The sequence below is a fragment of the Nycticebus coucang genome, unplaced genomic scaffold (assembly GCF_027406575.1).
Source record: "Nycticebus coucang isolate mNycCou1 unplaced genomic scaffold, mNycCou1.pri scaffold_60, whole genome shotgun sequence".
NCBI classification, from domain to species: Eukaryota; Metazoa; Chordata; class Mammalia; order Primates; family Lorisidae; genus Nycticebus; species Nycticebus coucang.
This window is the reverse complement of record NW_026515587.1, coordinates 843,052-909,712: the sequence shown is the minus strand read 5'-3', so window position 1 is coordinate 909,712 and position 66,661 is coordinate 843,052. Positions and strand designations below refer to the sequence as shown.

The following is a 66,661-nucleotide window of genomic DNA, read 5'->3' as shown; positions in this document are numbered from 1 at the left end:
AAAAACGAATACCCTTCATGAAATACTTCCCTGAAACTAGCTCAATATGTTGAAGCTTAGGTAAATCTTGCAACATTTAGATACTCTCAACCACAACCCACCAAAACCTTTCTGATGAAATTAAACAGTAATTAATTTAATTGTTCCTTTATTTTTAACTGGCAACACAGAAATGCTGTCTCTAGGTGAAGAACCAAATCCCAGCTGTAAAGACCACCCGGTCCATTCTGAGAGTTCATTGTCTGCTCCACCATCTTCTGTGTTGATTTTGTTCCAAATATTGCCTCATACCTTTTTTTTTTTTTTTTTTTTTTTTTTTTGAGGAAGAGCCTCACTATGTCACCCTGGGTAGAGTGTTGCAGTATCAGTTGTCAGTTGTCACAGCAACCTCAAACTCTTGGGCTCAAGGTGTACTCTCTTGCTCAGCCCTTTAAGCAGCTGGGACTACAGCCACCTGCCACAATGCCCAGCATTTTTTCTTTTCTTTGGCAGGTGTTTCGCCATTGTTTAGCTGGCCCAAGCCGTGTTCAAACCTGGATCTTTCAGTGCGTGTGTCCGGCGCCATAACCACTTGTGCAACAGGACGCCGAGCCAAATCTTACCTCCTTTCTATCACTTTTTACATATGTGTCACGTTTTCATTACTTTCTTTTCTACTATTCTCATTTGGTAATTGCTAAAAGATTCTTTTTTTCTTTTCTTTTTCTCTCTCTTTTTATCTCTTAACATTTTTTTTATTAAATCATAACTGGGTACATTAATGCGTTTATGGATAGAATGTGCTGATTTTGTGTAAAATTTGGAATGCTTACATTAAACTGGTTAACATAACTTTCACCTCACTTTCTCAATGATAGTGTTAGACATTTATACTCTACTCTTAATTGATTGACATGTACCCTTGCAATATACACCCTAGGTGAAGTACACCAGTTACCCACCTCCACAAGTCCTCTTCCCTTCCTTCTCTCACTCTCCTCTTCCCTCTTTCAATTCTGGGCTACAGTTGTGTTTTACCTGATTATTTACCAAAATAATGTATTACTCCTACTCAGAAAACATGGACAAGCTGATATTTATGATTGTTGCTTTTTTATAAAAGAATCTGCAACCTGAGGAAAACAAGCTGGTCTGATTCCTGTTGTACAAATCACAGAAAAGACTTTCTTCAGCATAATAGTCTGAATAGAAGTATAATTCCTCTGATGAGGAATTATGCAGGACTTTCAAATGGACCAAAAGATTACTGGGTGTATTCTATATAAAATAAGGCATTAGTAAACGCTTTGGGGATACAATGGGATCCTTAAGCCTTTTCACAACCAGGACTGTTTATATCTCTGTCATTTGAAGATAACTGTTAGCAGTGTACATAAAACATGGCAAAAGAATTGAAAACTCTGTCTGGTAGAGAGTCAACAGATTTCTCTGAACCCTTGCTCTGGTAGAAAGGGGATATTTTGCATCATTTTGTAAATTTATTTCAGTATTTCTGGCTCCATTTGGTTCAAATACGTAAGGTTTCATAATGTGCAATCTATAAAGATGGCTACACTATCTTACTGATTTCCTTATTATTAATTTAACCAGAAGCATTGATATGCATTTATTTCATATTTTCATGAGAGACATAATATTTTATTTTATCTCACTTTCTTTTATTTGTGTATGTATGTATTTATTTATTTATTTTGAGACAGAGTCTCACTATGTCGCCCTTAGTAGAGTGCTGTGACATCACAGCTCACAGCAACTGCACAGCCTTGATCTTAAGCAATTCTCTTGCCTCAGGCTCCCAAGAAGCTCTCAGCACTCAACACAATGCTGGGCTATTTTTGTTGTTGTTGCTGTTATTGTTGTTTGGGACAGGCAGGTTTCAACTTGCCAGTCCCGGTGTATGTGGCCATCATTCTGGCCTCTGAGCTACAGGGTCTGAGCCAACATAGCCTTTTAAAAAATATTTATCTTTTAATGGTACATAGGATAATACATATATGAATGATATGTGTATTATAAATATAGATAATGATATTGTGAACAATGACCAAACAAATATGTAGAATTTGATGCTATCTAAATGGCTTACACCAAATCCTAATGGAAGTGGAGTTATGATTATGCCACATGGCTTAGTTTCTGGTATCTTCAATATCTGTACTATGTTCCAACAATCCCCAAAAGTATGCATATAATTCATATTTAAAAGATGTTCAGGAAAAATATCTATACTAACCAATAACATGCACGAAAATGATAATGAGTGTCCTGAATTTTCACAGAACGCACACTCTTTAGTCAGAGTAAATAAACATTTCTTTTCTATCTCTTATCATGTAGGATATATCCAAGAAAGAACTATTGAATTGGTCCCAAAATTTCCCTGGCATGAGAAGAAACAATTTACTTTTTGTGATCATACTGGACACTGTACAACTCCCTTTTTTTACTGACATGTCTCAAGAAGCTGAGCTGAGTGATTCTCTGCTTTGTTCCCACAATATTCTCTAAATATCTCTTTTATAGGACAGATATACTGCACTGACAGTAATTTCTTGGTTTATCTATCTTCCCAAACTGAATTCTTGAGAAGAGGAAATAAGTCATTTTCTCTCTATGACTTCAGTTCATTAATTAATAGAGTTGTTTAATTACTTTGATATTTACCAAAATTAACATCATAAATTGTAGCCTGTGTTATGCTGCATTAATTCACTTCCAAAACCAGAGTTGACTCCCTTTCTGACTCTTCCATGCAAGTTTCAATTTGCAAGTCTTATTGGGTTTCTGGCAGGGTTCCATTTGATTCTGTCTGTAGAGATTTTACATTTCTTCATTTTTGTGTCTCTCAAAAATTTCAATAGTGACCCAAATAACAGCTAGTGAATTAATTAATAATAGCTCTTTTTATTCATTAAAAGTCAGGTACAACAGAAGGGGCACAATGTTCAAGCATTCCATGCTTATAGGATTAGTGAGAAAACAATGACAGTGACAAGCTAATAGAAGCCAACTTTTAACCTGGTGCCCATGAATATAACTTTGACTTTTAGTAGACAAATTATAAAATGTAAGGTATAAAATTAATTTTTGAGACATAAATGTTTAAAATAATTACCTTTTAATTTTTTCAATTTTCTGTCTGTCGCTGCTTTTCTCCATTACGGACAGCCACTCATGGTAGAGCCTTGATAAAAAAAATGCTTTCCGGAATGTTTTTTAGAAAATCCTTACACAGAGGAAAAGCAAATGTGTTAAGGCATTATTCTCATATCAAGTATATGCTAGAGAAGTCAGAAAGAATACAACTTGTTTCAAAGTTTAGTGAAGTCCTCCCTTCCATGACCTACACAGAATTCTGTGCCAATTCACCATTGACTTTTCAACAAAGAAATGAATGCTTTGATTTTTTTTTTTTCCAAATAAACTCGTAGGAATAACTAAAGTCAGAATAACTGTGGGAAAGCTAAAGGACTCTCTATTTGGGTGGAACCTCCTCTGTGTACACATTTTAGCAGACTTGTACGACATCCTATGTTCTGGTGTTAAGGTGGTCTTCATGCCATCAGTATATGATATGGGAATGTTAAAAGAGCAAGTTTGACTCCACTTTACTGTTTATTGTTTTTCTGTTATGTTCCATTACCTTCAAAACCGGTTCCTCTTCTGTGTCCCTCCATTGTATAACTATGAATGCACTCCTCTAAAATTGTTAGTGATGTAAGTTACTAACTACACTGGTGATTATATCCTTGGTGATTATCCCTTTTTCTGATCATGTTGTTTCTGACCCTCACCTGCGAGTCCCCCTCCCTACATTACCTTAGGAGATTGTAGATTGTATTTTTTTGTGAAAATAAATTACTAAGTGCTCTTGTGATCAAAGCCTAATAAACTGACTAACACACCTCACTCTCTGTTGCTTTCGCTTCTGGAATTATGCATGCTTGACCCCTAGAAAAGTTTTGCCTTCTAAAATTCAGAGCCTCACTCAATTCAGGGTTGCACTCAGAAACTTCATTTTAAGACCCTGGGGCAGTTGCCAGCCGGCTCTTCAATAAAAGTTCTCCTCTTTAATTTGACTTGTCTGGTGGTGTGGTCTTTGAGGGGACTCCTGGACATAACATAATAGAGATTCCAGGGAGGTTCTCCAGACACTGACACTGCCGCTACTTAGGCGGCCTGCAGGGTGAGCTTTCGTTAGAAGCTCCCTGGAAACTTTCCAGGGAACCTATAATACCCAGTGCAATCAGGAGAAAAGCTGACAATCACTCATAAATTCTGCCAAAGTCCACCCCCGGAGGGAAGAAATTTAAACACCTGTATCTGCCAAGTGTCTGCAAACATGAGTATAACAACTTGTTGTGTACATTTCTTCTTGTGCTTATTTGTTCTTGTAGACCACTGTGAAAATATATAACTGTTTGTTGTATTTGTTTGTTGTGAGTTGTGTAGAGCCTTTAGGAACCTCTGAGGAAAAGCCAAAGGGGATGGAGCTGTGGACAGGAACCCCAGGTTGCTGGGCTATTGGCCTGTCAGAGACTGTCAGAAGCGTGTGTCAGTAGAGCATCCCACCCCTGAAAATGCTGGAAGAAAAACCAATGGTGAGTTTTAGCCCAGCCAGAGACAGCAAGACATTTCTGCTGCTGAGACATCGTTGCTGTGGCCTCAGTCCACAGGGAAATTGGGGTTCAGAGGGCAGGTGAAAAGGGACTTTGATTTCTATCCTCAAGAATGATGCCTGAGGTTGGTCATGTAAACCTGTGAGACAGTAACCTCATACTCCTGGGCTTTGGGCCTGTCAGAAGCAGTAACCCTGGGTTACTGAGCTATTGGCCCATTGGGGGCTCCCACAGAACACTGGGATGCTGATGGGGACCCCTAACCACAGTTACACAAAATTACATATTTTAGTTCATTCCTGTTCCATTTATGTCTTATGCATTTAGTTAATATATTTTAGTTTGTACTTTTGCTTTTTTACAACATATTGTTTTCATCACCAAAACCAGACTCACCCCTGATCTGTCTTTTCAAACATTTGAAGGATATTTTTCCACAGAGAGAGTTCTCCCAGGAACACCTTAGGACCCTTTCTGAACTTGAGTGATGAGCTTTTCATGTGGGATGCCCCCCTATCCATTCACAGGTGCTTTTGAGCCTTTTCTCTAACAGTTTAGAAAACAGCCTCAGAGAATCTAGTCAAGATGATTGGTGGAGATGGATGAGACCACCTTGGGAGGGAGAGTTCAGATGCACCTGGTGGTTTCTGCTAATCCTCCAGGTCCCCTTGATGAGTCTTCAGGGAGTCAAACACAGGGAGGAACTGGCATGCAGGAACAGGCACCTATACAGGCAAACGTCTAAGACAAGATAAGATCCATCTGGGGTTCCCACAATTTGGGTGGAAGTGGGGGGTCTGATCAACCTCTGAGTCTGTTGAGTGGTGTACGAGTGTGTGTATTGGTTCTGAGCGTACAGAAATGTGAGAGTAAGTGTGGACTAATAGACATAGTTCATGTCAGGTCCTTGTCTGTCTTGTTGTTTTATGTCATTTGTTCGGGTTCATGGGAAAATTGGTCTCGGCCTGAAACAAACAGTCTTGGAGACATTTGTGAGTGGATTGCAGATCTTTTCATTCAAGGGATCCTTCAAGACTTTGCTCCTTCTGAGATCTCCTTCTTTACCTACTTGCTCTTATGTGTCCTACAACGCTCACCACTTGGTGTGCCTTTGACCTGGCAATCGCTGGTCTCTTCATCCGTATTATTGCTATTTGGCTTGGTAGTGCTGCCCCTCCAGAGTAGTCCTCCAAATGGTGTGTGGCTCTGACTACTTGTTTTATCTCTTTGTGGCGACCTTGTTCATACTTCTGTCCCCACCCAGTGTATTTTTCCCAGCTAGTTCTAATTCTTCTCCATCTCCCTAGCTCGTTGATGCCTCATCCTCACCAGACTTTGGGTCCCTCTTTTTTCCATCACCTGGGGAAGACTCTTCCATCATAGCAGTAGCTCTCGACATGAGGCCCTCTCTTTTTCCTAGTCTAGGGAGGTCTCTATTGCAGGAAGTGATGACACTCTTGAACTACATAAAGACCCTGGAGACTTGTCTGTTCCATTCTCCCACTATTAGAGTTGTTACTCAGAGTGTCTTTCCTTCCAGGATTCTCACTCTTAGCATTTGCCCCATTGTGGTACTCTTGGTTCCCATGAGTCAAGAGAGGAATTGTGTAGTTTTTATAATATTATCATCCCCTGTTGGCTCCAAAATTTCCATCCTGTTGACTTGTTAGTACATGTATTTTGTCAGCCTATCACATTTCCTGTAAGCCTCCATTCTTATGCAGGCAACAGGGTTGTTGCCGGAATGGCAATGATGACTGGTTAGAAATTCAGACGTATTAAAAGGAGTTCTGATTCCTTTCACTGCCTATAAAGACTAGCCCACTCCTTTTAATTGACACCTGCTATTAAAGGTGCCATTAAAGGACAAGAGAACGCCACTCAACCTCAAGTGAGAATCTAAGGTATTTCAAAAAACATCAATGTCCTCATGTCACTCTAGTATTATACTTTTATTCTTGTCAGAGATGTAATAAGAAAAAAAATAGATCGATTCCAAGGCATTGCCTGTTCTATCGTATCTTCTACTAGACATGTGCCTGGATGATTGTGATTCAGGCTTATTGTCACAAAAGCTAACCATTTGGGGGTTAGGCTATTGAGTTTTCTAATTCCAAACTAATTTGAACTATTGCACCCATTTTAAAAGTCAGATAGAGAAGAGGAAAATTTGTGATTTCAAAATAGGGCAATTCTTTTAAAAACCTCCATAGAGAACATACTCATGATTGCTCTTGAAGAACAACATTAAATCTTACAACTACCCTTGAATGAAAATAACTTGGAACCATCTTAACTAACTCTGCCACAGTTGGAATAACAACTTAGGAGAGGTTTTGAATTGCAGTCATGAACCCCCAGCACATGACCAAACATCTCTTGTCTTTCAAAGCAGAACCTAGGCCTCAGAAGAATTTGACAATTCATTTGAGCTGAGATTTCACAGGACTAAAGAGGAATGTCTCCTGAAAAGTCAGATGTATCCAAGTTAGCAAATCTCAAACAATTTTTGTCCAATCACACTGGGAAGACTTTTACTTCTATTTCAGTAAAACCAGAAGACTATGTTAATTAGTCGCATGTAAGCACTCCAATTTCTACAGATAATCAAGACATTGAATCCCATCATGACAAAATTGTATTCATGATTTGTGTACAAATGACTTAATGAAAAAAAAGAACATGAGTGAAAAATTAAAAGAATACTTAAGTACCATTTCAAAACAGACTTAAAAATAAGAAAACAGAAGTTTACAAAGTTGTGGTGAAAAAATGTCCCTTTTCACAACCACTTAGAGAAAATGGGTGTAAAACGCAGTTGTACAATAAAACTTCAATTACCCAAAATCCATTTAACCAGATTCTTCAATCATTATGATTCTTTTTTGGTTGCCCCTTTAAAAAAAATAATATTCTTGTCATTCGAATCACAATTTAACACTTAAAATACCATTGTTCTTTGCAATAGCCTCAGCAATTTAGTACATTTTAAGAAGTGTATTTTTATGAAAAACAGCATGCTGAGAAGATAGTTTGAGACAACATGATTTTCTTAAAAAAAGAGATGGAAGAAAACCTGATTTCATGAAAAACATTTATTATGCCAATGTACATGCACAATATTCATATCCTTGGCATATATAATTTGCTTAAAGGACCATGTATGTCTGTATTATATTCCAGGATGGAAGAATAAGTACAAACCCTTTGCAAAACTGAATACATGACAATAAATCAAGTTCTCCATTTTTTTGAGTGATATTTATTTGAAAATGTCTGAATCAGGATTTGTTGAAGAAGAGACATGGCCCATGTATGAAGAAATGTGATTGATCGTAAAGTCATGAAGTAAGATTGTCTAACAAGAGGGCCACTCTGCTGAACTAGAGGTAGGCAAGATTCATTGTCATCATGTTTCCCTGAGATTCAGGCTAAGGGATGGTCTCTACCACTGGCTCTGGTTGATTCCAATCCTTTGGGAGATGAAGGCCTAAGGAAGTCCTGTAGAAGCTATTGCCAGGGACAGAAACTGTGCTAAAAGCTGATTTTAGGTCTAGGTTTTCAAAAAATAAATACATAATCGACTTTTAATCTTCTAAAACAAACTTTCAATGCCAAATCCGATATCCAGGTAAACTGGGTTTCATTTATGATGGTTAAAATAAATACTTTAATGACATTCACATGTTGAAGAAATTTGGAATAACCAAACCAGCTCTTCAGGATATTCCCAGAGCTATCCTCCATAATGATAAGCCCAATCCTGTACCACAAAAGTAAACTCATTCAGAAACTTTTGATCAAACTCCAACTTCCACAGTGGTGAAAGGATTAAAAATGTCTACTGGACTTTTGAAAAACTCAATACCCAAAATTTTACCAGACTTATCAATATTCTCCATTAATGTGAATGGCTTAAACTGTCCTCTAACAGGCAAAGTTGGCTGACTGGATACAAAAACTCAGGCCAGATATTTTCTGCATACAAGAATCACATCTTACCTTAAAAGATAAATATAGACTCAGGGTGAAAGGATGGTCGTCCATATTTCAGGCAAATGGTAATCAGAAAAAAGCAGACGTTGCAAATCTATTAGCAGATACAATAGGCATTAAACCAACAAATGTAAGGAAGGATAAGAATGGTCACTTCATATTTGTTAAGGGTAATACTCAATATGATGAGATTTCAATTATTAATATTCTACAACTTAGTTGCGTTGTAAGATCCTTCTTGGTCCAGAATTTTGAGGTCAACACTTTTAAGGAAAGGTATTTCTTCCTCCACATCTCAAATCAATGTCTGGTGATTATAATTCTATGATTATTTAAAAATTAAATTTGGTGGGCTTTCTTAGAAAGAGTCAATTAAATGTATTTTTTATTATGTAAGTAATACACATTATACTCTTAATATATAAAAACAAAATAACAGGTATAATGGAAACCCTCCTTGTGCCCTGATGCCTGGTCCCTGAGGTAACCACTACTCCTAAGTTTGGTGTATATCCTTCCAGACCTTTTCCCAAGTATTTGCCTACATACATATTTACATATAGCAAAAGAAATTTTTTGTGTGGCCTTAACGTTTTTTGTTTTATAGAAATGGTAACATCTTACAACTTGATTCTTTCACTTCATGATACATGTTAGATTTTTCTTTCACAGCACTTAGAGGGTTACCCTATTCATTTAAACTCTTGCATCATTCCATATTATGGATTCCATACTATGGATGTGGCATGAATTATTTAATAATTCCCCTATGGATGGATGTTTAGATTATGTCCAGTTTTCTTTTCTTTTTTTTTTTTTTAGAGACAGTCTTACTGTGTCACCCTCGGTAGAGTGCCCTGACATCACAGCTCACAGCAAGCTCCAACTCCTGGGCTTAGGCAATTCTCTTGCCTCAGCCTCCTGAATAGCTGGGACTATAGGCGCCCACCACAATGCCCAGCTATATTTTGTTGCAGTTTGTTGGGGGCCAGGCTCGAACCTGTCACCCTCGGTATATGGGGCTGGCACCCTACTCACTGAGCCACAGGCGACACCCTCCTATGTCCAGTTTTCTTGTTAGGTGCATTGCTGCTTCTTTGTGAAATTGGGCAAATATTTCTGTAGAACAGATATCTAGAAATGGAATGGTTGATATGAAGACAATGTAGGTATTAAATTTTAATTGTCCTCAAAAAGTTGTGCCAACTTATACTATAGTCAACAGAATATGACAGCATTTTACCACTGATTATTCTCCAACTCTTTGCTGATATGATGGGTGAACAAAAAGGGTCCTGTCTGAATTTGAATTTTTCTGATTACTCTTGAATTTAAATACCTTTATTTGTTAAAAGTTGGTGAACATTTGTGTTTCTTCTGAGTTTTCTGTCCTTTATCCATTTTCCTTTTGAATTGTTTTTATCATTTTCTTATTAATTTATTAAAGCAGTCAATTTAGATACATAAGTTATTTTGGAAAAATACAGTAGTAGTTTGTGTGTCATCAGTTCAACTTGTATAGGTGATCTCTGAGTTTTCATTTTTGAAAATAGAGATGTCGTTTTATTTTCCATTAAAGTTTGTCCCCTTGTAATATGATTCCATTTATATAAAGTTCAGGAAGAGGCAAAACTAAAGTATGTTGTGTATGACTGACATATAACAGGTAAAACTATATTTTGAAAACAAGGAAATTACTATAAAAGTTAATATAGTGGTTATCTTCAGAGGTAAGAGAGAGGGTTGTGATTGGAAAGGGCCTCACGAGCTTCTGGATGCTCATGGTACTCTTTCTTGACATGATGATATTACATGGGTACCTGCTTTACAATTATTTAAACGGAACATTTAAGTTATATGCATTTTATGCACATTGTATTTCTCGAAAAAAAAAACACATTTTTTAAATGGGAGGAAAAGCCTACTGACTTCACTTGTAACCTGACATAGGTCCATGTGGTGCTTTAATAATAACATTGTGGGGCTCCGTGCCTGTAGCTCAAGCGGCTAAGGCGCCAGACACATACACCAGAGCTGGCAGGTTCAAATCTAGCCTGGGCCTGCCAAACAACGATGACAACTACAACCAAAAAATAACTGGGAGTTGTGGCGGGCACCTGTAGTCCCAGCTACTTGGGAGACTGAGGAAAGAGAATCTCTTAAGCCCAGGAGTTGGAGGTTGCTGTGAGCTGTGACGCCACAGCACTCTACCCAGGATGACAGCTTGAGGCTCTGTCTCAAAAAAAGCAACAACAACAAAAAAAAAAAATTGGGGGGAAAGAGATGAGGAAATGGCAGTTCTGCTGGTCTTGATTAGAACCAGTGTTAGGTTCTAACAGGGATTTTGTGATCTAGGGAGTAGGCATTAAATATACAATTTGGTGGGAATAGTGGGTAGGGGTGTGTGTGTGTGTGTAGAGATTTGGACACAAAAAGGAAAATGTGAAGAAAGGTTTGAATGAAAACAAAGCAGATGTTGCCACCTTGAAATTAAATAAGAATTAGTGTATTCAGTTGGCACCATTACCCAGGTTTCCTCCACAGATAGGAGTTAGTCCTATATGGCAAATAGTTTGCATTTTTATTTAGAAATAACCTCTTCCTTTACACTGTTGGTGGGACTGCAAACTAATTCTACCTCTTTGGAAAGAAGTATGGAGAATCCTCAAAGAACTCAAATTAGATCTCCCATTTGATTCCTCAATCCCACTATTAGTCATGTATCCAGAAGAAAAAAAAATCATTCTATCATAAAGACATTTGTACTACGTTGTTTATCGCAGCTCAATTTACAATTGGCAAAATGTGGAAACAACCTAAATGCCACCAACCCAGGAATGGATATACCAAACTGTGGCATATGTATACCATGGAATACTATTCAGCCATTAAAAAAGATGGGGACATTACATCTTTTGTATTAATCTGGATGGAATTGAAACACATTCTTCTTAGTAAAGTATCACAGAGTGGAGAAGCAAGAATCCAATGTACTCAATACTAACATGAGGCCAGTAGATAACTTGATACATTCCCACATAAGAGAAAAACTCAAATCAATTCAAGGTCTGGGATGGGGAAAGAGGGAGCAGGGAGAGGGGAAGGAGGAGGATGGAGGTGCTCCCACTCAATGGGCCCAATGTTCGAGTGTATGGCACACTTCTTGGGGGCAGTACACAATTATAAGAGGAACTCTACCTAACTAATGCAAACATTGTAACCTATTTCTTTGTGCCCTCAGATTAACCCGAAACAATAATAAAATCTTAAAAAAGAAATAACAAATAACCTTATCCTTTTTCAGAATTCTCAGTGAAAATCATTTGACCGAATTACATAAAGATTCATTTGAAGGCCTGCTATCCCTCCAGTATTTGTAAGTTAGTTAGTTAATCATATTTATTTATGAGCTTTTAGTGATATGATCTGTAAAGTGAATAAGGGGTTCAAATTAGATAATCTCTAAAACTTCTTTCATCAATAAAATGCTGCAGTTCTCTAAATCCGTGTAGAGTTTTAGCCTGTCTCTAGCCCATCTCTGTGCATTTTTAGTTTTAAAAATCATATAGATAAAATACGGATAGAAAAAAACTTTGCTTATAAGGAAAAAGTGGTAATAACATCTGAGCAATTATTGACACCCATTGAACCTTGTTTTATAAGTTTTATATATCATCTGCTTATATTTATATTTAGTCTACACCCCATAGAGCAAATCTAATCCACAGTGTGTTTTTATTTACAGCCTGTAAGTTAAGAATGCTTTTTACATTTTGAAAGGGTCTGTAAAAGAAAAAGAAAGACAAGAATATGCAACAGAGACCATATGTGACCTACAAAGCCTGAAATATTACTATTTAGCCTTCAGGAAAAGGCTACATTTGGGTGGCGCCTGTGGCTCAAAGGAGTAGAGTGCCAGCCCTAGGTGCTGGAGGTGGTGGGTTCAAACCCAGCCCCGGAGAAAAAAATGCAAAAAAAAAGAAAAAGAAAGAAAGGAAAAGGATTTGAAAAAGTTGGTTTAGTAGCATGAGAAGAATTAAACTTTAAGTTGTTGCTCAAAGGAAAGGAAAGGAAAATATAGACCATCTACACTAGTTTGAATGCCATTAATCCAGAATTTTTTGATAATTTAATCTGAATTAAATTAACATTTAACTATTAAATAAGCAGATGAATTATAAAGAATAAATATATTTAAAAATATAAAATATTAAAGAATATTAAATATTTAATATAAGAACATTATATTAAAATCATATAGATATGATTTAATTTAATCATATAGTAAATATATATATTTAAGAGAATAGGCTGGCAGTGAGGATTTCATAGCAGAAATTACTATATTCTTATTGAAAATAGTTGTTTAAGGACAGGTGCAGTGGCTCCCACCTGTAATCCTAGCACTCTGGGAGTCCAGGGTAGGAGGATCCCTTGAGCTCATGTGTTCGAGTGCAGCCTAATTGAGAGTGAGACCCTGTATCTACTAAAACATAGAAAAATTATCCAAACATTATGGTGGGTGCTCATAGTCCCAGCTACTCGGGAGGCTGAGGTAGGAGGACAGCTTGGAGCTCAGGTGTCTGAGGTTGCTGTGAGCTAGGCTGACACCATGGCACTCTGGCCTGATGCAACAGAATGAGACTTTGCCTCAAAAAGAAAAAAAAAGTTGTTTAAATTATGGTTAAATGGTATAACTAGAAATGTTTACAATGAATAAGCATATTACCAATGCTCCTAATTCTTCCCAAATTACAAAATGAAAATTTCTCCTGCCTTATTGCCAAGGAGGGAATACTTGCATAGTATTTATTTCTAAAGATTAATGATGTACACACTAATTTTTTTTTTTGTTTGTTTGTAGAGACAGAGTCTCACTGTACCGCCCTCAGGTGGAGTGCCGTGGCGTCACACGGCTCAAAGCAACCTCTAACTCTTGGGATTACGCGTTTCTCTTGCCTGAGCCTCCCGAGCAGCTGGGACTACAGGTGCCCTCCACAACACCCGGCTATTTTTTCTTTTTGTTGCAGTTTGGCCGGGGCCAGGTTTGAACCCGCCAATAAATACTTGCATAGTATGTATTTCTAAGAAGATACTATATCCCTTGCCATGAAAGTCTGAGTTTTATCCTTTGCCCACGGCAAAGAACTGTGGTCAAGAAGTGTGTACATCGGGCGGCGCCTGTGGCTCAGTGAGTAGGGCGCCGGCCCCATATGCCAAGGGTGGAGGGTTCAAACCTGGCCCCGGCCAAACTGCAACAAAAAGAAAAAATAGCCGGGCGCTGTGGCGGGCGCCTGTAGTCCCAGCTGCTCGGGAGGCTGAGGCAAGAGAATCGCGTAAGCCCAAGAGTTAGAGGTTGCTTTGAGCCGTGTAACGCCACGGCACTCCACCCGAGGGCTGTACAGTGAGACTCTGTCTCTACAAAAAAGAAAAAAAAAATTAGTGTGTACATCATTAATCTTTATTAAGCTCACTAATGTTGCTCTTTAGTAAATAGATTCTTCTTTCAAATGTAGAAGACTTAAGGGAAGTAGGTACATGACACTAAAAATAGTCCTTTGAATGATCTAACCTTCTAGGCCTTAAAGGCATGACCACTTTGGTACTGGTCTTCTTAGGCACCTCTGCCACATTTCGGAAAAAAGTAAATGACGTAATTGCTCAATGGAGTAGGCCCTTCCTTACTTCCACAATGAAATATGCATATTTTGTAAGCTAATCTTTCATGTTAGGATATATTCTCATTCATTTAAAAAATGCCAACCAATTAAAAAAACAAAGAGAATATGCCAACCACTTTGCCTAATATTAGAGTCAGAGAGATGAGTAAGACAGGATTCCTACCCTTCTAAGAACTTAACATTTCACAGGGGAAACAAACATGTAAGCATCAACCATAACGCCACAAGCACTAAGAGGATGACAAAGGGCTGGTTGCAAAGGCTCAGAAGAAGGATACAAAATAATAAAATTGCATTTCTTTTAAAATAGTTTTTTTTCTTCTTCTCCTCGTTCTCAGCTTTTCACTCATTTTATAAATACAGTAGAACCTCCATGGTTGACCACCTCCATAATTTTACCTCATTTTCACAGACCAGACATGCGCCACATGTGCTCAGTGGAAGTTCCTTATGCCGACCACCACTGTATGTTGCCTGGTTTGTTATAGTCCAGTAAGTGATCAGCTTAGAGAGGTTCTACTGTATTCTCATGTGTCAATTTTAAACACAGTGGGCTTGCAGATGAGCAAGACCTAATCCCTGCTTTCAAGGAGTTTATACTTAAAAGAAATGGGAGCAAAAATAACTACATTGAAAAGAAGACATAGCTATGGGCACTAAGAGGGACAAACTGCTTCTGGAGCACAGAAGGAGGAGAAAAGACTTGAGTTTGGATCAGAGAAGATGTTCCTAGAGCAATGCTGCTAGAACAGGATCTATCAGAAGGCCATCAGATATCCTTAGACAGATTTCCTGGGACAGATTTGGGGGGAAATAGTCTAAACTTCGGAAATGGGAGAAAGGCAAAATACAGCAAAGTATTTGAGGAATGCTTTGAGTACCTGTAGAGTGCAAGGAGAGAGAGTAGGAGACTGGAGCCAGACTTTCTAGGGCTTTGAATGCCAAGCAAAAGCCATCGCAGGAAACCATGCTATACCACCATGCTTTACGCCCATCTTAAGTCTGCACCACAAGCACTTGGAGGTCTTGTTAGGCCTTGGTTATGGACTACAACTCCACAGCTACTGATTCAGTCAGTTTAGAGTAAGGCCAAGGATTTGCATCTTTCATAAATTCCTATATGCTGGTCTTTGAGAATCACTTCTGGAGAGTTCATCTGGTCAACTGTGTGCAGGATAGTATAGAACAATGGTTCTCAACCTTCCTCATGCCGCGGCCCTTTAATACACAGTTCCTGTGGGTCGCGACCCACAGGTTGAAAACTATTGGTTTAGAAGGAAGAGATACCAGTCAGAACAGAGTGACAACAGCCAGGTGAAGAGCGAGGGATAAACTGGAGTCAAGAGAAATAGTCAACTATAGTTAAGGGGTGTTTTCAAATAAAAATCCAGTTCCGTGTTGCCTTTGGTACGTCCCATCACTGTACCACCGAAAAAACTGCTTTCATGGAATATTAAGGCAATATAAAACCAAAATGAATTTCTATTAATATGGTATAATTCTGAATTAGTTCAAAGTTATGTATTAATTAGAAGGGTAACTTCCTTTCAAAGGATGTGAAGGGATAGCTTTTATCTCTTTTGGTATTGAACTAGCTTAGAAAAACAGAATTAAACCAGAAAGGTGTAAAATGTGAGGTTATTCCTTTTCATATTAGAAATTATATAGAAAAATAAAAACTTGGGTGACGCCTGTGGCTCAGCGGGTAGGGCGCCGGTCCCATATGCCGGAGGTTGCGGGTTCAAACCCAGCCCCGGCCAAATTAAAAAAAAAAAAAAGAAAGAAAAATAAAAACTTGAAGCTTCTAATCTAGAATTTGATGAGGCTACAAAAGGTTGTTTAATCAAGTCTCCTGCTGCCCAGGGAAAGATTACATCCAAAATCTTTTAAGATATACAGTTGCATATTTTATTGGTGAAAATCATGAAATACAGGGAGCATTAGGAGGCTATGGAAAGTTCAAATACAAGTCCAAAAGTTTAGAATGTAGACAAAAGCTACATATTCATTATTATCTTTCTAAACTCTACTAGTTGTTCCTACTAATGGTATCGAATCAAGGCAATGTCTTCCTTTCACTTTTTCTAGAGATTTATCCTGCAATAAAATCCAATTTATTGAAAGACGTACCTTTGAATCACTACCATTTCTGCAGTATGTGTAAGTTACAAATAGAACTTCATTACATTTGGAACTTTTATTAAGCTTATAAACCCTCTGCTATTCATTTTGAAATATGATTAAAATTTTACTAGTAGAAAGTTACTAAAATTATATAGCAAATTCATTTAATCTCTAGCAAAGATTAGTGTGAGAATTATTACACAGATCAGAGGGGATCATAATAGAACAATGGTCTCAACTAGTGGGATTTTGTACCCAGACGACATTTGGCAATGCCTGGAGACATTTTCAGTTGTCACAACTGTGGGTATGTTACTGACACCTGGTGGGCAGAAGCCAGGAATGTTGTTGACCTACAATGTACAGGACAAATCCCCCAAAGAATTATACAGCTAATATATCAATAGCACTGAAGTTGCAAAACTCTGTCGTAGAGAAATAAAGATCTCTTAACACAAGTATTGGCTGAGCATTCACTGGTTTGTATCTACACATTGCATGTATAGTAAATATGAAAGTATAAATCATGAGCCAATATCTTCTACAGCAAAATTTCCATCATGTACGGAGAAAGTACTGAGGTTATGTTTTGTCATATAGAAGTTAGAATCACTGCCAAATGATAAATGCTCTGAAAGAATATCTTTTCTTCTTCTTTATCGGCTTATGTCTTTCCTTTTTCTTGTTGTTTTTTGTAGAAATCTTGGTTGCAATTTAATCACTGAACTGAGCTTCAGAACGTTTCAGGCGTGGCATGGAATGCAATTTTTACACAAGGTGTAAGTTAAATAGATGAACACATAAAAAGCTTTGTGTAAAAGAATCATTCAGTTATCAGTTAACTAGGTATAAGCTCATTATGAACTCTGAATAGCATATCTTAAGATCTATCCAATTTTTCTGTTTTAATTTTTTTTAAAGTTATATTTATATTTCAGAGAAAGGATCCATCCATTTTTTTCAGGTGAGGAAACTAAGGGACAAAGGGGCCAGGAGACTTGTGTAACTTTCATATGACATGCTCTGCTTTCCCTAGAAATGATCTTTGGTATGGGTGATAAAAGATGTCAAGCAAGTAATGCTCAAATTAGCATTGTCTTGGGAGCCCTAGCAATGCTGCTTTGATATGTGAATTGTCCTTGAAATCCTACGTTTGAATATAACTTTGATTCCTACTCATGTACGGTTTCTAACCGCTGAAATGTATACAGCATACAGCCACAAAGAAGGAAGCGTAACACAAAGTCCTCCAGGGTGCAAAAGGGGAAGGATGTTTTCTCGGCGTCAGTTTCTTTAACTTTTCTATTTATTTATTTATTTATTTTTTGGTAGAGACAGAATCTTACTTTATTGCCCTCGGTAGAGTGCTGTGGCGTCACACTGCTCACAGCAACCTCCAACTCCTGAGTTTAGGTGATTGTCTTGCCTCAGCCTCCCAAGTACCTGAGACGACAGGCCCACGCCACAACGCCTGGCTCTTTATTTTTGTTGCGGTTTGGCCTGGGCTGGGTTTGAACCCGCCACCCTTGGTGTATGGGGCCCGTGCCTTACGCACTGAGCCACTGGTGCCACCCAGAGTCAGTTTCTTTTAAATGGAAAACCAGGCTGGCGCCTGTGGCTCAAAGGAGTAGGGCGCCGGCCCCATATGCTGGAGGTGGCGGGTTCAAACCCAGCCCCCGGCCAAAAAAAAACTAATAATAATAATAAATAAATGGTAAAGCAGAAAGAATTCCAGAAAATCTGCCATAGGGCACTTCTCTCCCTGTCACACCAAACCTTATTTTTTCTTAAAAATACATACCTATGAAGAATGATCTGTGGGCATCTTTGCACTGTGGGGGAAAATGGTGTTCATGTTAAGCTATAGTGCAAAAAATGTTCAGAAAGAAAATACATTACTTTAGCCTAATTCCATATACTTGCTTTCCTGACAACCCTTCAACAAGTAATGTAGAGGGGCCAGGCACAGTAGCTCACAACTGTAGTCCTCGCACTCTAGGAGGCTGAGGCAGGTGGATTTCTTGAGCTCAGGAGTCCGAGACTAGCTAGCTTGAGCAAGAATGAGACCCTCTCTCCAAAAAAGAAAAAAATAGCAAGGTGTTGTGGTGGACACCTGTAGTCCCAGCTACTTGGGAGGCTGAGGAAAGAGGATCACTTGAGACCAAGTATTTGAGGTTGCTATGAGCTGTCTTGCTATGGCACTCTACAAAGGGCAACAAAGCAAGACTTTGTCTCAAAAAAAAAAAAAAAAGCTATGTAGGTTTTATTTTCTTTCAGCTCAAAATTCAATAATTTCTCTGTGACACAAGCAGATCATGGTAGGTATATATGATCTATGGCCTGAAGGAAATTTTAGACTCAAGGTGAAGATCCTCTTCTAAACTTGACTTTGGGAAAGACTGTCCACCTGTCTTGAGGTTTGGAAGTCTAATTTCACGCCATTCGTTTTGGGTTAGAGGGAGGGGTTTAGGGTGTGTGTGGAACTGATTAACAGTTTCTACAGAGGCTGGTCTTATAGGGACCTCTTCTCTTCCCTTGTTAATTTACTGATGCCTTGCATAGAGGAAGAACACAAGGGTCTGTTTTTCTTTTGCCCTCACACCAAAGAACCAGATTCATTAGATCCCTCCACCAGGAGATTGAGTTGCATCAGTACGAATGTCTTGAACTCAGCACCTTCACTGAACATTGTCAACAGAAGAGAAGGCAAACTCTGTAAAATAATTTGAAGAGGTCTATTCTAAGAACTGAATTTGAGGACCATGGCCTGGACCCATGCCCAAGAAACCTTGAGCAAGTGGACTCATTGTGACTGGATTAGTTTGCTTCTATTCAATTCAGGGAGACAGGAATTGCATGTAAAGTCATAAATCAATACAAGGCAGGGTGTAAGTTGGTTTGGCCTAAAAAGGTGGGACATCTGAAAATGGAGGTTTACAGGTTATAGGTGGGTTTTAAAACTCTTTGATTTGTAATTGGTTAAAGAAATGAAGCTTTGTCTAAAGCAGGCGTCCTCAAACTTTTTAAACAGGAGGCCAATTCACTGTCCCTCAGACCGTTGGAGGGCCAGACTATAGTTCAAAAAAAAAAGAAAAACTATGAACAAATTCCTATGCACACTGCACAAATTTTAATTTGAAGTAAAAATACAAAACAGGAACAAATACAATCACATGGCCTCATGTGGCCCGTGGGCCGCAGTTTGAGGACCCCGGGGCTAAAGGCTTGGGCTCCTTTAAGTTAAGGACATCTGTTAATTAGAGACAACACATCTGACAGATACCTAGACTCCAGTGAACTGTTAAGCAAGCAGAGGACCTACAGTTTTGTCCTCTATAGCCTCAGGCCTGTTAATGAGTCTCCCAGAAGTGAGGGGGCTTGATGAGGCATTTCTGACTTCTGCTCTTAGGGCTAGCAACTCAGCCCTTTGGCCAAGAGGGGGGTCCAATTAGTCAGCTGGAGGGGGGAGCCTTAAGATTTTATTTTTAGTTATTATTATTTTTTTTTTTGAGACAGAATCTTACTTTGTCGCCCCTTGGTAGAGTGCTGTGGTGTCATCTCATCTCCGCTTACTCCTTTCACTGGCAACGAATAGAACAAAGTAAGAGTTTGACCATCGATGCTGCCTCTGGCGGATCTTGGCCAAAAGGGGAGTTGTGAACTAAAATAAAACCTTACAAACCACAGCTCCTTAGAAGGCCTCACCTGCCGCAGCCGAGCCGGGCACGCGGGTTCCGGATGAACGGAGCTCCCGGAAGCCCCGCCCCCGCCGCCGGCCCGCGCGCGCCCCCCACCTCCGCCCCGCGCGCTGCTGCGCTCGGCCCTCCCCTCCCTCTCCCGCCCTCCGCCTTTGTCGCACCTGAGGTTGCGGGTCAGCAAGAGCCTTCAGCGTGAGCGTGCGGCTGCAGCCCCGGCCACCCAGCCCTCTCCCCCTCTTTTCTGCCTGTCTGCCTCTCCTCCCTGTCGCCGTCTCTTCCTCCCGCGTTCTCGGTCTGTGAATCTCGACCTTAATTTCTTCCACCCCGCCCTGCCCGGTCCCTCGCGTGCCCAGTCACCAGGCGGCGTGGGCCCTGCAACGCCTCCTCCCCTCCACCAAACGCCACCCCCTCCCCGCAGGCGACACGGGCCGCAGCTGGGCCTCCTTGGCCTGGAGCCCGTCTCAGCGCCGACACTTCTCCACTCCAGCGAGCCTCCGACCCGCCGAGCAAAATGGGAAATGAGGCAAGTCATCCTTTGGAAATGTGCTCAAACTTTGGTGCAGATGAAATTAAAACGTTAGGAAAAAGATTTAAGAAGCTTGATTTGGACAGTTTTGGTTCTTTGAGTGTGGAAGAGTTCATGTCTCTGCCTGAGTTACAACAGAATTCTTTAGTACAGCGAGTAATAGATAGATTCGACACAGATGGGAATGGAGAAGTAGATTTCAAAGAATTTATCGAGGGAGTCTCTCAGTTCAGTGTCAAAGGAGATAAGGAGCAGAAGTTAAGGTTTGCTTTTCCTATCTATGACATGGATAAGGATGGCTAGATTTCCAATGGGGAACTCTTCCAGGTGTTGAAGATGATGGTGGGGAACAATCTGAAAGATACACAGTTACAGCAAATCGTAGACAAAACCATAATAAATGCAGATAAGGATGGAGATGGAAGAATATCCTTTGAAGAATTCTGTGCTGTTGTAGGTGGCCTAGACATCCACAAAAAGATGGTGGTAGATGTGTGGCTCTTTTTAAAGAGTACCACCCAACACTTCTGCTTTCTTATCCATCTCTGAAGATCTGCTCAAGATGCCCAGCAATGCTTTCTGTGTATTCAAATGGAAGCATTTTTCTCTCTGAAGCCACGTTTTCCAACATGAGCCTCATGAAGCCAACCAAGTGTTATTGAACTCTTACTCTCTGAATAACTCAGTGTAGCACTTTAAAGTCTGAAGAACAGCAACATGAAAAGAGCATATCAGTGTGGTGGAGAAAGGGAAAGGGTTGGGTTTTTAATTTATTTTTCTTCATGTTTTATAACAAGAAAGTATATATACATATGTAAATATTTATATGTGATATATGTAGCTTTCTATGTATGTAGTAGGTTGGCTTTAATATACTTTGATTCAGAAACAAAATAGAGTAAAAGTGTCAAGCAGAACATAAAACATCCTTACTTTTATTTCACACAGTTTATTTTTGTTTGTTTGTTTATGTTTTTATTTCACACAGTTTTATATATAGATAGGAGATTGTACAATTTGAGCCCGGTGTTAGGCCAGCTGTTTTCCTTTTCCTGTGCTTTCTCCTTTGAGAGATTGACAAAGCATTTGTTAATGTCTTATTATTTACCTTAATTACATTTTTGTAACAAAGGAGTCTGTAACTTTATTTATACTTAAGAATATGTTTCCAGGGACTACGTCTCACTGCTGAGCAGCTTTTAATATGCCTCTCCTTGAGGAGAAAGTATAGTTCAGCGCTACTGCCAAGAGCTAGTTCTTCTGTGCACGTGATAACTGCACAGTGCTTATGGCTGCTTCATTCTGTTACTTTACAACTAGGAGCCATTGCATTTATTGAATGTCCCTGAGTAAGTGTAAGTTACCAGTTGTGATTTTATACATAAAGGCCAGAAGCTAGCTTAGGCAGTCATGATTTATTATATGCATTACTTACTGAAGAATACCTGAAATAATCGTGTAACTGCTTTGGATATCCATCTGTTTCAGTAAATGGATAATTTGTCATTAAACTTGTGTTTGAACCATGAATTTCCCTTATGTTTCAAAAGACTTGCAGCAAATAAAAACTGGGAACATTTAATGTGCATATATGTACTAAACACCCATATATATTTGTGATTAAAATGGGAGAAATCTTGCTAATTATATGTCACAGAAGAGCAAAATTCTATTCAAATTTGTACCTCTCTTTACTGTAAGGCATAGAGAATGCATAATGGTTTTCCTTGATTTGCCCATATAATTGGTAATGGGTAATAACTTAATAGATGTGTGTGATATAAAAGTAGTATATCCTGTTCTACCACTTGATGTTATCCCTTCCCTTTTCTGCAAAGGTACTATTGGCTGAAAGAAAAACATTTTGGTTAGCTTTGTATGACAGTATTTCCTGATATAGTTATTCTATAAAAATTGGTTTTATAATCATGAGTGGAAAAGGGCAGGTTGAACGAGTTGACTGAATCTTTTTTTTTTTTTTTTGGTAGAGATAGAGTCTCACTTTATCACCCTGGTAGAGTGCCGTGGCGTCAAAAAGCTCACAGCAACCTCCAACTCCTGGGCTTAAGCGATTCTTTTGCCTCAGCCTCCCAAGTAGCTGGGACTATAGGCACCCAACACAATGCCTGGCTATTTTTTTTGCTATTGCATTTTGGCCCAGTTTGGCTGGGGCCAGGTTTGAACCCTCCACCCTCGCCATATGGGGCGGGCGCCCTACCAGCTGAGGCACAGGCGCCGCCCAGAGGTGACTGAATCTTAAGCTGAGTGCACCTCCTGCCTTGGCTGTTCCTTCAACTGAGTGCTGCACATCATGGGCTCTGCCTGTGAGAGAAAAATCCCGGTGCTTGGTGTCCCTGCATGACATGGAATTTTGCATGTAGATCAATTTAAAATGTACCTCTTGTATACATAATTTGCATAATTTTAAAAGACAATGTTGCCAAACTTTGGAAATGTTAATATTCAAACTGAAAATCTCCACTTCATGTAACATCTTCCTCTGCTTTATAATCCCAGCCAGTGGTTTAATCTGTTCCAGTGTCAACTGCCATGTGCTCTGCTTCAAGGGGGAACCTAGTCTTTTGTGAATTTTTTGTACGTTAGTATTTGTTACAAATATTTTAGCAAATGCTTTCTATTTCTCTTGCTTGTGCATATCTTGGCTGGCGTTACAGAAAAATAGTGCAGACATTATTTCCTTACTGGGGAATGGGTTTGTTTCCTTTTCTTTCTTTCTTTTTTTAGTTTGTGTGTGGGTTGGGTAGGGGAGGGGTGGTTTATGTTGAATGTTTAGTTTTTCTTCTGCATGGTACATCATGTTGTGGGATCTTTAGAAAAGTTCATACTGTATGAATAGGAAAACAAAATATTTGAAACTTGAAAAAAAAAATCTTAAGCCACCACGCCTGGTTTAAGTATTTTATTTTGGTTCACAATTTCTCCATTTGGCCAAGATCTGTGCCCCCAACCCCACCCCCCGGCTTAAGATTTTATTTTGGTTCACAATTCTTCCCTTTTGGCCAAGATCCACCAGAGGCACCATTGATGGCCAGACTCTGAGAGCAAGACTGGATGTTTGGGCCAGGTTTGTTAGAAGGGAAGGGTGACTCACCTGGGCAGGGCAAAAGTCTATGCTCAGGGGCATTTAGAGAACTCTTTCAAATACAGGGGTGTAGGGTAGCTGGTAAGCAAATTCTACAGCTTGCCAAGAATGTTAGGGTCCTTTGGTGTGAATTTCTGAGGGGGTGTGGGTAACTAGACCCTTTGTGTCTTTGTCTTAGGAGGAAAGGAGGAGGAGGAGGGTGAAGGGTTTGTGTGTGGCTATGTTAGGCTCCAACAGCTGGGATGGTATGGCCCCTGCCCTGGTTCCATCTAGGCCCTTGGTGGGACCCTCATGGCCAAGAGAACTGAAGAGCCAAAAGGACTTACATCCATGAAGTGTTTTAGGCCAGATGGGACTGGAGGTGGACAGGTACTCATGGAGGCTTTTAATCCTTCTAGACAACATGAAGGTAAAAATCAAAATGATAAAGGCAAGGCTACAAAATTAATTGATCTGTGTTGTGCTACTATATTTTGAGGTTTAGTTGCAGGCTTGTAACAAAAAGGCCAAGGAATTTAGAAACTTAATCACTTAAGCTAAGGAATTTAGAGACTTTTGTTGTGTCACCTTATTTTAGTCTCTTTAGTGATTTGTCCTAAGGTGGCTAATAAATTTCCTGTTACATCTCTTTTTGTATAAACCCCATCCTGAGGACAATTATGCTCAGGATGGATGTTTGGACCACATGGCCCAAAAAGGCAAAGTTTCTCATTTAGTATTTGTTTAGGCTTCTGTGTACCTATCCTTGATCTTGATCTACTTTAATCTATAGAACTAAACGTTTTCCCTATGTCTTTGAACATATTTCAAATAGTTGAATTAAATTCTTGTCTAGTAAGCCCAATATCTTGACTTCCTCAGGAACAGTATCTACTGATTGCCAACCCCCACACCCACCCCTGTGCATGGTTTCTTTGTGTCCCTTATAAATTGTGTTGAAAATTGGATATTTTAAATAATACTACGTATAATGTAACAATTCTAGAAATCAGGTCCCTGCCCCCAGGGTTTGGTGTGTACTGCTGCTTATTATAGTAGTTGTTAATTTATTTCATAACTTTTTGGAACTAATTTGGTAAAGGCTTGTATTTGTTGTCATGTGTGGCCACTGAAATCTCTACTAGGTTAGGTTAGTCTGCTGATGAATGAACAGAGATTTCCTTAAAAGTCTAGAACCAGTAAGTCTCCGAGATTTTCCCAAGGGGCTTGTGTGCGTGTTAGGGCGTACCTTCAGCATTCAGCAAGATGGTTTTATAGCTCTGCCTTAGCTTTCATTTCCTGCTTTGTGCAGAACCTCAGAATCAGACATGGATGAGAGGTTAGGGACTTCTCTGATGTTTCCTGACCATGCTCACAGTCCTAAATATGTATATGACCTTCCAGATTTCAAGGAATATGACTCATTTTCTTCCAGTTTAACAAGGAAATGTTGGAGTATTTCAGAGTTCCTATGGATATCTCATTCCTAGGCCTTTTCTATTAAGTTTTGTTAGTTAGTTTGTTTGTTTTTGAGGCAGAGCCTCAAGATGTCACCCTGGGTAGAGTGCTGTGGCATCACAGCTCACAGCAACCTCCAACTGCTGGGCCCAAGCGATTCTCTTGCCTCAGCCTCCCAAGTAGCTGGGACTACAGGCGCCCGCCACAACGCCCAGCTATTTTTTGGTTGTAGTTGTCATTCTCGTTTAGCAGGCCCGGGCTGGATTTGAACCCGCCAGCTCTGGTGTATGTGGCTGGTGCCTTAGCCGCTTGAGCTGCAGGTGCCAAGCCATCTATTGGTAAAAGGTGCCAACTTTTACCCATCGCCTCATGTAGCTGCCATGTTAAGACACTTCTTATAATTGTCTTCCACAAACACCCTTTTAGGTCAAATAGAAGCAAGCCTTTCCAGGAAGGTCTTCCATGTAACAAACAGGTCAAATAATGACAGTTCATTGGAATTGTGGCTTTGAAAGAGCTTTGGCTCCATTTTACTCCCTCCTTTTGGTACTAGAGATGTGGGCTACTTTTTGTTGTTGTTGTTGAGTCTCACTTTATTGCCCTTGGTAGAGTGCTGTGGTGTCACACAGCTCACAGCAACCTCCAACTCCTGGGCTTAGGCGATTCTCATGCCTCAGCCTCCCAAGTAGCTGGGACTACAGGCGCCCACCACAATGCCCATTTGTTTTTTTGTTGCAATTTGGCTGGGGCTGGGTTTGAACCCGTCACCCTCGGTATCTGGGGCTGGTGCCCTGCCCACTGAGCCACAGGTGCCACCCAGATGTGTGCTATTTTTAAGGCTACTACTGAGCTGGGAGCAAAAGATGGTCTAGGGTAAGCTAAAACAACACAAATCTCATTGTTTTTACTGAAATTTAGCCATTTTTCCTGAATAAACACTCCTTGGGTTGCTGCATTGTGACTTTGATTAAATTTCTAGAGTTCTGAAAACATTGATTCTGGACATTTTGGCCATATTTTTGTTGTTGTTGTTGTTGTTTTCATGAAGGGATGAATTTTCAGATGTTTTTACTCCACCATTTTCACTGCTGTCACCTACAACATGGTTTTCTTCCCCTTTTTTTTTTTTTGAGACAGAGTTTCACTTTGTTACCCTCAGTAGAGTTCTCTGGCGTCATTGCTCACAGCAACCTCTCGGGCTCAAGCGATTCTCTTGTCTCAGACAAGAGTACTTGCCTCCCGAGTAGCTGGGACTACAGGTGCCCACCACAACGCCAAGCTCTTTTTTTTTTTTTAGAGGCAGGGTCTTGCTCTGGCTGAAGCTGGTCTTGAACCTGTGAACCTGGGAGCTCAAGCAATCCACACACCTTGGCCTCCCATAGTGCTAGGATTACAGGTGTGAGCAACCATGCCCAGCCTACAATATGGTTTTAAATCTCTGAAGTCTCCATGGCCATGGGCTAATTAAATATTTAATCACGAGAAGTGATTGGGAAAAGGAGTAGAAAGAGAAATGTCATTCTCAAGAGGTTCTCCCGGATGAATAGATGAAGTTTAGAAAGGTATTTTATATTTAGTTGCCACAGAATTAAGGTTAAAGTAACAGCTATTTTAAACCTTTTTTCTTCAGAGAAGATAAACACAGGCTTTGCAATCAGAACTAACTTTAAATTTCAGCTTTGCTCCTAACTAGCTTAGTGGTCTAGGACAAGTTATATAAACTCTCTGTGCCTCGGTTTCCTCATTTATAAAAGATAATATTTACCACGTAAGCTTATTCTGAGGACTAAATGTAAAATGCTGATCACAAACGACCTTCAGCCCAATAGATATTAGCTATATAATTGTTATTTTTATAATGTTCTGCAGAAGTACACTAATAATTGTTGAGTAGAGTTAACCTAAAGGCAGATTTTCTTTTCTCTCTCGCTATTTCTCTCTTTTGTTTTGTTTGTTTGCTTTTAAGAATGGAAAAAAAAATCTGTTCCAGCATTTTGGAATACAAATTTGCATCAAAATTAATTTATTCGTTTTACTGATATTTAAATAAAATGATTTTTACAACAAACATTGATTAAATATCTAGTAATTTTCAGGCACCATGCCAGGCACAGGTATGACAATGTCACTAAGTTGTGGTCCCCACTCTCGAGGGGCTGACAGTCCAGGAGACTGACGAGTGCCCAGGTGATTACAAGCACAGTAACAAAGGCTGTGATGTGAGTGCAAGTGTGTGACAAGAATTCCCTTCTCTCAGATTTATCCCTTTTTCTTTAGCTCTAAAGCCAAGGATTTGGTCCATTTTTTTCTTAATCAGATAAATTAAACCACGGATTTAAAAAAATTTTCAAAAGATGAAAGACAAACACCTCAGATTATGGAGGGTAACTGGCATAATAAACCTGGGTTGTTCCCAAAGGAAAAGTGCTTGGCAGAGTCTTAGGATGAATTAAGGGAAAAACAGAAAATATTTTTATTTTTTTACCTACAAGTTTCATACTAAAAAACGACTATAAACTCTTTGTGGAGTTATATGTACATTGAAATGCAGGTATTTTTAATTCAATTGCATTTTTCAGAATTCTCAATCGTAATCCTCTGACAACTGTTGAAGATTCATATCTTTATAAATTGCCAGCATTAAAATATCTGTAAGTATTGCGGTCATCTCATGAATCATGAGATTATTTCTGCTGTTATTTTTTATTTTCATCAAAGATTAAGTATGTTGAATTTAGGCTAAAAAGTCATAATTTAAACTTTAACTGGTTATTAAAAAAAGGTTATTGGCAAAGAAAAGAGATTAAGAATGGATGTGTAATGAATGGGCAAGACAGCCAGCAGGGAAAGAGAACAGTAGTATTGAGGAATGTATATAAATATAATATATATAGATGCATGTAGGAATATCATTTATCCCAGAAAGCAAAAAATAATAGATGCTTCTATTTTAAAAATAAAAAATAAAGGGCTGTGCCTGTGGCTCAAAGGAGTGGGCGCCAGCCCCATATGCCGGAGGTGGCGGGTTCGAACCCAGCCCAGCCAAAAACTGCAAAAAAAAAAAAAAACACCTCCCCCCTAAAAAAAAAAAAAAGTAATCCTGAGAGGTGAATCCAATAAGAAAATGGGAAGATAAATGTTAAAAAGTGTATACATTCCATTATTCGATGTCATTAATTTGATGCTGCAAATGAAGATAATTACATTTCTTCAGTAAAAGCTCTGTAATCATCTTCTATGCCAAACTCTTGAGCTGGCTTGTTTTATATAGAAACAAAAATTGAAGTGCTGACATGTCCTTGAAATATGTTTTTAAGTACAGAATTTTTCTATTGGGGTTAATATCTTGACTCTTCGGACTTTCTCCTTCAGAGACATGGGAACAACACAAGCCCCACTTACAACAGTCGAGAACATCCTCATGACAACTCTTGAGTTGGAAAAACTGTAAGTTATTTTTTTCTTAGCTTTATTTTCACTTAGTACGTTTTTTAGGTTTATATTTTCTTAAGTCAGATTTTGTGAGGTATAATTTTTATGCAGTAAAATTCACTCTTTTTAGGTGCACCAACCAATGAATTTTCACAAATGTATAATTATGTAACCACCATCACATTCCCCAAATAGAATGTTTCTGGTGCCCTAAAAAAAGTCTCTCATGTTCCTCTGCAGTCGGTCCCCTCCTCCCACCATCAGCCCCTGGCAACCACAATCTGATTTACATCCCCATAGTTTTGCCTTTTCTCGACTGTCTTAGAAATGAAATCAGATGTAGTATGTAACCTTTTGTGTGAATCTTCTTTCACTTAGCATAATTGTTTTGATATTATATTACTATTCTTGTTGTATCTGTCAGTGCAGTTAGTTCTCTCCTCATTCACAGCTTCAACCAAGCACAGATGGTAAATATTTGGTGTGGGGTGGGCGGGTGGGGGAGAGAATAAACTATAAAAAATAATATGTGTTAAAATACAGTATAGCAACAATGTACATGACCTTTACACTGTATTACATAATATTCTAAGAGTAATCTAGAGATGATTTCAAGTATACTAGAGATTATATGCAAATATTATAGCATTCACAGATTTTGGTATCTGCAGAGTCGTGGAACCAGTTCCCCACAGATAGCAAGGGACAGTGTCGTATGGCTATATCAGCTTATCCTTTCACCAATTTATGAACAATTGGGTTGTTTTCATTTTTTTGGCAATTATGAAAACTGCTAAGAACACTCATACTCATGTCTTTGTGTGAAGTACGTTTTCATTTCTTTCAGGTAAGTACCTAGGGTGGGACTACTGTATCACATCCTAAGTACATATTTAACTTTTTAAGAAACTGCTAACTTCTTTCCTAAAGTGGCTGTACTATTTTGTATTCCCACCAGCAATGTGAAAGTTGCAGTTGCTACAGGTATTCAGCGGATCCTTATTTCAGTTTTCTTGAAAAATCTACTAGTAGATGTATAGTGGAATCTCATTGTGGTTTTAATTTGCATTTCTGTAATAGTTAATGCTGTTGAATATCTATTCATGTGTAAATATCTTCTGTACTGAATTATCTGTTCAAATCCGATCCTGTAGTTTAATTGATATTTATCTTCTTGTTCAGTTTTAAGAGTACTTTTTATACTCTAGATACAAGTCTTTCAGGTATGTGTTTAGTAACTATCTTTTCTCTTTTCTCAGGTTGTGGTTTGCCTTTTCATTCTTTTTAAATTTTATGTATGTGTGTGTGTATGTATGTATGTATGTATTTATTTATTTTTTGAGACAGGAGTCTCACACTGTCACCCTGGGTTGATTGCCATGGTGTTATAAATCATAGCAACCTCAAACTCCTGGGCTCAAAACCAGAAAACTGAAATATAAGGATCTGCTGATCCTCTTGCCTCAGCCTCCCAAGTAGCTTTGTACCCACCACCATACCCACCTACTTTTTCCACTTTTAGTAAAGACGGGGTCTTGCTCTTGCCCAAGCTGGTTTTAAACTCCTGAGCTCAAGCGATCCACTCACCTTGTCCTCCCAGAGTGCTAGGATTACAGGCGTGAGCCACTGTGCCTGGCCTGTCCTTTCATGCTGTTAAAAGTATTTGAGCCCAGGTTTTGTAATTTGTAATTTGAGGTTACAGCACAGGTTTTGTAATTTGTAATTTGAGGTTATGGCAAGCTATAAAGATGCCACCACACACTAGCCTGTGTGAGTGAGACCCTGTCTCAAAAAGAAAAATAAAGGAAGAAATGGAAAGAAAACCATAGGTGTTGTTTAGTTTCCAAATATTTGGCGATTTTTCAGATCTTTCTGTTGGTTTCTAATTTAATTTCATTATGATCAGAGAACACATATTGAATGACTTGAATTCTTTTGAATTGATTCAAATTTGTTTTATGGCCCAGAATATTGTTGCATAGCTCTTTGATGCTCTATTCATGTTTTATTTTGTTTCTCGTTGTGTTTCATTTTGGGAAGTTTTAAGTTTTTGAAATAACGATTTTAATGTCCTTGCCTGCTCATTCTATCCATGTAGGTTCTGAGTTGGTTCTTATTGATTGCTTTGTTTCTTTACTATGGGTCATATTTTCTTGCTTCTTTTCATGTTTGGTAATTTTCTATTGGATCTTGGTACGTGTTGCCCCATGGATCATGAGATTGTCCTATCTAGCTTATGCTAACAGGCAGTCTTCCTAATCTTGAGCAACATCTAATTATTTTCTGATACTTTTGGGTGGTTCTTTTCCTAGCCTCAAGTAGTTTCCTCATACACGTGCACCAATCAGTACTTTGCTGAACACTCAAGAGCTCCCTCTGTGTGTCTCCTGAGTTCATGTTCTGTGTGCCTCTTTTCTCTCTAGTACTCTGCTTTGAGACTTCTAGCCACCTTGGTTTTCCCAGACTCTCAGCTCCATTTCCTTAATCGAAGAGTCCACCAGTTTCCTTTCCTAGCACCATGACCTGGAAACTCTCTCAAAGAATTAAGCTAGCGCAGCCACGGGGCTCACTTCATTTATTTCACATCTTACAGAGATCACTGTCCTTCATTGCCTGATGTCCAGTGTCTTTAAAACTGTTGTTTTGTTTCTTTTATCTGGTATTTTGGTTGTTTCTGGCCAGGGGTGCAATGTCCCTGTTATTACATCTTGGCCAGAATCTAATAATAATCTTTAAATCTGTTTTGTTTTGATCCAGGATCCGATCAGAGATCAGGCATTGCTCGTTATGTCTCTGTTTCCTTTAGTCTAAAACATTTGTCTACTTTTTCTTGGTCTTTCATGCATTGAAGAGTCTAACAGGGTTGTTTTGTAAATTCTCCCACAATCCGGATTTGTCTATTTCCTCATGATTAGATTCAGGTAAAACATTTTGAGGAAGAATACTATTAATAAATAGACGATGTGTTCTTCCTACCTCATGACTTCAGATGGCCATAATGCTAAGTTTGATCACTTGATTTCAAAGTGATATCTTCTAGAGCTCTCCATTATAAAGTTATTTTTTCCATTGTTAATTAATATGTGTAAATACATTTGATCTTAGACAAAAGTCCAAGAAGAAACAATAATAAGTATAAATAATCTCCGGGGTGATGCTTTGAGATCAGTGAAAATCCTCCTTTCAAAACATGTTTTTACCCAACTGTGTATCGGTGAGGCAAGAGAATCGCTTAAGCCCAGGAGTTGGAGGTTGCTGTGATCTGTGACGCCATGGCACTCTACCCAGGGCGACAGCTTGAGGCTCTGTCTTAAAAAACAAACAAACCAACCAACTGTGCATCAGTGATAATCACTATCCAAATCCATTATTATTGTGTTTGCAAAATGATACTTTTCTAATTATATCATTCCTTCTACATAGCTGGCATTATTCTATTAATATTAAAGAAGAGCTGGCCCTCTTTCCCTTTTGTGAATTCATGGATTCTTCTTCTGTGAATTCATGGATTCTTCTTTATAGTAATTATGTTGTACCTGATTATCATCATTATTATTTTGAAGGCTGAAATTGTCCACATTTGGCCAATGTAATCTTCATTATTGTTCAACCCTATAAAGTGGTTTAAACTAAGCTATCATTTATGCCCAGAGTAATTTCTAATATTTACCGCTCCCAACAGTAATTGAGAAAGGAATTCTAGAAGTTTGGGGCCTACAGACTCTTCTTAGAAGTCTGCCTCCTGTGTCCTCTCAACCCAAAGTGAGACAGATTTTCTTCTTCTGTCTTCTATGGGAGAAGATAATTTCTGAATGAAACTACAAATCAGTGTCACCCAATTCTAATTCCTTTTTTAAAAATTTATTATTTTAAGAGATGAGGTCTTGCTAGCTTGCCTAGGCTGGTCTCAAAGTTCTGGCCTCAAGCAATCCTCCCACCTTACTCTCCTGAGTGGCTGCAACCACAATGCCCAGCTAATTAAAAAAAATTTTTTGTAGGGGCAGGGTGTTGCTATGTTGCCCAGGCTGGTCTCAAACTCTAGCACCAAGCAATCCTCCTGCTTTAGCCTCCCCTGTAGCTGGAATTACAGGTGAAAGCTACCATACCTGGCACCTCTAATCTCTATCACGTTTACTCTAGGCATACCATAACCACTGCCATGTTCACCCATCTCTCTGTCTCCTTTCCTTTCGGCTTTCTGGTTCCTACCCAACAACTGACCAGACCATATGCCTCAAGAACTCTTTTTGCCTAGCCCTGCGGTAGTTTCAACCTCCCTCTTCTACCAACTGAAGTCATCCCTTTACCATTAATTTAATTCTCTGCGTTTCCATTTATAGGATCTTACCTAGCCATATGGCCTGCTGCCTCTGCCAATTTAAAAATAATATTGATGTTGTCTGCAAGACAGTGAAGCTACATTGTGATGCATGTATAGGAAACAGCACAGAAGATTGTTGTGAGTTTAAATTGCTTAATGATAAATTGTTTTAATTTTTATTTTGTTTTTTAAGTTTTTAATTTGAGAATTTTTAAGCTAATGATGAAATTGCTTTATTCTTGTTTATTCGTTCAGAGTTAAACTCCCTGTATTTCTGAACTACTCCCTGGCTGAAAGTCAGGTTCTCAATTATTATTACATAATTTAATAATGTAACTGTTCCACATCCATAGAGGACAGAGAGGAAGGAACGGAAGGGGGAGAGTATAACATTAGTGGCCACATACTCTGTACTGTGTCTCTGCTTGGTGTTTTGCCCCCCACCAATAACTTGTCTCTACAGCACCTCAAAGTTTGTAACTGGTTTTATATCCATTACGTCTCAAGAGCTCTTTGCCTTATAGGACAGGTATAGATCGGGTTTTGGTTCGTTTATTTTTACAAAGAGTATAAGTGATATTTGGAGCCTGAGAGTTTCCAGTTGCATGAGCAGAAATTGCTAACTGGCCCTTCTAAAGAAACAGAGGGCTTTTCCATTCTTAGACTCTCCAACTCTGAACTTGCTCTAAATCTAAAGCATTTATATCCACAGAACAAACACTCGGGTGCTTTTTTAAGTGTTTTTCTCATATTACGTTTATTAGCACTAACTTCATCAAAATGTGACTGCTTTCATGTCCAGACAATTTGAATACAGATCTCTACCCGTGATACTAAAGTTGCATACTTTCCAAAACAATTTTTCACATATTATATTATATTGTATTCGTCTCTTCTCCCCTGAATGTAGGCAGAACAAACATTTTTAATCTTGTTTTACAGATGAGGAAAAACAAGATCAGAGGCGTTAAGTGCTGTAGCCTATTCTCAGGCCTTCTATCCCCAAATTTGGGTTCTCCATAGCCCATGTTCCTCATTTCTCATGATGCTTACCTACTCCTCTGACCTTTAACCACTACCACAGAAACTTTTAATTCTGGACAGGAACCCAGCTACACAATGTTTTTCATGCAGTTAGAAGCTTTGGATGGTTCCACAAGTAAAGCTGGGAATTATAGACATGAAACGAAAGCAAAGTGGGCATCTGACAAAAGTTGCTTTTTCCTTTCTGCATTTTAGGAAGTCAAGTAATGTTTATCTAAAATTGTTGTTACTCCTTAGATTCATTGAACATGCCACATAAGCATGTAATCTGGAAATTAAAAACCTCTTAACCTCCATCCCAGATCCCAGCCCAAATTGAGGAAAGAACCAGAATCTACCTAGTGTTTTTTCTGTGCAGAACCTCCTATTATCCGGGCTAGGATACAGGAGAGCAGGGGCCAAGAAGAGGAACTGGTGGGGAGATGACAAGGCCATGTCCAGATAAGGATGTCTTAGCAATAGGATTGGGGCCTCCACATTAGCATCTCTTCTCTTGGTCCCCTTAGGGAACTGTCTTTCATCAGAGTCATCTACAAGCATGCCCCCTCTGCATCTGAGGCAGGACAGTCTGGGCTGCAGAAGGGCTGGTTCAGCCAGGAGCAGGGAGCAAGGGACTCCTATCTTGGGCATTTACTGAGTGCTGGGCAAGTGGATTTGAGGGACCAGTGGAATAACCCCAAGTAGAGTAACTGTATGTCACATTATGGAATGTTCTGAGTAGGTAGCCACTTTTCCCAAAGATATTTTTCTCCTTTTATTATTCCATTGTATAGGTTTAAACTGGGGTTTCTTTTTTTCCTCTCTAAGTGGCACTCTTCTGTTTGCTGACTCCTAATTTCTTTGACTGAGTTATATGGCTGTGGATTGGCAAAAAGCTATGCCATCAGCCTTCCATCGTCAAAAGCAGTCTCTTCTTTTTTGACAGTTGAAGAAGCAAGTGTAGGAAATGCGGAGGTAGCGCTCATGAAGGTATTACAGGCTCGGAAGAAGCACACGAGCACCGAGCTGACCATTGAGCCAGAGGTATCCGCAAATAAAAATGGCGTCAGCTTGTCAGGCTTCACGAGTGACCAGATGGACTTCAATGATGAAAGCGATGTCATTAGTGCACTTAATTACATATTGCCTTATTTCTCAGAGGGAAATCTAGAAGATGTAGAATCAACATTATTACCATTCATTAAACTGCTTTTCTCAAATGTGCAGGAAGGAGAGAAGCCCCTAAGTCATATGAAAAACAATACAAAGGCTCAGCCTCTTGAACCTGGACCCAGCAATTCAGCTTACAAAAATAAACTGAGGAAGCTCTATTTCCTGGAAAATTTGTTAGATGCAGAAATTCAAGAAAAAATCGATGAGGTTAAAAAGAAAGAAAAAACTGCCATGCTTATGCAGTCTGGCCTTTTAGGTCCCAAACTTAAACGCCAAATCTTTCCCCAAAAAGTGGCAACTGCTGAATCATAGGAAAATAGCCTGACAGAGAGTGAGAGTGGAGACAGGGGGCTGAAGAAAGTGACGCTATTCCTCAAAGGGCCCAAGCGCCTACGGAGAAAACTCTTACAGGAGGCAAGAATCAAGAGGAAACAGGGTACCTGGCCGACAGCGAAGAAAGTGGCCGAAGAAAGAACGCTTGGGAAACCAATCCCGAGTGAAATGACACAGTTTGACGTGGTGCAGAGGCCTCGGAAGTTTGTGGGAAGCTCCTTCCACACCGAGCCTTCCTTCACGCAGACGCACAAGGCTGCGGTCTCTTCTTTCTTCAAACAGTATATTGGCATGCCTTCTACTTCTGCCACCTCAAAATCCCTACCTGAGGTTAAAAAACAATCAAAAGACATGAGCGACACCATTTTTGTTTTAGAAGATGCAAATGCTAGAGTTAAAAGTATGGAAGCTGGTAAACCAATTGTACATTCTAGAAGAAAATACCGCTTTCATAAACCTCATTCCCATGTGGCCCACAGAACACCTGCGGCCAAACTAAGTCAAAAGTTTAGAAAAGAAACAGTGTTCCATGGACAGATGCCTGTAAAGCGGCCTCCATTCTCTGCAGTAAGGAGCCTTATAAATTCCCCGTCACATGGGGTTTTTCCACCTTCAGAAGAGCTGAGTCCTCAGGAGAATCCTTTTCCAGAATCACTTGCTCCTTCAGAATCTGTTACAGAAATCACTACTGTATCCCCTCTAGGAAATGGTATTGAAGAAAACAGTTTTATGGAAAACGCTGCTATACCTGAAGAAACTATCTCTGAAAGTACAAATGATAAGAATCCTTCCACTATAGATTCCACTGGGACTGCGTTCTTAATACCGACTGTTAAACAAATCAATGAAACTCTGTGGGAATACCACAACACGGGCACTGACTTACCCAACATGGAAAAAAGCTTCACTTACCCATTGCTCGCGTCCCCGGGTGATCAATTTGAAATGCAGCTAAACCAGAAGCTCCGATCCCTCATCCCCAACAACGACGTGAGAAGGCTCATTTCTCACGTTATCCGGACTTTGAAAATGGACTGCTCTGAGACCCATGTGCAACTGGCCTGTGCCAAGCTCATCTCTAGAACAGGTCTCCTGATGAAGCTTCTGAGTGAGCAGCAAGAAGTAAAAGTATCCAAGGCAGAATGGGATACGGATCAGTGGAAGAGTGAGAACTACATCAAGGAGAGCACAGAAGCCCAGGCTGAACAGAAAGAGCAGGAGTCAAGTGAGGTAAGGATGACTACGGGAACATGAGACCTGGACTTTTCCATCAGTTCAGGGGTGTCCAGCCTACAGCCTGTGGGCCGCATGATGATTCTGTGAGGACTTTTTTTTCACTTATATGTGGTGTCAGATATCATGAAAAGTATGCACAGACACCCCCTCCTTTTTTTTTTTTTTTTTTTTTGCTAATCAGCTTTCATTAGTATTTGTGTATTTACTCTGTGGCCTAAGACAACTCTTATTCTTCCCATGTGTGGCAGAGGAAAAAAAGGTTGGATACCCTTGGTTTAGAATATACCATGAAAGCATCCATGCAGCAAGGCCCAGGTAGACAACTCCATATTTTATCTTGGCCATGTAATTTTGGCCATGACAGTGATCTCCCACTTTGCTCATTTAGAGAATGAAGCAGACAGAACACTCAAGATAAAGAAGATGTAGAACAAAATACTCAATAGTAAGATTATGTAACACATTAGATTTGCTTTGTTCTTTAAGAACCTATAAGCTACTTACTTGGGAGGGTGGAGTTTTGAATAGTTAGATCTCATTCTTTCCATCTCTTTGGTGGTTTTTTAATTATTCTTTCCCTTTTTTAGCTCACTAAAGGAGTTCCAGGATATGGCTATAACAACAAACTCATCTTGGCGATATCTGTGACTGTAATAGTGATGATTTTGATTATAATTTTCTGTCTTATTGAGGTAAGGACAATCATTCAGGTTTCCAGAATAACATCCTTGCTAATAGATTCAGTACTCATGAACTGAAAATCAAAGCCACTATCCCACCTACGATTACTTGACATTCCTCTTCAGTCACTACGACTAAGGTATGCATTGTTCTTTACTGTAATATATACCAAGGATTTTTTTAAAGTAACCCCTCTCCCAGGAGATCGCTATAGAACTGAAACCAAGATAACAAACCACTAGATTATTTGGAGAAATTAAGTTTAAGAAAGCCAAAGTTGAAGTGATAGGAAAGTTTTTCCAACCCAAAACTGTCAATAATTTTATGTACTCACCAATCACTCTCATTCTACCACTGATTTCTTTCCTTGTTGCTGAAATGACAAGAGATGTATTATCTCCACCCTCACGGAGCTGTCATCACCCTGGGGAGAAAGGACACAGCAAGAGATAGAGGTGTCATCTTATAGATTCATTAGATTCAGGTAGCATCCTCCTTCTCCACTGTGCAAGGCATTGTCTACACAGGTTCAGTTAAAGCACCTCAGCTAAACCTTGCACCTGGCTATTCCAAAGTGTGTCATATTTACAGTGGCCTGTTCCTGGCGCTTGCCTGTGTTTACCTTTTGTTCAATAGGCCATTTCATAATGGCCTATTACTTTACCCAACATGTAGGTGCTAGCATATTAAAAGAATGGTTTAATAAGCTGACAATCATGATTTTACCCCACCATCCAACCTAATTTACCTTATTTGATTTACTTTTTCTATTGTGGCAACCCTCTGTTCTAGCCAAAGCAGCCCACACCATATCCCAGTCACATCATGCGTATCCCTGCTTTCATCTGTGCCTTTACCCATCCAGAATTCTCTTACTAAACTCTGCCCATGGAAATCCTGTGACTCTGTTCAAATTCAAGTTCATCTTTCTTTCTGATGCCTTCTCTGAATACTCCAGCCTGCCTGGGCCTAGTCTCTCTGTGAGGTTTGTCACCATTTCTTGGAGGATATGGTGAAGCATTTTCCCTCCCCTGAGAACTTAAAAATATGGCAAACCATTTTCTTAAAGATGCTATCCAAGAAAGAACCCCAAGATCAGGACAGAATGAAGCAGAGGAGAGCTGTGTGGACCCAGTGGCTCCTGGTCTATCAGATGGGCGCAGAACCTGGCTGATATACGGATTAAGTGGCCCTTATCTGGATGCTCAGGATCAGAAGTGTTTCAGATATCAGATTTTTTTTCAAATTTTGGAATATTTGTATTATACTTAACCAGCTGAGCATCCCTAATCTGAACATCTAAAATCCAAAATGCTCCAGTGAGCATTTCCTTTGAGTGTCATGGTGGTGATCAGAAAGTTTCAGATCTTGGAGCATTTTGGATTTCAGGTTTTCAGATTAGGGATAATCAACCTGTTAATACAGGGACTTTGGCATCCTTGGATTTGGGTATGCTAGGCTGAGGGGAGTGGATCCTGGAATGAGTTGCCTGCAGATACCAAGGAAAGAGCCAAAGAACCATTAAACAGGATAGAATTTCTGTCTTCAGGTGCAATGGCTCATGCTTATAATCCTAAGGATTATAAGGGAGGATTATAATTGCTTGAGCTCAGGAGTTGGAGACCAGCCTGAGTGAAAGCGAGATCTCGTCTCTACTAAAAGAAAAATTAGCCAGGGGTCATGGTGTGCACCTCAAGTTCCAGGTATTCTAGAGCAATGATTTTCAACACGTGTGTCATGGCAGGATCTTAGGTATGCCGTGAAAAACTTTTTAAAGGGCGTTATTAAATTATGTTCAAAAGAAGCTCAAAGCACAGTAAGTATATTCTCTTTTTACTCTTTTATTTGATCAACATAATTTAAGTGTGCTGCCAAAGTTTAACTGTAGGTTCGAGTGTGCTGTGAAAAGGTTGAAAAACACTGCTCTAGAGGCTAAGACAAGAGGATCGGTTGAGCCCAGGAAATTGATGTTGCAATGAGCTATAGTGATGGCACTGTACTCTAGCCAGGGCAACGGAGTGAGACTGTCTCAGAAAAATGATTTATGTCTTCAGAAAATATATCTTTTAGCCAGACATGGTGGTGCATACCTGTAGCTCCAGCTACTAGGAACTAGTAGCTGAGGCAGGAGATGCTGCCTTGAGCATCTGAGATGCTGAGGCAGGAGGCTTACTTGAGCCCAAGAATTTGAGGCTACAGTGAGCTATGATCATACCAGTATACTCTACCCCAGGTGACAGAGTGAAACCCTATCTCTAATAAAAAATTATAGATAGCTGGCTCGGCACCTGTAGCTCAAGTGACTAGGGCACCAGCCACATACAGGAGAGCTGGGGGGTGGGGGTGGTGGTGGCTGGGAGGGGGTTCGAATCCAGCCCAGGCTCGCCAAGCAACAATGACAACTATAACCAAAAAATAGCCAAGCATTGTGGTGGGCACCTGTAGTCCCAGCTACTTGGGAGGCTGAGGCAAGAGTTTGAGGTTGCCACAAAACTTAAGCCGAAGAGTTTGAGGATGCTGTGAGCTGTGACACCACAGTACTCTACCCAGGTGACACCTTTTGTTTTGTCTCAAAAAAAAAAAAAAGGAAAGGAAAGATAGATAAATAGAAGTTATCTCACTGGGTAGGTAAGACTTGAAAGGAATGAATAAAGATTTGGAGATACTGGTCATTATGATGGATAATCATGATTGTTTTCTTCCAAAACAGATTTATTCTCATAGAAGAGCAGCAAGGACAGATGTAGAATCAGGCTCAGTCCCAAGGAGGTAAATACTGGTCTGGCGATTTAAATTAGAATTTTAGAACTAGAGAACTTAGAACTCATCTCTTTCAATCCTTCCGTTTTATAGTGAGGAAACTGCCAGAGGCAGGAAGAATACTTACCTGCCTTAGTGCTTTGCCTGGATCCAGCAAAATTAGCTCCCCAGACAAAGCCGAGTTGGACAGGAGTGGCAAGGACGAATCTGCTGCCACCAGTCCTTCAAGGGAAGGCAGGGGTGGGGGTTGTAGTTGTGCCTGTTCCTTCCGGTGGCGGGCATCGGGCCAGGCCAGAGGCCTTTTTGGAGGCTCTGGGGAAGGGGCAAGGGAGCTAGTCTCCTTCAAGGCTCCTTCAAGAATATATGAATCCTTCCTCTAGAGTGGCAGGAAAACCTACCTTCTCATTCTACTTGCTTTGGGGTCTCCATTCTCTATTTATCCAAATGTCAGAGAATTTTAACTAGAAGAGACCTTAAATAATACTTTGCCTCTTCCTTTTATAATAAGAAAACGGAGACAGAGAAAAGGAAATTACGTTGCTCCATGGTCCCAGTGCTAGTGTCAGAAAGAGGGTGGTCCCTTTCCAGCTGGGGACTTCTCCATTGATTATTCTCTACTTGGGCTGTGAGTCACATTTTATATCACAATTCAATACGCACATGCTGTGTAGACATGAGTAGATGTGGAAACAGTCTGATTTTTTGTCTATTCTGCTCATATTCAAAAAGGATATTTTGTCCTTTAAACTGATTTTACAACTACTGCAGTATGAAATAGCCTGCAGTATGAAAATAATTTTTCTAGCTGGACCCAGGCATTTGCTTGACGGGACTCGCCTGATAGGATAAAGCTTCTAGGAGAATAGAAGCACTTTATCCTTCACCCACCAGCAAAGGCTATCTGTGGTACTAGGTTTGAAAGGGACTGATGTAAAATGCTTCTGGAGAGTGAAGTACTTCTGGCCTGTGTGTTTGTACACTTTGTTCACTGTACAAGGGAACTTGGCCAATGGGGTAAGTGGGGCTGAAAATCCTCCCTGTACCTCCCACCAAGCCTTGCGCAAAGGTCCCCCCAGTGACATTACGGAGCCCTCTTAAACAGACATGGAGAGCTTCTGGAAGTCTCTCCATGAAATGATTTTCAGGATTCCAGGTCCATAATAATGTTGCCCACTGTGATTATGGACCGAACCACAGATTTAGTCCCAATAAAACGAGAGGTGTACATCGTGGGAGACTTGGGAAATGGCAGGAATCACTAATTGTCTCGTGTGTGTGTTTTTTCCCAAGGGGCTTTTTTGACTTTCTGCATAGGAGATGCTCATCGCAGAGTGAAAGCCAGGTAAATTTGAGGAAGATTCAGTGCTGTGGCCAGAGAAAACAGGAGAAATGCAGAATTAATACCTGCCTTTCTCTTTTCTAGGAGGGCTTTTTCTGGTTAAGGTGTCCACTTTGGCTTAGGGATATGTACAGACCTCTCAATGCCACACGCAAGAAAAACATGGCCCAGAAGCTTCACGACAAGGAGTCTTCTGATGAGGAAGAGATTTACAAGAGGGATGCAGGGTAAATGACTGGGAACAATTTAAAATCTCATCTACAATGGCCGGGCACGGTGGCTCACGCCTGTAATCCTAGCCCTCTGGGAAGTTGAGGCAGCACGATTGCTTGAGCTCAGAGTTCAAAGCCATCCTGAGCTCTACTAAAAATAGAAAAATTAACCGAGTGTTGTGGCAGGTGCCTGTAGTCCAAGCTATTTGGGAGGCTGAGGCAGAAGAATCATTTGGACCCCATAGTTTGAGGTTACTATGAGCTGCTCACAACTTCTAGCCAGGCCAGACTCCATCTCAACAAAAAATCTTATCTAAAATGAGGGGATAATGAGAAGTTTAATTGCTCCTATTTTTTCTATTTTTTATTTTTATTAAACCATAGCTGTGTACATTAGTATGATCGTGGGGCACCATACACTTGGTTCATAGATCGTTTGACACATTTTCATCACATTAGTTAACATAGCTTTTGTAGCATTTTCTTAGTTATTTGGCTAAGACCTTTACATTCCACATTTACTAGGATTCACATATACCCTTGTAAGATGCACCGCAGGTGTAATCCCATTAATGCCCCTCCCTCCCCTCCCTTTCCCTTTCACATGAAAGCTATAACCCAGTTAATTGCTCCTTTTAAGAGTAAAAGCCTTGCCATTGTCTTCCTATTCCAGGGAGCGCATATCAACAGCAACACCTGTGGATTCGGCTGCTGAAGGTGGTGAGGAAAGTGAGACCGCGCCAGAAGGGGAGGACGAAGAGTGATCCAGCCTGCCTAAGGCCGCCTGCAAACTGTACTTTCTAATGTTGGCATCTCGGCATTGCTTGTAAGATACTTATTATTCACACACAAAAAATGTATACAGTCTATTGTCAATTCCAGCCAGCTGGTAAGAAACTTAAATGTTAATAGTTAAATATTTATACACGCAAAACAAGGGCCAGAGTAAAGAAAAGCAGGACTGAAGCCAGAGACTGTCAAGCTGGCCAACACCTCCACAAGCGGCATTGTGGGCAGAGGACGCACGGGGGCTCCCCCACCTCATTTCCCAGTCTAGCCAGTCTCCGGGAAGCTGAAAATACATCATCCTGGAGAGAGGGAGCCAATTTCTAAATCAAATACAGTTGTTCTGGGGCTCTCTCCCCTTGTCCATTAAGAACCAGTCCTTTACAACATACTTGACCTCTTGCCCTGAGGGGACCTTCCACCTGCTGCCACCTCTCAGAGGGTGGGTGGGGTTGCCAGAAATGTTTGGATCACTAAGCCGACCTGCACTGTTGCATCAAGTCCTCTGTTTTCTCCCATGCTCCCAAATTCATGCGTGAATGTGTGTCCTTTACCCTTTAAATCTGGTGGAAAATTCAAAAATTTTTTTTTGTTGGTTTTTTCTTTTTAAAAATCTCAACCCTTGGATAGCTATTAGGCCAATTCACTGTCCCTCAGATGGTTGGAGGGCCAGACTATAGTTTAAAAAAAAAAAAAAACTTAACAAATTCCTATGCACACTGCACATACCTTATTTTGAAGTACAAAAACAAAACGGGGACAAATACAATCACACCGCTTCTTGTGGCCCGCGGGCCGCAATTTGAGGACGCCTGGTCTAGGGAGATAGAGAAGTAGAACCCATGCTTGCCAGTGAAGAGTCAACAATGACAATAATACTGGGGATGATGGCTGCTACGGTTTATTAGGCACCAGCTTGGGCCAGCATAATACGAAGCTCTTTAGTTACACTGTTAAGTCACAAGGACCAAAACGCCACATGCCAGCTCAAACTCTGCAATGGCGTGGGGTGTTATGAGTGTTGGACATAAACAGGAAGCTAACAGTAAACCAAGACTAGAGATCTTGTACTGCTGGGCCTCCCAGACTCTGGGCCAGTATTCCAGGCAAATCCAGGTTCCTATTTTGTCACAATTACATTATTTCCAATTGGGTACACAAAGTGAGACTTACGTAAAACACTATCTCAACTTTGTACAATACTTGTTAACCTCAAATGCTACCGCTACCGTACTGTACTTCTATTTTTTGTTTTAGAGATAGAGTCTCACTTCGTCACCCTTGGTAGAGTACCATGGCATCACAGCTCACAGCAACCTCCAGGTCTTGGGCTTAGGCGATTCTCTGGCCTCAGCCTGCCGAGTAGCTGGGACTATAGGCAAACGCCACAATGCCCGGCTGTTTTTTGCAGTTTGGCTGGGGCCGGGTTCAAACCCTCCACCCTCGGTATATGGGGCTGGCGCACCCCCTACTGTACTTCTAAATTAAAACTCCCCAAAGTGAGATTCTACTTTGCCCAGCTCTTCAGTGAGACCTGAGAGGTAGAGAGAGGGGGACACAAGGCCAACAGCTACTAAATGAATGAAAATCCTCACTGATTCCTATGAAAACTGTCAGAGATATGAGAAATTTTATAACAGATGAAGAAATGAGGCAATATATGATTAGAGCAAAAATAATACGGAAAAGAAATGTAGCGGTTCGGAAGAAAGAAGGTTACATGGCCTAGGGAAAATCCTTGAAGAAAATGGAATTTTGCTGGAGGATCCGTCTTTAGGTAGTTCACTCACTCACACACTGGTGAGTTCTCGGAGGCTTTAGTTCTTCCAACGGGCCTGTGCACACGCTATTTGATTGAAGGTTCTCATGACTTGATGGTGGGCCTCCTCCAGAGTGAGTGGTCTAAGAGACAGAGACAGAGCCAGGCAGAAGTTAACCTTTTCATGACCTAGCCTCAGAAGACCTCTGCCACATAACATGAATAGAGGTCAGTCCCTAAATGCGGCCCACATTCAAGGGGAGGGAATTTAGACTTCAGCTTTCGGAGAAAGAAGAATCAAAGAGCTTGTGGACTATATTAAAACTACTTGCATATACAAAAAAGCAAAAAAAAAAAAAGAATGGAAGAGAAAGTATCCAATGTACTCAGCCCTACTATGAAACTAATTTATGGCTTTCACATGAAAGCTATAACCCAGTTATAACCTAAGAATGGGGGAAAGGGAGGGGAGGGAGGGGGAGGTGGGTGGAGGGAGGATGACTGGTGGGATTACACCTGCGGTGCATCTTACAAGGGTATATGTGAAATTTAGTAAATGTGGAATGAAATTGTCTTAACACAATAACTAAGAAAATGCCAGGAAGGCTATGTTAATCAGTGTGATGAAAATGTGTCAAATGGTGTATAAAACCAGTGTATGGTGCCCCATGATCGCAATAATGTACACAACTATGATTTAATAAAAAAAAAATAGAGTACATGGATGTGGCTGTTTGACAAGCATGGAGGCAGCTTCTTCTGCCCCACCCTCCTTCATGGACCAAGGAAGGAAGAGAAGAGCAGCGAGAACAAGTCTTTGGCTCTCCAGGTAAAGGTATATGAAAGCAATAAGAAATAATCAATCTCCAAAGATGAAATAGTAAAATACATGCTACATAGGATTAAAGAATGGAGTCCATCTGTCACTGGGCTTTAGCCCATTTTGCAGCCTACCAAGTCCCACCACCCTCCTGACACCCGCCCAGCCTCTGTCACCCTCCACACACCCACATGTGCTACTGCTGCATTTATCACGATGGAAGTAGGAGTCATGAGTGTTCTTGAGTTAGGATCAGGGTTGATAGTGTAAATGTTCCACTTATTAGGAGGATGGATAGTAGGATGACGGCCAGAGTTACTTCATATGAGATAGTTTGTGCTACTGCTCGTCATGCTCCAATTAGTGCGTATTTTGAGTTTGATGCTCATCCCGATCACAGGATTGAGTATACAGCTAGGCTGGATGTGGCTAGGATAAATAGTACGCCCAGGTTGATGTTGATCAGGGGGTATGGGAATGGTAAGGGCAATGGATAAGGGCAATGGATAAAGCTAGGGTTGGGGCAATTACATATAGTAGGGATGAGGATGTTAGGGGTTGTAGGGGTTCTTTGATAAATAGTTTTATTGCGTCGGCAGATGGTTGGAGGAGGCTGTTTGGGGCAACAACGTTGGGTCCTTTACGAAGTTGTATGTAGCCCAAGATATTTCGTGCAGGGTGTTGTCTTTTCTTTTTCTTTCTTTTTTTTTTTTTTTTGTAGAGACAAAGTCTCACTTTATGGCCCTTGGTAGAGTGCCGTGGCTTCACACAGCTCACAGCAACCTCCAACTCCTGGGCTTAAGCGATTCTCTTGCCTCAGCCTAACAAGTAGCTGGGACTACAGGCGCCCGCCACAACGCCCGGCTATGGGTGTTGTCTTTTCAATTGTGGCTATTATACTGGGATTGATCCATGTCTCTACTGTTTATGCATTCATACCTTCTTGCTATAAATAAAAGTTACTGTTTCCCTGTAACTTAGAAAATTACATAATCTGATATCCTAATGTTAGTTTAATTCTTAACTTCCCAAACAAACTAAGTTTATCTTACAGAAATAGAAAACTATTTAAAAATTGATCTGGGGTCAGGCACACTGGCTCACACCTATAATCCTAGGACTTTGGGAGGCTGAGGTGGGTGGACTGTTTGAGCTTGTGAGTTTGAGAACTGACTGAGCAAGAGCAAGAACCCTCTCTACTAAAAATAGAAAAACTAACTAGCTAGCCATGGTGGTAGAAGCCTATAGTCCAAGCTACTCTGGAAGCTGAGGCAAGAGGATCACTTGAGCCCGAGAGTTGAAGTTGCTATAAGCTATGACACCACAGCACTCTACCCAAGGTGAATACAATGAGACTCTGTCTCCAAAAAATTATTGTTATTATTATTATAAAATAAAAATTAATCTGGGAGCTTAAACATATTAACAGTAAAAGAAATATAAGCCTGAGACCAAAAGAGTATGAATATGATTTTAGTTAATATTTATAATATAATTTAATTTCTTATTTATTTATGCTTGTGATTTATAAAGTGCCCCATAATTGTCTGTGGTTACTTTGAAGAAAATGTTTACTAAGTGGAAAAGCTCATAAACATGAATAAAAAGTAATTTCCAATAATAGTTTTTGGTGTTCTTGGTTTAACTGGCCCATTGTGGGCTATGCTAGAGAAATAAGATGCTTGGAGAGATGTTGCTCAATGTGAAGACGTGGGTCCATTACTAAGGTGACAAAAAGTCATATTTGTGATGCCCATATCCAGCAAAATCCCTACTCCGTGTAACCAGAGATTCACCCACAGTGCAGGTGGAGGCACAGTGCTGGCTGAACTCCCTTTATCGAACTCAGTGTCCAGAATCCAAGTTCTAAAGCCAGTTGGATCTGTCCTCACTGGGAAGCAGATTCTTTGCAAACTCCCAGATCCGCATCCTCATAATGGCTGACAGAGTGAACCTAGGGGAGCCCAGGACACAAATTCGGAAGCTGAATTTCTCAGCGTAGCCTTTCAGATCCTGTTTGATACACCCACAGTGGTCACCCCAAAGGTCATCAGAAATGATGAGGACCTCATTAGCTTTGTCAACATCCAAGGTCCTATCTGCTGTGGAAGAAAAATGAGTGGCTCAGCAAACGGGCAGACTGAAGATGAACTCTTCATTTCGCAAAGGCTCCAGCATCTCATTCACTTAAACTTCATTAATTCTTTCCTCCTAAATCAGAAATCTTCCTAGTGAATCTTTCCTGAACTCCTGACTAGGGCCATTATCCTACCAGAAAGATTTTGTACATTTGTCTCCTTTATAGCAAGGCTTTCTGTTTATAGCAAATGACATTATCTAAAGTTTTTTTTTTTTTCTTTAACATGTAAGATCCATAGGGCAGGGACTATGGACATTGTTTGCTTTCCAATTTAATATATATGATGGCTCAGATATACATCCTATCAAAATATAAACATTCCATATGTACTTTGAAGAAAACAAAATTTTATTTATTGCAGAATAATATAGAAATTTAACACTTGTTTACTTGCATTTCCATCTCATCCTGCTGGCTAGACAATTGCACGCAAAGCTTCCTTTTACTAGGGTGATAACAAAATGAAGAGTTCTAAGATGAGCTGGGCTACCATTGCACAAGTCCCGATAGACAAAGAGAGTCCCTTGGGCATGAGTCGAGATATCTTTGGATTTTGGCAGCACTGAGATCCAGAACTTACACGTAGTACTGTTTAGAGTTGAGGGGAACTTGGGAACCAGTGACTTTTTGGGTTGCCAACATTTCCAGTAATTCTTAGTTATTGGGATAACAGCACAGAGCTGCTTGTTCTGATGAGGCCAAGTGGATGGATGCAATGGTAACCACAGAAATAAACCCTTTGGACCAAGTACCAATTACTTCCCCAGGATTCCTTTTCAATTAGCACCTTGGAAGGTTCTGAGTCTGTCCTGGCCCATACAAGGGTTGCAAAGGACCAAAAATGTTTGGGACATGTTTTATCACCCCAAATGAAAGTGTGCTCACTTAGAAAGTATAGTATTTTGTTTTCCTCGTGACTGATTCTGTGTACTATCATATAAGCTAAAGTATATCTCATCATAAGCAAACCCAGCACAGCCACCATTGATTCTATGAGGCATCCTATAGTAGACACTGGGAAAAGACGGAGCAGGAGGACTTGGCACATTCAGCGGAGTCTGGATCCAGGACTCTGGCAGGTGGGGCCTGTCTCCCTACATTTAGCACAATGGCGATACAGTTGCATTCTAGCAATTCACTGTGTACCTTTTGAAAATCGGGTCATAAGTATGGGGTAGAGTTCAGTTGTGACATTGAATCAGGCACTTATATACTTTAGAGCTTGGCACACGATAGGGTGTTCAGGGCCAGAATCTACAACCAACCTCAGTCTACAGGATCAACAGTCACATGCACTTTTACCAGCCTTTGCTTGGTTCTCAGGATGGACTCTGGGTTAAAATCCACCCAGGCGCCTTTACACGTTCAGGGCCTTGCAGCCAGAGAGAACCCCAGATGCAGCTGGTGTAGGTCTTGCTACCCAGCAGGTATTCAGGAAGCAGCTACAGCAGCACCACCTGGGTACCTGGGTCAGAAAACCAGATGCTCAGGCCAGCCCAGTGCTGTGGAATCAGAATCTTCATTTTCAAAAGAGCCAGGGTCATCTAACAAACACCAGGCCTGGAAAGCCATAGGGCAGTGCTCCCATTACAGAGACATGATGCCACCACAAGTGTAATTTTAGTTCCTAGTAGCCATATTATCAAACATAAAGAGAAACCAACGAACTAATTTTAATGTTTCATTTGACCCAATGCATTAAAAATATTACCATTTTCCTACCTGGCTATAGCCACATTTCAAGTGCTAACTAGCCACAGTGGCTATCATTTTGGACAGCACAGATATAGGGCAGGACCTAAATATTATAGATCCTTCCAAACATCCAGGTGGTTCTAATCTATACTCAGGGCAGAGAACTAGTGTTGCTTGGAGAGTGTTAGGTGCCAGGAATCAGCTAACTCCTATATTTAATGGAGAGCCTTTTGTACTTTGCGTTTTCTGGGGACTTCATGGGGAGGGCTGGGTAGGACAGAGCCTCACTTTGAACTTCAGCATCCTTGGCTTCAAGTGGTTTTCTATATCAAGGAAGTGAAGTCCCCCTGAGACTATTCTGCACCTGGTCATTGACATGAAGGATCTAGTCCTGCCTACGGCTCTGGAGTAGAGGGCCTAGTGGCCCTATGTGCACACACTGTGCCTGGCACTGACTTGGCCTCAGTCAGCACTTGCCATATCAATTACTCCAGTCTTGAAACCTCACTCTTTTACATTTACCTCTCATACAAAGTTGAGATGTAAAAAAAGAAATGATTGGCCTCATTTCCATGAGAGTCTTCTCTGTCCTCCAGCTGCTTCTGAAGGTAGCTCAGATGTGGAGATCCACCTGCCAGGGGCTTTTACACAGACGGTCCCTCCTACCGTATTATCACCTTGCCTCTCTAATTCAATCACAGCCTCGTTGAAATCTGCCATAAATGAGTTTTTGCTGAAGAGGCATAGAAGTACTATGTGCAAAATAGAGCAAATTATCCCGAAGCTGTTGTATTTTTATTAACATAAAAAGACACCCCTTCTTCTAGATTAGCTCTTGAATATCATGTCTGTATATGACAGTGGTTCTCAACCTTCCTGATGCCTCCTTATGCCACAACCCTTTAATACAGTTCCTCATTGTTGTGCTGACCCCCCCAACCATAAAATTATTTTCATTGCTACTTCATAACTGTAATTTTGCTACTGCCATGAATCATAATGTAAAGATCTGATATGCAGGATGTATTTTCACTGTTACAAGGGGTTGTTGTGACCCACAGGTTGAATTGCTGGTATATGAGAAGATTTGAAATTTGGAAAGCAACTTTTAAAACAAAATGTTTGGTCTCCTTATTACTGTTTATGCAATGAGTGGAGTTGGTTTCAAATACTTTTTGCTCACAAAGTAAAACCACCTCATATTTTGATTTCAGCAACTGAGGAAACCTGATTTGTCCTTTTTAAAAATCACCTTCACTAGACCACAGTGACACCTTCAAATGGGCTTTTTCTCCATGATGGTGAAGATCCATGTTTTAGAAGTTTGGCAATAAACAAAAACAAAAAATGAAAAAAAATTTAAACCCACACTGTTCCAAGATAATCATTTGGTCCTTCAAGGTCCTGGGTTTTGTTTCTGTTTCTCTCTTTGTTATTTGCTGTAACCCTATCAAAAATAAAAAGTATTGTCATAATCTATTTCCTTATACCACAATTTATATAAAACGATTTTTTTAACCTTCAAAAAATTCTCCTCATGTTTTCATTTTTATTTCATTTTTTTAGAGGCAGAGCATAACTCCACTACCAGGCTGGCGTGCACTGACTAAATCATAGCCCACTGCCGTCCCAAACTCCTAGGCCCAAGTGATCCTCCTGCCTCAGCTTCCTGAGTACCTGGGACTACAGGCACTCACCACTGTGACCAACTAATTTCTTTACACTTTTTATAGAGCTGGGACCTTGCTATGATGTCCAGCCTACTCTCAAATCTTGGCTTCAACCATTCCTGGCCAATTTTTCTTATTTTGTAGAGACAGGGTCTTGATTTTGCGCCAGCTGTTCTAGAACTCCTGACCTTAAGCAATCCTCCCACCTAGTCTCCCAGAGTGCCAGAACCATCAAGAACAAAAAAGAAGACTTTCCCAAACCACAGTTTAGTGCAGCTCGTCTGCACTAACAGGGACACCTCTTAATCCACGGAGTGCACTGTTTTCACATGTGACCCTGCTCAGCTGTTTCTGCCTCTCTTCTTTTTTCTCTTGTGGCATCCTCACTGCTGTGCTCTGACAGACCTGGTGGCTTTTGAGACAGCATGCCAGTTGCTAGTTAAAAGAAAACAGAACTTGAGGAGGGAAAAAAGATGGCAGTCAAGTAACAGCTTCTGTGCAGCCGGGCACAGTGAGAGTGGCGAGAGAAGACTCCAGCCATCTCTGGCTGGTGAGTTTTGCCCAGAGGCTTCCCTTTGGTGACACAGGAAGCCAGTGAGAGACTTCTGGACCAAATGAGGAGGACAGAAGCAGTGGAAAATCTGGCAAGTGGTAGGTGCGTTTGTTCAATCAGAGGCTGACTGCAGCTGCACCCATAGCAACAGCGAGAGTGCACGCAGGAAAAGCCTTACCTGTGGGCTGTTTGGGTTTTCTTGGACTTGGGCACTCAATTAAACTGCCTTGGGAGATCTTGGGCTGTGTGTGAAGATGACTTTGGGCCTTGTCTGGGGCCCAGGTCAGAGACACTGAGCCGGAAGGAAGCTAATATCGTTCAGCTTTGGACTGCCTGCACAGCTGCTGTGGGAGAGCTGCCCCTGTGTGTTGCAGCGCGGAGATCAGCCGGGAGACCTTGGGCGAGAAACCTAGTGACTGAGCTGCCCAAAGGAGGGCACTGAGACACTGGGGAAGTGTGGAGTTCCAAGTGTGGCAGATTAACAGCCTTGGCCCTCAGGGGCATAGTGGGAGTCTGGACGTGGTGCACTGGATAAGCAGGCAGCCACACTGGGAGAGATCCCAGGGATAAGTGCTTTAACTGGAAAGCTTCTGCTTGGCCAAGGTTCATAGTTTTGAGGGTCTTTTAAGTGGGCTGAGGACATTTTTGGGCTCCCAAGCCTGCAGGGTCTGAGAGGTCAGCAGAGACCTCCAGTCTCCATCTTGTACAGCTGTATCAATATTGTGATTAACATCTTATAACTCAGAAGATCACCTGTTGCCCGGACAATATTCAGTAAAATATATATAGTATTTGGTTCTTTAGAGGTTTTTTTTTTGGGGGGGGTGTTGTTGGGGTTTTTCTTTTTTTTATTTGTTTGTTTTCTTAATTCTAACATTTTTCCCTGGTGTTTTTCTTTCTTTTTCATTTATTTTATTATTATTATTATTTTTTTATTGCTGGGGATTCATCGAGGGTACAATAAGCCAGTTACACTGATTGCAATTTTTTTTAATATATTCTTTCTTTTTTTCACTATCCTAGTTCAAATACAATCTTCCATTTTTGCCTTCTTTAACAATTAGAATTTCATTTTTGCCAGTGTGTCTGCCCCTATTATTTGTTGTTGGTTTTTTTTCCTCCAATGTTACCCCATTAGGGTTCTTGCTTGTTTGTTTTGGTTTTATTTACAGTATTTTTGGCTTTTCTCTTTACCAGGTGGAGGTGGGGTACTGTTTTTGATCCGGCTGGCAAAGAGCTGTTGACCTCAAGGGAATCACCCAACCCAGCACCCCCAGAGGTTGGGGGTCTTCAAGGTTGTGTCATAGTACACTACTATACAACTATATTACTCCTGTTTCTTTCTTTCAGTGCTTTCCTTTATTTTTTTTGTCAATATTTCCTTTTACTCACCACCTCTTCTTTCTCTGTTTTCTTTCTTAAATCTTTTTTCCCTTCTTACTCTTCAATTTTCTCATGCTTCTAGTCCCCTACCAAAAGAACTTATTACAACTTTAACGAGTGGAGTTTATCTAACAAATGACGAGAAAGATCTCTATAAAGAGAACTATGAAACTCTAAGAAAAGAAATAGCTGAAAATGTTAACAAATGGGAAAACATACCATGCTCACAGCTGGGAAGAATCGGCATTGTAAAAATGTTCATACTACCCAAAGCAATATACAATTTTAATGCAATCCCTTTTAAAGCTCCACTGTCATACTTGAAAGATCTTGGAAAAAATAATACTTCGTTTTATATGGAATCAGGGAAAACCTTGAATAGCCAAGATATTACTCAGAAATAAAAACAAAGCAGGCAGAATCACGCTACCAGACTTCAGACTATACTATAAATCAATAATGATCAAAACAGTGGTACTGGCACAAAAACAGACAAATAGATGTATGGAACAGAATAGAGAACCAAGAGATGAACCCAGCTACTTACCATTATTTGATCTTTGGCAAGCCAATTAAAACATTCAGTGGGGAAAGACTCCCTATTTAACAAACGGTGCTGGGTGTATTGGCTAGTGACCTGTAGAAGACTGAAATTGGACCCACACCTTTCACCATTAACTGAAATAGACTCTCACTGGATTAAAGATTTAAACTTAAGACATGAAGCTATAAAAATACTAGAAGAAATTGTAGGGAAAACTCTTGAAGAAAACGGTCTGGGCAAGTATTTTATGAGGAGGACCCACTGGGCAATTGAAGCAGCTTCAAAAATACACTACTGGGACCTGATCAAACTAAAAAGCTTCTGCACAGCCAAGAACACAGTAAGTAGAGCAAGCAGACAGCCCTGAGAATGAGAGAAGATATTTTCAGGTTATGTCTCTGACAAAGGTTTAATAACCAGAATCCACAGAGAACTCAAATGTATTAACAAGAAAAGAACAAGTGATTCCATTTCAGGCTGGGCAAGGGACTTTAAGAGAAACTTCTCTAAAGAAGACAGGCGCACAGCCTACAAACATATGAAAAAATGCTCATCATCCTTAATCATCAGAGAAATGCAAATCAAAACTACTTTGAGTTATCATCAAACTCCAGTAAGATTAGCCCATATCACAAAATCCCAAGACCAGAGATGTTGGTGTGGATGTGCAGAAAAGGGAACACTTCTACACTGCTGATGGGAATGCAAATTAATACATTCCCTTTGGAAAGATCTTTGGAAAACACTTAGGGATCTAAATATAACCTGCCATTCAATCCCACAATTCCTCTACTAGGGATATATCCAGAAGACCAAAAATCACATTATAACAAAGATATTTGTACCAGAATGTTTATTGCAGCCCAATTCATAATTGCTAAGTTATGGAAAAAGCCCAAGTGTCCATGGATCCATGAATAGATTAATAAATTGTGGTATATGTACACCATGGAATATTATGCAGCCTTAAAGAAAGATGGAGACTTTACCTCTTTCATGTTTACATGGATGGAGTTGGAACATATTCTTCTTAGTAAAGTATCTCAAGAATGGAAGAAAAAGTATCCAATGTACTCAGCCCTACCATGAAACTAATTTATGGCTTTCATATGAAAGCTATAACCCAGTTATAACCTAAGAATATGGGGAATGGGGAGAGGGAGGGAAGGGGAGGGGGGAGGATGGGCAGAGGGTGGGTGATTGTTGGGACCACACATACGGTGCATCTTACAAGGATACATGTGAAACTTACTAAATGTAGAATATAAATGTCTTAACACAATAACTAAGAAAATGCCAGGAAGGCTTTTCCAGTGTGGAAAGGTTAACCAGTGTGATGAAAATATGTCAAATGTTATATAAAGTCAGTGTATGTTGCCCCATGATCACGTTAATGTATACAGCTATGATTTAATAATTAAAAAAAAAAACTTTAAAGAGCAAGAAGTGAAAGAATAATTAGGGGAAGGAAACAGATACAAAAAAGCACTCATGAAGAAGAATCAGTAGAAAAATCCTGGTAACATGAAATGTCAGTTCAGAGTAACCCCCTTCTAGGGATCGTGAGGTAGCTACAGCAGAGGACTCCTCCTACTAAGAAATGTTAGAAATGACAGAAGGGAAATTTAAAATACCGATGATGAAAACAATGAAGGAAATTGCTGAGAAAGTTGAAAATAACCAAAAGGAGATCCAAAAACAATCAAATAAGAGATGAAAGATATGAAGAACATAAAAAGGATATAGCAGAGCTGAAGGAACTGAAGCAGTCAATTAGGGAACTTAAGGATGCAATAGAAAGTATCAACAACAGATTAGATCGTGCAGAAGAAAGAATCTCAGAGGTAGAGGGTAAAGCTCTTGAGATAACTCAGTTAAAGAGGCAGAAAAGAAGAGAGAGAAAGCAGAACATTCACTGACAGAATTATGGGACTCTATGAAACATTCAAACATACGAGTTATAGGTATCCCAGAAGGGGAAGAAGAATGCCCCAGTGGAATGGAAGCCATTCTAGAGAATATTATAAATGAAAATTTCCCTAATATCATCAAATGTTCTGACATACTCCTTTCAGAGGGATATCAATCCCCTGGTCACCTCAATTCAAATAGAGCTTATCCAAGGCACATTGTGATGAATCTATCTAAAGTCAAGAGAAAATTAAAGAATTTGCAAGGGGCAAACCCAACAGGGTCACCGCAGACTTCTCTAATGAAACATTTCAGGCCAGAAGACGATGGACATCTGTCTTTAATGTACTTAAATAGAATAACTTCCAGCCCCCAGAATTTTACATCCCGCTAAGCTAAGCTTTAAAATTGACGGAGAAATCAAATCTTTTATTGATATGCAAACATTGAGGAAGTTTGCCACAACAAGACCAGTCTTACAAGAAATATTTCAACCTTTTCTACACACTGACTATCACAATGGACCTTCAGAAAAGTAAACACCCAGAAATTAAAGGACAGAACCGAGTTTCCACAATGATGCAAAAGACAAAACTAAGCAATGGACTTTCACAAAACAAGATGAATAGAATGCTACCACACTTATCAATTATCTCAATAAATGTCAATGGCTAGAATTCCCCACTGAAGAGGCATAGATCAGCTGATTGGATTAAAAAAACAAGCCATCTCCTTGCCATCTGCAGGAAACACACCTCACATCAAAAGACAAATTAGAACTCAGAGTTAAAGGTTGTAGGTCAATTTTTCAGGCAAATGGAATTCAGAAGAAAAGAGGGGTTGCAATCTTCTTTTCAGATACATATGGATTTAAAGCAACTAAAGTCAAAAAAGGCAATGATGGTCACTTTATATTGGTCAGGGGAAAAACACAACAAGAAGATATTTCAATTCTAAATATTTATGCACCCAGTTTAAATGCTTCCAGATTCTTGCTTAGTTTGAGCAATATGATAACATCCCAGTAACAGGGGACTTTAATACACCTCTCGTAGAGACGGACATATCCTCTTAACAGAAATTAAACAAAGATGTTAGAGATTTTTTTTATCAAATATTAATTTTTATTATTGATTTAATCATTTTACACATGTAATAGATACATATACAAGAGTGCCTTGATGTATCACTCTTGATCTATTCTTGAACAACCACAGTTGTTGCAAATATGAAATATTAAAATATTTTGTAATTGTATATTATTAATATGTTGAACTGGAATCAAAAGTATTCATTTATGTTTTGAATAATTTGGGGCACTATAATAAGTTACCCTGTGATTTGTTACATGAGTTCAACTTTTCTTATTTTCACTTTATTTATTTATTTTTATTGTTAAATCATAGCTGTGTACATTAGTGCAATCAAGAGGTACAATGTGCTGGTTTCATATACAATCTGAAATATTCTCATCAAAATGTTCAACATAGCCTTCATGGCATTTTCCTAGTTATTGTATGTAGACATTTGTATTCTGTCTGCATTTAGTAAGTTTTGCCTGTACCCATTCGAAGATGAACTGTAGGTGTGGCCCCACCCATTACCCTCCCTCCACCCTAACCTCCCCCCTCCCTTCCCCTTCCTTGGCCCTTTCCCCATAGTCTTGTGCTATAGTTGGGTTATAGCCTTCATGTGAAAGCTATAAATTAGCTTCATAGTAGGGCTGAGTACATTGGATACTTTTTCTTCCATTCCTGAGATACTTTGCTAAGAAGAATATGTTCCAGCTCCATCCATGTAAACATGAAAGAGGAAAAGTCTCCATCTTTCTTTAAGGCTGCATAATATTCCATGGTATACATGTACCACAATTTGCTAGTCCATTTGTGGGTCGATGGGCACTTGGGCTTCTTCCATGACTTAGCATTTATGAATTGGGCTGCAATAAACATTCTGGTACAGATGTCTTTGTTATGTTGTGATTTTTGGTCTTCTGGTTATAAACCTAGTAAAGGAATTATAGGATCAAATGGCAGGTCTATTTTTAGGTCTCTAAGTATTCTCCAAACATCCTTCCAGAAGGAACGTATCAGTGTGCATTCCCACCAGCAGGGTAGAAGTGTGCCCTTTTTTCCACATCCACGCCAACATCTCTGGTTTTGGAATTTTGTGATGTGGGCTACTCTTACTGGGGTTAGGTGATGTCTCCAAGTAGTTTTGATTTGCATTTCTCTGATAATTAAGAATGATGAGCTCTTTTTCATGTGTTTATAGATCGTGTGACTGTCTTCTTTGGAGAAGTTTCTCTTCAAGTCCCTTGCCCACCCTGAGATGGGATCACTTGTTCTTTTCTTGCTAGTATGTTTGAGTTCTCTGTGGATCCTGGTTATTAGACCTTTATCAGAGGTATAACCTGCAAATATTTTTTCCCATTCTGACGGCTGTCTGCTTGCTTTACTTACTATGTTCTTGGCTGTGCAGAAGCTTTTTAGTTTGATCAGGGCCCAGTAGTGTATTTTTGACACTGCTTCAATTGCCTGGGGAGTCCTCCTCATAAAATATTCACCAAAGCCAAATCCTTCAAGAGTTTTCCCTGCACTTTCTTCAAGCATTTTTATAGTTTCATATCTTAAGTTTAAATCTTTTATCCAGTGAGAGTGTATCTTAGTTAACGGTATCGGTCCAGTTTTAATCCTTTACAGGTTGCCAGCCAGTTCACCCAGAACCATTTGTTAAATAGGGAATCTTTTCCCCACTGAACGTTTTTAATTGGCTTGTCAAAGATCAAATAACACTAAGTAGCTGGATTCATCTCTTGGTTCCCTATTCTGTTCCAGACATCTACTTCTCTGTTTTTGTGCCAGTACCATGCTGTTTTGATCACTATCAATTTATACTACAGTCTCAGTTCTGGTAGCATGATTCCTCCTGCTTTGTTTTTATTGCTGAGTAATGTTTTGGCTATTTGAATTTTTTTCTGATTCCATATACAACAAAGTATTATTTTTCAACATCTTTAAAGTATGACTATGGAGCTTTAATAGGAATTGCATTAAAATTATATATTGCTTTCGGTAGAACAGACATTTTAACAATGTTGATTCTTCCCAGCCATGAGCATGGTATGATTTTCCATTTGTTAACATCTTCAGCTATTTCTTTCCTTAAAGTTTCATAGTTCTCTTTGGAAAGATGGTTCACATCCTTTGTTAGGTATACTCCCAAATATTTCATTTCCTTTGGCACTACTGTGAAAGGAATACAGTCCTTGACTCTTTTTTCGGCTTGGTTATTGTTGCTATATACAAAGGCTATAGATTTATGGGTGTTGATTTTGTAGCCTGCGACATTGCTGTATTCCTTGATCACTTCTAAAAGTTTTGTAGTAGAATCCCTAGTGTTTTCCAGATATACGATCGTATCATCTGCAAAGAGTGAACACTTGATCTCTTCTGACCTTGTGTGGATACCCTTGATCGCCTTTTCTTCACTAATTGTGGTGGCTAAAACTTCCATTACAATGTTAAAGAGCAATGGAGACAATGGGCAACCTTGCCTGGTTCCTGATCTAAGTGGAAATGATTGCAATTTACCTCCATTCAATACGATATTGGCTGTGGGTTTGCTGTAGATGGCCTCTATGAGTTTAAGAAATATCCCTTCTATACTGATTTTCTTAAGTGTTCTGATCATGAAGGGATGCTGGATATTATCAAAAGCTTTTTCTGCATCAATTGAAAGAATCATATGGTCCTTATTTTTTAGTTTGTTTATGTGCTGAATGACATTTATAGATTTACGTATATTGAACCAGCCTTGAGACCCTGGGATAAATCCCACTTGGTCACGGTGTATAATTTTTTTGATGCGTTGTTGGATTCTGTTTGTTACGATCTTACTGAGTATTTTAGCATCTATATTCATTAGTGATATTGGTCTCTAATTTTCTTTTCTTGGGTCTTTCCCTGGTTTAGGGATCAAGCTGATGTTTGCTTCGCAGAATGTGTTGGGTAATATTCCTTCTTTTTCTATATTTTGGAAGAGGTTTAGTAACATAGGCACTAGTTCTTCTCTAAAGGTTTGGTAGAATTCTGACGTAAAGTCATCTGGTCCTGGGCTTTTCTTTTTAGGGAGATTTTGTATAGTTGATGCTATTTCAGAACTTGATATAGGTCTCGCCAACATTTCCACTTCGTTCTGGCTAAATGTTGGTAGGTGACGTTCTTCCATGTATTGGTCGATTTCTTTCAGATTTTCATAATTCTGAGAGTAGAGTGTCATGTAGTATTCGTTAAGGAGTTTCTGAATTTCTGAGGGGTCTGTTGTTATTTCATTGTCATCATTTCTAATGGGTGCAATTAGAGATTTTACTCTTTTTTTCCTGGTTTGGTTGGCCAAAAGTTTATCTATTTTATTGATCTTTTCAAAAAACCAACTTTTGGATTTATTGATCTGTTATACAATTCTTTTGTTTTTAATTTCATTTAATTCTGCTCTGATTTTGGTTATTTCTTTTCTTCTGCTGGGTTTGGGGTTGGAGTGTTCTTCCTTCTCCAGTCGCTTGAGGTGTCCCATTAAGTTATTAACTTCCTCTCTTTCTGTTTTCTTGAGGCAGGCTTGCAGTGCTATAAATTTCCCTCTTAGGACTGCCTTTGCAGTATCCCAGAGGTTCTGGTAATTCGTGTCTTGATTGTTGTTTTGTTCCAAAAATTTGGTGATTTCCTTCTTAATCTGGTCTATAACCCATCTATCCTTCATCATAAGGTTGTTTAGCTTCCATGTTTTTGTATGGGTATGCAGGTTCCTCTTGTTATTGAGTTCAACTTTTATTCCATGATGGTCTGAGAGATGCAAGGAATAATTTCTATATTTTAAAATTTGCTAAGGTTAGATTTGTGGCCTAGGATGTCGATTTTGGAGTATGTTCCGTGGGCTGATGAGAAGAATGTGTATTCAGTTTTGTTGGGATGAAATGTTCTGTAGATGTCTGTTAAGTTCAGATGTTAAAGGTAATACTCAATATGATGAGATCTCAATTATTAATATTTATGCACCAGATTTCTAAAATATTAACTAAATGAATATTTAACCACCATTATGATGGTTAAGTTTAAATCTAAAGTTTCTTTGCTTACCTTCTTTTTGGAGGCTCTATCCAGCACGGCTAAAGGGGTGTTAATATCTCCAACTACTATGCAAGTGGAGGAAATCAACTTGCTCATGTCTGTTAGAGTTTCTCTTATAAATTGAGGTGCGTTGTGGTTGGGTGCATAAATATTAATAATTGAGATCTCATCATATTGAGTATTACCTTTAACAAATATGAAGTGTCCATCCTTATCCTTCCTTATTTCAGTTGGTTTAAAGCCTATTGCATCTGCGAATAGGATAGCAACGCCTGCTTTTTTCTGCTTTCCATTTGCCTGGGCTACAGATGACCATCCCTTCACCTTCAGTCTATATTTGTCTTTAATGTAAGATGAGATTCTTTTATGCAGCAGATATATGCCATGAGTTTTTGTATACAGTCAGCGAACCCATGCCTCTTTAGAGGACAATTTTAACGATTCACATTAATTGAGAATATTGATAAGCCTTTTGAGAGTCTGGTGGACATTTCTAATCCTTTTGTGACTGTGGAAGTTGGAATTTGTTCAAAATTTTCTGGGTGGGTTTACTTTTGTGATGGAGGATTATGCTGGTCTTTATGGAGGATAGGTCTGAGAATATCCTGGAGAACTGGTTTAGTTATGGCAAATTTCTTCAACATGTTAATGTCATTGAAATATTTAATTTCTCCATCATAAATGAAACTCAGTTTAGCTCAGTACGGGATCCTGGGTTGAAAGTTATTTTGTTTTAGGAGATTAAAATTCGATGAACATCCTCTTCAAGCTTGAAAGGTTTCAGCAGATAGATCTGCAGTTATTCTAATATTCTTGCCCTTGTAGGTGATGGTTTTCTTTTATCTGGCAGCTTTCAGAATGTTCTCCTTCACATTAACTTTAGTGAAATTGATTATGATGCGTCTGGGGGATGTCTTATTTGGGTTGAGTCATGCTGGAGTTCGGAAACTGCTATCTGAACTTTAGAATCTCATGGCATGTCTGGAAAGTTCTCCTTCATAATCTCATGGAGAAGAGATTCTGTACCTTGTGAAGTCACTTTGTCGCTTTCGGGGATCCCTATAAGACAAACATTGATTTTCTTTGACTTGTCCCAGAGCTCTCTGAGAAAGTGATCTGTTTTTGCTCTCCATTTCTCTTCCTCTTTGAGAGTTTGGGAGCATTTGAAACTTTTGTCTTCAATGCCAGAAGTCGTTTCTTCTGCTTGCTCCATTCTGTTGTTGAGGGATTCTACTGTGTTTCTCAGATCTTTGAGGGCTGCAAGTTCTTGTCTCAGTGTGTCAATATCTTTGGTCATTTGGTCTTTGAATTCACTGAATTCTTGAGATATCTTTTGGGTTACTGCTTGGAATTCTAATTTGATCTTATTTGCTATCCAGATTCTGAATTCGATTTCTGACATCTCAGATACTTGTTTGTGCATGGGATCTTGTGCTGTGTCTGCCACATTGATCCTTGGGGGAATTGATCTACTCGGATTATTCATATTGCCAGAGTTTTTCTGTTGATTTCGCCTCATGATTGTTTTTCACCGTTGCCTGTGGCCTTCCTCAGAGTTGGGGAGGTGTCTCTCCCAGATTAGACCCCAGCGGGATCACCCTATTGTTGCTGGATCTTTGTAGGGAGTTACCCTGTGTAGTTTCTCTGCAGTTGCCCCAGCCAGGGAGTTTTGGTTGTGGAAGCAGCTCCAGAGTGCGACACACCCATATCCAGCAACAGGGCGGGAGGTGGTGCGCACAGTTCTGGGAGTACCTGGCACCCAGTGATTTTGGCACAGAGATCCCAAGGCTCCAGCAGTCCCTGGCCAGGAGAAGGGCTCTGCACAGAGACAGGGAGGGCTCTGGAGGGCACGTGGCTACCAGTGTCCCTGGCCAGATGAGCGAGCCGGTGAGGAGACAGGGAGGGTACAGGAGGGAGGAGGCGGGCTTGTGCAGTTCCCATGGTTCTTGATCAGGGCATGCAGAGGCCCAGCTGGTGCAGCTGTAATGGAGGTCTGGGCGGTGCCGAGCCCAGAAGTTTGAGGTTGCTATGAGCTGTGATGCCACAGTCCTCTACCCAGGGCAACTGCCTGAGGCTCCAGTGTGCCAAAACCGGTCTCACTCTGCCCCTGAGGATTAAGGCTGTAAGGCAGGTCAGTCCCCACCTAAAGGCTGTAAGGCAGCTCAGTCCCCACCTACTCAGTCACTAGGTTGCTAGCTCCCGCTCAATACTTGCTCTGCAACCCTGAGGGCTGCACTTGCCAGGGCAGTTCTCTCACAATGGCTCCCTGCAGCCCACAGCCAAATATTATTAGCTCTGTCCGGCTTAGCAGCTCAGTCTGGGGCCATAGACAATGCCCAAAGTTCTCTGCACTCCTGCTCAAGCTCTCCCCAAGGCAGTTCAACTGAGTGCCATGTCCAAAAACACCGAAACAGTTCACAGGTAAGGCCTTTCCAGTTTGCAGTCTCACTGCTGCTTGTACTTACGGTTGCTGGTGGGAATAGGTCAATCGAACACACGCAACCACTTGCCAGTTTTCCACTGTTTTGGTCCTCCTCTTGGGTTCCAGAAGTCACTTGCTGACTCCCTGTATCCTCAAAGGGATGATTATAGGCAGATCCCACCTGCCAGAGATGCCTGGAGTCTTATCTCCCCAGACTCACCATGCCCAGTTGCAGGGAAGCTGTTACTCAGCCACCATCTTCAATGTTAGAGATTTAAATGAGACCCTAGAACAATTGTGCTTGAGAGATGTATATAGAACACTCCATCCCAAAGATAAAGGATATACATTCTTCTCATCATCCAATGGAACATTCTCCAAAATTGATCATATCCTAGGTCACAAAACAAACCTCAACAGAATCGAAAGAATTGAAATTCTACCTTGCATCTTCTTAGATCACAAGGCACTAAAAGTGGAACTCAACTCCAAAAAAAATGCGCAACCTCACACAAAGTCATGGAAGTTAAACAAACTTATGCTGAATGACAGTTGGGTGTGGGAACAAATAAAAAAGGAAATCATTAACTTCCTCGAGTATAACAACAATGAAGACACAAGTTACCAAAACCTATGGGATTCAGCAAAAGCAGTCCTGAGAGGAAAATTTATCTCTTTAGAAGCGTACATTTGAAAAACAGAAAGAGAACGCATCAACAAACTCACAAGCCATCTGATGGAATTGGAAAAAGAAGAACAATCTAAGCCTAAACCCAGAATTAGAAAAGAATATCCAAAATTAAATCAGAGATTAATGAAATTGAAAACAAAAGAACCATTCAGAAAATTAATGAATCAAAGAGTTGGTTTTTTGAACAAATAAATAAAATAGATAAACCTTTAGTTAGACTAACTAGAAATAAAAAAGTAAAATCTCTAGTAACCTCAATCAGAAATGATTAAAGGGGAAATAACAGAGTTAAGGGAGGTGGAGCAAGATGGCAGCCGAGTAACAGCTTCCTTGCATCTGGGCACCGTGAGTCTGGGGAGATAGGACTCCAGGCATCACTGGCTGGTGGGATCTGCCTATCATCACCCCTGAGAGGATACAGGGAGTCAGCGAGAGACTTCTGGACCCCAAGAGGAGGACTAAAACAGTGGAAAACCAGCAAGTGGTCACGTGTGTTCAATCCGTCTAAACCCGCCTGCAACTGTAAGTTCAGTAGCTGCGAGACTGCAAACCAGAAAGGCCTTACCTGTGAACTGTTTTGGTTTCTTTGGACTTGGCACTCAGCTGAACTGCCTTGGGGAGAGCCTGAGCGGGAGTGCGGAGAACTTTGGCCTTTGTCTAGGGCCCCAGTCTGAGCCGCTGAGCCAGACGGAGCTAATAGTGCTTGGCTCTGGGTCACAGGCAGACATTGTGAGCGATCCGCCCCGGCAAGCTCCGCCCTCAGAGTCGCAGAGCTGGAATTGGGTGGGAGCTGGTAACCCAGCAACCAAGTAGCCTAAGGGTGGGGTCTGAGCCGCCTTGCAGCCCTAACCCTCGGGGGCAGAGGGAGACCAGTTTTGACACACAAGGTAAGTGGATACCCACTTCAACAGTGATTCCAGCGACAAGCACTTCCCTGAGAAAGCTTCTGCTCAGTAAGTGAACAAGTTCAAAGTACCTTTTAAGTGGGCTGAAGAGAGATTTAGGGTGTCTCCCTGCTGGGGTTTGAGAAACTAGCAGCCTCCAGTCGTATCAGAACTGTGATTAACATCACATACCCCAGAAGACCACGTGTTGCCCAGACAATATTCAATAACATATACATACTGCTTTGTTTTTGGTTGTGTTTTTTTTTTTTTTTTTTTGGGTTTGGTTGTTTTTTTTGTTTATTTTGATGTTGTGGATTGTTGTTTTGTTTTTTAAGTTCAACCTTTTCCATACAGATCCTTTTTCTTTCTCAATTTTTCTAGTTTAATTATAATTTCCCATTGCTGCCTATTTCAATAATTAGAACTTCATTTTTGTTAGTGTTTCTACCACTATTATTTGGTTTTTCCAGCCAATTTTATCCAGTAAAGTTTTCTGTTTGCTTGTTTTGGTTTGATTTATAGCATTTTTGTCCTTCCTCTCTACTTGGTGGAGGTGGGGTACTGTGTCTGATCAGGTTAGCAAAGAGCTGCTGACCTCATGGGAACCACCCAACTGGGCACCCCCAGAAGGTGGGTTTTTTTTAAGGTTGTATCAAAGTACCCTACTGTACACCTATATTGCTCTGTCTCCCTCTTTCTGTGCCTCTCTTCTTTTTGTCAATATTCCTTTTACCCACCCCCTCTCCTTTCTCTATTTTTCTTTTTTTTTCCTTATCACTCGGTCCTCCTTTCTTTCACCCTTTTTTGCTCTTAAACCTTCTCACCCTTCTGGTCCTGTAACCCTTAGTCCACAGGCACGAGAACTTAAAGAGCAAGAGGAAGTGAAAGGAAAATTAGAGCAAGGAAACAGATAAAAGAAATCACCCATGAGCAAGAATCAGCAGAAAACTCCAGACAACATGAAGAACCAGTCCAGAACAACCCTGCCAAGGGACCATCAGGTAGCTACTGCAGAGGATTCCACCTATACAGAAACGTTAGGAATGACAGAAAGGGAATTTAGAATACACATGTTGAAAACAATGAAAGAAATGATGGAAACAATGAAGGAAACTCCTAATGAAGTGGAAAATAACGAAAAGGAAATCCAAAAACAGAATTAAATCAGAGATGAACGATATGAAGAATATAAAAAGGATATTGCAGAGCTGAAGGAAATGAAACAGTCAATCAGGGAACTTAAAGATGCAATGGAAAGTATCAGCAACAGGTTAGACCATGCAGAAGAAAGAATTTCAGGGGTAGAAGACAAAGTTTTTGAGATAACTCAGATAGTAAAAGAGGCAGAAAAGAAGAGAGAGAAAGCAGAACGTTCACTGTCAGAATTATGGGACTTTATGAAGCATTCCAACATACGAGTTATAGGAATTCCAGAAGGGGAAGAAGAATGCCCCAGAGGAATGGAAGCCATACTAGAGAATATTATAAATGAAAATTTCCCAAATATCACCAAAGATTCTGACACACTGCTTTCAGAGGGCTATTGGACCCCAGGTCACCTCAATTCTAACAGGTGATGGACCAAGTTAGATGGCTGAACCACAACTCTAAACTACTGATAGCAATGGATCAAGTTAAATTTATTGCTTAAAAGACTGAAAACCACAAAACCACATCAAGCAGTATTAATTTTCCTTAAGTGGTGAAGAAGCTTTTAAGGATATCTTACAAAGTGTGTTGTACTATGTACAGGACTGCATTCCATCAATTTTGCTGAATTCAGAAAGTTGGACACAGTTTGGGAGAATTAAACAAATGGAGAAACCTTTAGATTAATAAAAGTAAACTCAAGTTACCAAAGAATTGGTTGGTGGAAAATTGGAAAGGCATCATGACCACTCAGCCCTTCTTCAGGGGAATGGTTGAACCTAGACAAGCTGTGTGATGCTGTCATTAAAGATAACAGAAAAAGGCTAAGATAGCACGTGGATTGTCATGCTTCACTACTCTGTAAACACAAGGGACTTGGCCTGCTCATGAGTCATGTTCACGCGCTCCTCAACTGCATCAGACGTATGCATGGCAAAAAGCATCACACATAAGATGCTGCTTGTACAAATACCGTCACCAGGCTAAATGATCTGCGTCAGCTTGTTGTTATACACGCTCCCACGGGAGTAAATGCTTCCAAGGCCAATCATCATGCCTAACATCAACCAGGCCATCTAAATGTAAATGCAAGATGTTTAAATTTTTATCCGATGATAACTTGAATTTAAAAAAAAAATCATTTCAAAAATATAAAATCAAAGTAAAGAATCTTACTGTTGCTGGTGAGTCCTTTGGCTCACATTACTTTCATATCTGTGCTAGGTGCTTTGTAACATGACAGGTAAGAATTTGAATTATTGTTCATTAATCCTTAAAGGGATGCGGAGGGAGAGTCGGGAAGGAGAATAAAGCAGGTTTTTAGCTTCTCACATTATTCATCTGCTACACATCAATATTCCCTATAACATCTTGCCAGTACTTACAATATAGTCTTTGTTAATTTATTTTCCTAGGGGTACCATAACAAAT

General features: G+C 40.1%; 1 protein-coding gene and 1 pseudogene across 1 annotated transcript; both read left to right on the top strand.

Moving 5' to 3' along the window:
* Nucleotides 1-11,899: 11,899 nt before the first annotated feature.
* Nucleotides 11,900-42,475, top strand: LOC128579516 (leucine-rich repeat-containing protein 37A2-like; the record flags this gene model as incomplete). The annotated part of the gene is made up of 13 exons (XM_053581571.1): nucleotides 11,900-11,991; nucleotides 16,385-16,456; nucleotides 17,119-17,199; nucleotides 27,764-27,835; nucleotides 28,557-28,631; nucleotides 32,957-33,075; nucleotides 34,907-35,181; nucleotides 35,446-36,696; nucleotides 37,290-37,394; nucleotides 40,094-40,152; nucleotides 41,434-41,485; nucleotides 41,567-41,709; nucleotides 42,368-42,475. Coding segments are annotated over 13 exons (2,487 nt in total), but the record flags the coding sequence as incomplete, so codon positions are not given.
* LOC128579515 (calcineurin subunit B type 1-like) lies at nucleotides 20,310-21,209 on the top strand (annotated as a pseudogene).
* Nucleotides 42,476-66,661: the final 24,186 nt, after the last annotated feature.